Source organism: Coloeus monedula, assembly GCF_965178545.1.
Source record: "Coloeus monedula genome assembly, chromosome: 2".
NCBI classification, from domain to species: domain Eukaryota; kingdom Metazoa; phylum Chordata; class Aves; order Passeriformes; family Corvidae; genus Coloeus; species Coloeus monedula.
In genome coordinates, this window is record NC_138782.1 from 13,715,366 (window position 1) to 13,785,920 (window position 70,555).

Sequence of the window (70,555 nt, forward strand, 5' to 3'; positions counted from 1 at the left end):
GCCCTCACCTCGGGCCGTCCCGCCTCCCCCCGCCGGGGAGGTGGCCGCGTCCGCCCCTGCACTGCAGCTGCCGGCACGCCGCCCCCCCACTCCCCGCCGCCCCTCTCGGCAGTTGGTTCGCCCCACCCGGCCAACCTTCTCATTGGTGGCACCGGGCCGTCACTCCGCCGCTGGCCCGCCCACCCCCGCGGGCACGCTGGGAACCCGAGTCCCGCGCGCGGGACTCTCTCCCTTCGGCTGGAGACGCCGGGTGGGGCGGTAAACTACATCTCCCGCAGTGCCCCGCGCGCAGCCCCGGCGCGGCACGGCCCGGTGCGGTCCCCGCTCCCGCATCTCGCAGGCCGCCGGCGGGACGGTCCCTCCCTTCCTCCCTTCCCCGCCCGTGCCCGCCGCGGCCCGGCCTGGCCCGGCCCGGCCCGGCTCACCTGGCCCCGCCGCCGCCGGCGCTTCCCGCTGCGGCCGGCGCAGGCAGCGCATGCCCCACGCCCTTCAGTGCGGCTCCTCGGGCGCGGTGCCGCCGGCCCGGCGCGCTGCGGCTGCGGCTGTGGGACGGGCCGGCCCCGAGCGCATCCTCCCCCTCGGAGCCGCGGCGGGCGGCGGGATTCGCCCACAATGCACCGCGCGCCGCACCGACAGCATCAGCCTGACATCACCCGCGGGCCGTCCCCGCCCGGCCGGGCCCGCCCCGGGCCCGCCCCTCCTCCACCGGCACCGGGCACCGACTGGCGGCACATGCGGCTGGGCACCGCAACGCGCCGCGACTCCGGGTGCTGGGACTCGGCGTGGGACGGGGAACAGGACCGGCACGGCACTGCCCCGCCCTGGGACCGGGAACGGGACCGGCATCGGCACTGCCAACGCGATCACGGGCCCTGCCAGGACGGGGATTGGTGCTCGTCTCTGCGCTGGTGGCATCAGCTCTGGCATCAGCAGCATGGCCCTGGGCACTGCACTGCCCTGGGACTGGGGCCAGCGCTGGCACAGTCTGCACAGGGCCAGGTGACTGCATTGTTGGGACCAAGGCCAGAGCCAGCACATCTGCCTGAGGCTGGGCATTGCATTGCACAGGGACTGGCAGCATCACCACTATGGGCCTAGCACTGCCCTGAGCTGGCAGTGGAGTCAGCCCCAGCAGTGCTGGCCTGCAGCTTTTTACTCCGGTCCTCTGGGGCCAGGGCCAACAAGGGACTGGTGCACTCTGCTGCACTGCAAGTGGCAGCATCAGCAGAGTCTGGGCAGGACACTACACTGGGACCAGGACCAGCACCACCAGCACTGGCCTGGACACTGCACCATCAGGATCAGAATCATTCCCCATCCATACAGGGCCAGATCTTGCCCTGCCAGGGCTGGGAACAAGCCCAGCAGCTCATCAGCAGCACCCAGAAATGGCTCAGACAAGTGAGCCTGTCCCTGCATGCAGCTGAGCAGTGTGCCTGTTCCTGGGCACTTTCCCTGTTCCCCTACCCTGAGGGGCACAGCTATGCCCCTGCTCCAGAGAGGTGCCATTCTTACTCCCTGCTCCAGCTTGCTGCCAATCACATTGTACTTGAAGCACAGATAAACGTGGCTCCTACAGATGTGCTGTGCAATGCTCATGGCTGTGCCTTCTTGCCCCCTTTTCGCTGCAAATCGCCCATATTCCAGCTGGTCCTCACACCTCTGTCCCAAACCCTGCATGGGTGCTGTTCTGTGCCTTATACACCTTCACAAAACACACTGCAAGGGACACTGCTGCCAGACCCTCCCTGCAACACACTGGTGCCTTCTCCCTGTGCCCATAAGAGTGGCCCAACCTGGTGTTGATCTATAGACGGAGGTTGCCATATGTCTCATGAGTGGGATGTGACACCAGCTTCCACAGGGCTGCAGTGCTCCCCAATCCCTTGTGGGACATATCTCCTAGCCAAGACTTTTCCCCACCCCCAAAGCAGTCCCTTGGGGCCAGAGTGGTAACACAGGAGATGTTATGAAGATTAACAAACCTGCAGACACGCTTGTGCCCACCACAACCATGGCCACCCCCAGCTACTCAGATCAGGGTGAACAGGCCCCCACAATGTTCCTCCACTGGCTGGAGCCCCCTGCATTGAGGACTTGCTCAGTGGAAGCTTTCCACAGAGACTCCAGGGAATCTCCAGCCCTGTAGCAGCTCATCCTGGAGGTCCTAGGCTGTAAGACACTGGTAGTTGCACCCCATGCTGAGGTTCCTGTCATTCCAGGTATGTGATAGAGAGATGACTGGCAGTTGCCGTGTGGGCTCTCCGTGCTGCCAGTCAAGACCCCATCACTTGGGGTATTCCCAAGCACTGGTTCATGGTGCTGAGTCTGAGAGGCAAAGGAAGTGGGCAAACCAAACTGAGGTGAGGGAGCTGTTATTCCCCAAGAGGTCATCTTACTTCTCAGTATCCTTCAGATCTCTCTTTCACAGTGCAGGTGGAGCACCAAGCACAGACCCAGCAGCAGAATTGGATTGAGCAACAGTACCAGTCTGGAAGGGATAAAGGGTTTAATGCTGCAGCCTTCAGTCCACCCTCAGATTGGGCAGCCCCAAATGCTGCCCAAGAGGAAGTCAGTGTGATGTGGAGATTCATCAGCAAGGACTTTCTGGAACAAAGCACATAGCAGACCCAGTGTGGGATGCTGATGCAGGAGAGCAGCCAAATGGGGAAGGAAGTTCTGTGTTGATCAGTATCAGCAGCAGCACTGAATCCCCTTGGTTTGAAATACAGCCTTGAGCAGAAAACTCCTCAGAATGGGACAGCTGATGGCCTGGCCTGTATAAAAGCAGTCTAGTTTTCTGGATATTTTTAAGTATCGCTTTTCTCCCTTGTCACTCACTGGGAATTTATTTTTTTATTATACATTCATAAGTGGAAGTGCAGCAAATCTATATTTTTCACACAATTTTGACCTTTGTTTCAGGTGCGACCAGATGTGATCAGATCTGACAAAGATTCACGTCCCAGATTAGCTCAGGTACTCAGCTCCTTCAAACCTGCTGCAGTTCCCATTGCTTTGGACACAAGGTCTATGCTGATCTGTCAAAGTGGCACCTGAAGAACTGCATTTTAGCTTTATTTCATCCTTGGTCTGAACTTCCCTCTAAGCCTGCTTTTCTGCCAATGGAGCTGAATGGGCTTAGAAACCTGCTGGAACAGTGTCTTGGTTTGAGACAAGTTTAGGAGGAAACGTCCTGTAATGAACATCTCCTTGTAAGAAGGCAGGTTTCAGCACTCCCTCCCCCACCAATACTAAAGGAATTTCCTGGATGAAAGTGAAAAAACCTGTTTATTTAACAAGCAGAGTGCTGGCAGGGCAAAGACAAAAAATGAGTAATGTTAGATAATAAACCTCCTCGATGTGGAGAAAGCTGGTGGTTTTAGAGTTCTGTCTGTAGCTGGCTCAGCCCCTAACGAGGTCTGAGGCTGGGATGCGACGTCCCTGCAGCCTCCCTGCTGATCCACGGGGTCCAATGATCTGATTCTCTGATCGCAGATGGGGCGAACAGTTCCAGAAGAAGAAGTTCCAGAGGATTTCAGTATGCAGTCCTGGGAAAATTTCTTGCCTCAGCTAAGAGGCTGGCTAAAAGCAGGAAGGTGCTCCCTCGGCTCTGCAGCGGTGAGAATGCAGGGGAGTCTGTGTGAGTCCTTGAACACAAACCGCACTGAAGAATTCGCCTGGCTTCTCTCCCCCCTCTCCTGGACCCAGCTTAAAGCTATGGGACCCATTTCTGGGCATAAAGCAGATATAGGGAAATACAGAATTATCATAAAATCACCCCAAGACAAACAGCCACCTGGGAACATGTCCAATTTAATCTGCAGGCACAAATGTAGCTGAAAATGATCAAAAGATTTTATTAAAATCTGGGTTAATTGTGACTTGGGAGGATTTCTTACACAGACCAGCATGTACTTAGGTCTGTGGTGGTGTTTCTGCCTGGCCCTGGCTTTCTTTGTGGAGTCAGATATCAACTGTGTGCACACCATGTGAGAAGACCATTGGAAAGGACAGGAGCAGAACAGTGATAACCAAGAGACTGTCCTGGACTTCACAACCTTACTATTCTTCTTTTAGATCATTAAGGGACAAACAGGGGGATGAGCAATTGAGAAACATAACACCTCATTGGGTAAGTCTTTTCTATATTGACAGGAATCAAAGATGAGGCCAATAAGTAACTGCTGGTAGCAGTTAAGAATAAGAGTAGAAAGATGTAGAGTTGGTGGGGTTTGGTTCTGGTTTTGATTTTTTAATTTTTTTTTTTTTTTTTGCTATAGCTCTGTCAGCAGACATCTGCAGCCAAACTTAGCCCCTACTCAACCCACTACTGGCATTGCTCATCAGTGCCTGCCATGATACCAGCACAGAAGACCCTTAATTCAGGCCAAGATCTGCAGCTATTCAGCAGCTGTGCCTATTACCTACTAAAATCTCCTGCAGGGCAGTGAGATCGCCTGGCTGGTCTGGGAGACTGTGCCAGGGGACTTGGCTGCATCAGGGAATGACTTCTTCTGCCCTGGCAGCCACAAGCCTTTGGAAGCTGCCACACAGAGGTGGCATTTTCAGATCACAGTCACCAGATTTCTCCAGAGCTGGGACTCCATAATGCCAGAGAGCCCTAAGAATGGAGAGAGATGCAGTGAATGCAGGAAGCAATTCTGTGACCTGTCTTCTATCCAGCACCAGCCTTTCCTGGCACACTCAAAATACTTAAGAACGAGAATTGCTATAACAGCCCTTGGTTCTCAAAAAGTCAACAGCCTGATGCCAGCCTTCACTTACTTGTTCAGAAAGTCAGAGCTAGAACAAGTAGGCATTGCAAAATCTCAGGGACTCTTTCCCCCTCTCCTCAGCTCTTCTGGAGGCAAGAAAGGGTATTTGGGATTGTGCTTGTTCTGCCCAGCAACCCATCTGAATGGGGTGATCAGGTGGCCTCCAGACTGGATTTGGGTTGTGTTGCTGCTGACCATGGTTATCTCTGAGGAAAAAGGCAGCCAAAACTTGAGAGCGGGGGATGTTTTGGTGAGTCATGAGCAAAACAGAACTTGCTGGTAGAAAAGGAAAATGAGTCTTGGTGGAAGAAAACCAGAGAAGGGCATCATTCCCAGATCTCAAGGTCCACAAATGAAGCAGGTAAGCTTTAAGGCCAAATAATTTAAATTCTTGTTTTATTTTTTTGAGAACTCATTTGTTTGTTTTGTGAAAAGCATTCCTCAGAAATCCTGAAAGGGGTGGGATTTGCATATAATTCATCTTTGATAAAAAACTTTTGAGCAATCCTTGGGCAAACCAAGTGAAAGCTGAAGTGCACTCCGTGCCCCTGTCTGGCACCAGGTGGCACACCTGCTGCTGCTTGGAATTTAGGGCTTGGGCAAAGCAAAAAGAAACAGTCAAAACACAAGGAAGCAATATCGAACTACAGCAGCCATGTGCTAATGCCAGCTTTACAAGGAAATTAAAAGTGTATTTATTCTTGTTTGTTACCTATAAAACACAGTAGAAAAGTTCAGCCGTGTCAGAAAATCACACAAGAATCACACACAAAAAAGTGCCTGGTGATATTTTTAGAACAGAAAAACACTCTTTGTCTCTACCACAGCCAGAAGAAGTTTCATAGCATATAGAGTTATTTCAAGTTTTTAATTCTGAACATGAAATGTGCTTTGCCTACCCAAACCCTGGGAGTGAGTAGATTTGGTGCTCGGGTAGTTTGGCGCTTCTTAAGGATGCCCAGACCATGCCCCTCTGAGCTTTCAAACTCTGTGCTGGGAGGCTGGACCAAGCTGTCTAACAGAATTAGTTTATTTATGTCAGGAAAGAGCATGTCCCTGCTATGCACAATGAATAAGCTCTGCTACCTGCTGTAAAACCTCGCTACTCACTGTTGAGGGTTGCACCATGAAGCTGGGGTGAAATCTGGTCCCTAGATTAATATGGAGGAAGAAGTGTTGTGATACTAAAGCCAGGACTTCCATGCTGGGGTAATTAATGATGGTGCTCGCAGGGCTGCCAAGCAACACGTGGATGTGTACCCCACTTAGAGACACCCCATTTTGAGCAGAGGAGACAGGGTCATGACATTCGTGTTTATGGTGGTGTACGAAGACAAAATGTGTTTGCCACCTGCCCACAAGCACAAGGACTGTCTGTGCATGAGGACCGTGCCACTGGCCATGTTCATTTTGCGCTCAGTGTCCGGGTGAGTGGTGATGGACACCGGCTGGAGGTAGGACAGGGTGCGTGTGTGTCGAGAGTTGCTTTTTATGTTTAAATGCCTGGCTGTACCTGGGCACCCGTGCTGCGGTGGCGAGGGTGTGAACAGGGGTGCACCCTTGCCTGCACGTCCGTGCAGGTGATATCCCCACAGAGGGAAGTGCTGGGTCTATCTCTCCAGGTGCAGGCGTATCTCTCGCGGTTTCTCCCGGGAGGGGCGGGATGTCCCTGGGTGCGGGGTGCCTGAAGGTGCGGGGTGCTCCCGTATGCGGGGAGTCCCTGGGCGCGGGATGTTCCCGGGGGTGTGCGGGGCGTGCGGGGTGCGGCGCTCCCGGAGCCGCCCCGCCGGGGCGGCCCCTCCCCGCAGGCGGTCTCTCGCTCGCTCGCTCGGCCCCTCTCGCTCTCCCGGTCCGGGCGGGCGCCGCGGGGACAGGGGCGCAGCGCTGTGTCCCCATGGCGCTGGCGACCGCCCGAGCGCGGGCTCTGCGCGCCCTCAGCCGCCCGCGCCCCCCGGGCCGGCTGCCGGTGGCGGCCCGGTGCTGCTGCAGCCAGGCGGGGGCCCCCGGGGCGCTGCCGCCCGGCGGGTACCGGGCCTGGCGGGAGCGGGCGGCCCGCGACCCCTCCGGGTTCTGGGCGGACGTGGCGCGGGGGTGGCTGCTCTGGGACAGTCCCTTCCACACGGCCTGCCAGCCCGGCGCGCCCGCTGGTTCCGCCCGCTGGTTCCTCGGCGGCCGCCTCAACGTCTCGGGTAAGGCGTCCCGGCCGCGCACCCCCCGCGCCCCGGCGGCACCGCCCGCTGCTGCCTCCGCGATGCGCGGGAGGCGTCCCGCGGGGCAGAGTTTTCGCCAGCGCCCGACTTTGGGGGAGAAAGCGAGGATTTCGGTTGGGCGGCGCTGGGAGAAAACAAGCCGGGAATTGCGAAATGCCGGGATAACCCTGGCTAAGCCTCTTGCCCGGGCGCTGCCTCGCGGGCGGCCGCCTTTCGACCTGCGGAGATCGGCTGGGGTGGCCAAGCTTGGGCTCTGCCGGCGGTGGGCGCGGGTGCTGCCCGGTCCCGGGGTGGCTCAGGATGCTCCACAGGTGGGGAACGGTCCCAGGCTTTCACGGCAGAAGGGAGTTTTTTTCTTTTAAACGAAGATCTTGTTCTTTTCCTCCAACTTCACCACTCAACATGAAGCAAGAGTAAAATTTGCCGTGGCTGCCCTGACTGCTTTTGAGTTTTGTCCGGCCATATCTGCCTTAAAGGCTCTTGAGTTGCTGCAGTTGTGCTTCATCCAGTGGGAGCGAGCTCCAGCCCCATCCACGGTACCACTCAGGGGTGATGTCTTTTAACAGGGATGAATATTTCTGTCCTTCATTTCCCATTCCTGGAGAAGGCACCAGTTCAGAAGTGCAGTAACTGTAATATCTCTGGCCACTTTTTTTTTTGACAGCAAAAGTGGAAACCCTCCCCAGGTCTTCCAGAGAACATAAGGAGTGTCTCCTCCCAAGGAATGATGCCCAGCAGTGGATCCCAAGCTTATGGACATGTATATACAGCCCTGCGTCCAGCACCCAGCAATCAGAGGATTTTGGCCAGGGTTTTGTTTTCATTATTTCCTGTTGAAAGGAAGATCTTGTCTGAGCACAGACTTTAGGGATCTATTTTCTCTGTAGAGTGGGATCAACACCTTCTTCTGGATCCCATGTCAGGTCTTTGACATCCAGATCTTGCTCAGCCTTGGGTCTGGTTCTTCAGCAGACACTAAATGCCACTTAGTTTTCTTTGCATATGTAAAAGGAAGTCATAGGCCTTTGAAATGGACAGAATTAAACGGGTTTGCTGTTGCTGGTTTTCTTTTCAAGCATGGTGAAGGCAGTGCTTGGCCACAGCCAAGTGGCTGTTTTTCTGTTATGAGGCTCTGGTTTTCTCCTTTCACCTCTTGATTCAACACTGGCTGCAGAAACATGGCAACAGTTCAGGTCCCTGATCCAGAACATCCTGTGTGCACGTCTCCCAGCACAGCTAAACCATGAGCAACTGAGTCATCTGATGCTTTTTGCTTGAGGCCCCTTGCAGCAGGATTTTGGGGACCTGTGAGCTTCAATGCTTTTGGATTTATTGCAGTGTAACTCTTGCTCAGGAGAATAACCTGGCAAACTACTGCATTTCCCACCAGGACATGTTCTCAGGAGCATGTCATACTGAGATGAATTGTTTCTGAGCATTGTCAAGGAAGCAAGAAAATGTATGGAGAAACCATTAGGGTGTAGTAGTAAGGGGAAGGTCACTAAATTCTATTTTGTAAAATGAGCAAAAGGCTCTTGTAAGCCTAAGATCAGGAAGGAAATAATAGCATTTGGCTCTAGTTCACCTGCCCGTTCTTACTGAGCTAAAGCTCCCCCTTGGCTCAGCCGGGGCTTTCTGCAGCAGAAATGCCCTCTGAAGGCCAGTGTGGCTGCTCACGAGTAAGAAAAGTTGCTTGAGCAACTTCATGTGATTCGAGGTAGCATGGCACATTATGTGAGGGTGTAGCTGCCAGGAGCTTGGAGGTGGGAGTTGCTACTTGTTGTGGACCGAGCCACAGCAATGGACACAGGTAGAGGAAAGCAGTGCGTAACTGCTTAAAGCCTTCCCCATTAGAGCTTTTGTCCTCTTGTATCACATTAGGATGGCTTAAGAAATGGCTTTGTCTCCTTTATTTTTATAGTACTGCTGCAGGGTTTTACATTAAAAGTAAAAGACTTTAAACAGCTGAAGAACACTTTTTCAAATTTTCGAGACTAACACTTGGTCTTGTAATGAGGTGTGTTAAATTGTGAGGGATTTCTTTCTCTGTGCACCTTCAGGGGCTCATTCCCACACTGTGTGGTGGTGAGATGGTGTAATCACAGAACAGCCAAAACTACTACAGCACACAGCTTTTGTTGCACTTAATTTATCTGGAAAAATGAAATCCTTTCCCATCAGTATTAATATTTCCAGGAAATACGGTCTGAAATCCAGCAATTTTAAAAAAGGTTTTCTCTTGAGTTATACAGCAGTGTCCCTGACTAGTTGCCTATTGAAATAAAGTAATTGAAAGATTACAATGCAATAAGTAAGTGTCATATAGGCTTGGAATTAATACTTTACGAGGATGCTCTCTAACTATCAGGCAGGTTGCTATGGGACATGCAGGCAGGTTTCTTTTGTGGATTCTATAAATTTCTTCAGGTTGGTTGCTCTCCCTAAGTCCTCTACTTTAAGTTGTTGAGGGGGAGATGTGCACCTTTAAAAGGTAATTTTATACCTTTAAATTTTAGGAGGTGGAGTACACAGCCTGAGACAGTCTTTCCCAGGAGTCTGGTAATTTGTAGATGTCTGAACTTTGGGTTTGCTGTAGATCCTACAGTTTTAGATATTTTCAGTTAGCTGAGATTCAGTTCTTTGTTATACCCTGGAATAAAAATGTTTCACATGAGCTTTAATTAGAAAATCCAAATGGTGCAGTGCTAAATATGCCAGCTGGGGAGGACTGTCCAAGTTCTGTAGTGAAATGCTGCTCTGGGGAGCAAAAACATCAAAAGGGTGTCTTGTCTTTGTGCTGCTGGGAGCAGGGGAAAGATTTGGGCTGGCTTAAGCTTAGCCAGTGGAGCTAAGCTGAGCTGAATTGGCCATGGCTTCTCATGAGTATCCATCTCTAAGGCAGCTGTGCCAGTTAAGTGCAGAATTTGTTGTATAGCTTTACTAGAGCTGCAAATGCTCTCAGTTCCTCTGTTATACATGTGCCTAGCAAACTAAAACCTGATGTTTCATCTTCCACTTGCTTGCTGTTGCTCTCAGCCAAGCTAAGTTTACAAAGCACCTTTCATATGATCAGGCTTTGTTTAAACCTGTGGGGTTTTTTTTACAGTAAACTGCTTGGATCAGCATGTTGAAAAGTCTCCGAACAGAGTGGCTTTGATTTGGGAGAGAGATGAACCTGGGACTGCGGTGCATGTCACATACAGGTATGGCACCTTTTCACAATGCCTGGCAGTGTGGGGGAACAGGAAATGGGATTTTTTCACCTGACAGTTTCCTTTTTGCTTGTGGGAGATATGCATGGGAGAATTTCTGCGAGCAGCTTCTGGTTTCAGCAGAGCAGCAAATGTCTTGGTGCAAACATCTTGTGTTGATGGTCAACAGCTTGATACTGAGCCCTGGCTGAAGGGGATTTTAAGCTCCCCATGTTCCTCTTCCCCATCCTCAGCACTTTAGAACAACCTTGAGATTGCTCTGAGTGACACTGACTTGTAATTGATGCTACAGATTGTAGGGTTTGTTAGAATATGGCAGGTTTAAGCATATTTCCCTTCTCCTTGCTATGTGCCCTCATTTTGGAGACAGTCCTGCCTTTTACATCACCTCTGTCTCTAGTGAGAGTTAAATGTTTCCCAGACTTGTATGTTCCTCAGTGCATGTTTTAGGGAGCCAAATGTTTGAGCTGCTGAATCTCTGGGAGCCAGATGTTTGATCTGCTGGATCAGAAAGCAGAGGAGATGTAGGAAGTCCTAGTATCAGACCTTTATAGAATGTTTTCTGGAACTTGTTGGGATTCCTAGAGCTCCTTGGGTCTGAATAGGTTCTGGTGGTCTGATTTCATCTCCAGAATCTGTTAAAGCTCCTGGAAACATTATTCATTGGAGTGAGGAAAGTGGTCAGCAGGGAGGAGTGGGTGTAAAAATAACTTTGAAAGGTTAGTGCTCCATGCAACAGAAATAAACACTATCTGATATAAATCTGTGAAAGGAGTGTATTGGTTTTAACCTTGGTATTGTTACCTGACAGGGTGTTTAGGCCTGTTATGATATAAATATGGTTGTAATGAACTGGGTAGCTTGGCTAAGTGCTTTTGCTTTTTGCCATTCTGGTGGCAAACATGGAGATGGAGCCAAAGGTTTCTACCAGAGTTTATGTATGGTGTGTTTTCTTCCCAGGTTTGTGCACTTTTACCTCTCTCTTTATGCCTCAGGCATGAAAACTAGGGGTAGGAGAGAGGTGACAATTGCGCTCAGATTATCCTGGTAAGGGGAGCAGCCAAACAGATAGCACAGCCTCATTCAAGGCAAATCCAGCCTTCCCCTTAGGCTGCTATTTGAAAGGTACTGACACTCAAACATCTTATCTGCGATCTCTGGAGATAAGGGATGGCCCTTTTGAACAGCAACAGAACTGGTTTTTTTTCCTGGCCATGCCAAAATGCATTTGAAAGCTAGTGTATTTTCAGCCTGTGGAATTGTGATTGCTGTGACACAAAGACATGTAAACCACGTCTGAAAACTGAACCCTTCTTTGTGCAGCCTTACAGAGATACAGTACTTGGTACCAGAAGGGAGAACATCCAAGTGAAGGATGAGTTGGCAGCCTCTATTTTCAAACTTCTGCCTATCTTTGAGAGCCGTGTTTCTGTTTCTGCCTGATACTCTGGGTGAGATGTGACTGCATTTGAGTTGAGACTTTGGTCCTACCACGTGGTAAAACAGGTCACTTGGTTTTCTGCTTATCTCATTAAGCCAGGAATAGCTTTGTTGAAAACAGAAATACTGTATGAGTATTTTGCCTTTTCTGTGGTCTTTGGGCTGCATTTTTACAGGTTTTAAATGGGACAGGAAGCTTTCTCCACAGTGTGTTGGCAGTGACTTCCCTTTGAGACAGAGCTTAGTTGAAAACCTTTTGCAGTAGTCCTTATCTGAGCTAGAAATTTTGTGAGGGAAAGCATATCAGAGAAGGAAGTGGCCCAGGAGCTGGGAAGCTGGTTGAGTAGTCCTTGGTGAGCCTCCTGTAGCACATCAGCCTCAGCATAAAGAGGGAATGAGAAGGATGCTGGACATAGCTGTGGCAGAAGAGAGATGCTCCTTTCCTTAGGATCTGGATGCACTGTTAATGGATAGAAGCCTTAGAGTAAGGACTTGGCACTCTAGGAAGCCAAAGACTTTTTTTTGGGCACTGCTTTGGACCAGCTTTGAGTAAGGTTGTGGATTCTCAGCTGGGAGAGGGCTCTGCGGGACTTATGTGCAATGTACTGCAAGGCACCAGTTTTTTGCATTATCTACTTTGCAAAGCTTGCTGCTGTGAGCTGCTTCTCCTCAGAGATAAGTGACACAAGGAAAGATGCAGCTGCTGGCCTGGGTCCTCTGCCTTCTCCTCTGGGGAGTTGTCAGGGACAAGAAAACAGCTGAGTGCTGGCCTTGTTCCCGTCACAGCCTGCCAAGGAAGAAGATGGCTGTGCAGGAAAAGGGCTGGATCAGGCTTTCTCCTCCCTGAGGAAGGGAAAAGCCTTAATCAGTGGACATCCTCCATGCATTGGCAAGAAACACAGCTGCACTGCAAAGTGCTGTCCCAGCTAGCTCATCCTTGGCAGAAATTAAAGCCTCAATTTGCCTCTGCTGTGTGCAAAGAGCTGGTGGGCTGTGCCACCATGTGCCTACATCCCTGTGCACGTGTGTCAGCAAGGTGGGTTGTGTCTGTGCAGCAGAGTTCAAGTGCTCTGTGCTGGGGAAAGAATCCAAACATCTGCTGATTGGCAAAGATACACAAAGCCATAGGTGAAACATTTCATTTTTGCACCAAGAAATGATGGCTGCTCTTAAAGCTCAGTTGTGATGATCTTTTTCACTGCTGAGTTTTGTCCTGTCTCTCTAGCAACTCAGCCTTTCAAGAAAAAAATTCCCTGGCCATTCTTGCTTTTTCCTCCATCTGGATTTCATTTCTATGAAGTAGAAATTTAGCTAAATTTCAAATTATCTCTGTTTTTGAATGGGAAGCCAAGAGACTTGTTTTTTTACTGCTTTATGACAACAGGGAATACAACCCTCCTGGGCTTTGGTGGCTGCAGTCAGCAAAATGGGGACAGATCATGCAAATCCATTATCAAGAGGCTCTCTGGCTCTGCGGAGGCTAAACCACCAAACACTCCTTGATAGGGCAGTGGCTTAGGAGCAGGACTGTGCTGCTGTGAGCTGACAGCTGAATTTATTGTCAGAAGGGTCCAACCTGACTGGGAGTGTTTTGTCCTGTTCTGTGGATATCATCAGGGCCCAGAGCCTTTGAAACCTTGCAGAGGAATTCCCCAGTGCACTGCTGAGCCTGGGTTTTTAAAGGCACTGTGTCTTATAAAAGCAGGTGGAGTTGGTGGCTGGAGCTGTTGGGTTGCAGCCTCTGTAAGTTCAACCACAGTAAGTGTTGAAGACAGCAGCTAAAGTTATGCCAGCCCTCCCCTTCTCTGACATGGAGTTATTCTCTCTGATGTTCCTTGGTTTTCCATGGTCTCTACAAGTCACCCACCTGTGACCCAGTGGATGTGCAAAATCTCATGGCTGTTGTCAATGGCAACTATGGGAAGTGGGCAGCAGAATGCATTAGCTAACCTGTTTTTCAAAAGGGCTGCAGGTCTCAAAAGAAGGGTGATCACTTTGGTGCAGAAAACGTTGCTGTCAGAGGGAAAGTTCAAAATGCAAGATAGAAAGTAGGGAGAGAGGAAAGCTAAAGGACCAGAAATTAGGGTCCTAGGTAGGTGGGAGAGAAGTGGTTGGACATCTTCATGAGCAGCATGACAGCTATGCCTTTAAAAAACCAACGGATTCCTCAGGCTGAGCTAAAATAGTTCAAATTATATCAGAGATCACAGTGAAGACTGTAGCTGGAAGCCATGATGGTACTTACCATTGGCAGCAAAACTCTTTTCCATCTTTCCAGAGTTGCCTTTTTAAGTTGAAGTTGTAAGTAAATCTTGCCCAGGCTTTCAGCTTTCCTCATCCAAGACAGCTCATGGATTTTTCACTTTCTCACCTGAAAAAGGTTGCAAGGGGTGTCCCTTGCCTTTGGTTCAGGATGTCTGCAGGAAGGCTGGGCAGTTGTGCTCTAATGCCCAGTTTGGACACTTGACCTGAATTTTCAAACAGTTTCAGCCTAATCTAAACTATAGTTCCAGGAAATGAACTGATTGCTGCAAGAAATACTCAACCCAGCATTTGTGCCATGAGAGCAGAAGAACATGGCTTGGGCTAAGTCTCTAAAACAGGTAGCTAAGTACCTAAAACAGGTACTGTCAAAGCCTATATATGGCATTGAATGTAGTAAGAAAAAGTTTAGAATAACTTTGCAAAATCCTGCTCCCCAAAGAAGGTCTTGATGCAATTTTTTTTTAATGTAAAAGGAACTGTCTTCCTTTGTTTAGAAAGCTGCAGGCTGTCTTGCTGTGGCAAAAGGTAACATCAGACTTACTGGAAAGCCGTTTCTGCAAAGCATCCCTGAAATGCGTCAGAGACGTGCCACGTGGTGCTGATGGGTTTTACAGAAGTCGTTCCAGACACTGCACTGAGTGATGGGCTCTGGAAACACAGGCACAGCTTTATCTGGGGAGGGCTCTGGGAGAAATACGGTCTGTCAGTTCCTGAACAGAGATGTAAGGACAGGGAGAGGAGTGCTGTGTCTGTTAGATTAAACAGAAGGACTGGCCTGAACAATGATCTGCTGGCTCTGTTGGAGGGCTGGCCTTGTAGGTCTTGTGCTTAGAAGTGATGCTGTGGTAGCTGAGGAGATGCCTGCATAGAGAGTGATGAGTCTGGAAGACAACAGGCTCCAAGCCTTATTCATGGGCAGAATGGAAGCACACCTTATATGGAGAGACACAAGAGTTAATTATTAGTTTTACCCTTAACACTCTAATCTTCTTACTCAAGTTCTAAATAATACAGATAAAGAAAGAAATAGGTCCTGTTGGTTACCACTGATAGCACATTTGTCCAGCAGCAGGACATTTTTCTGTGTTCATTAATGCACCTGCCGTCTTCCTGGCTTGCTTTGTTTTAAATGCACAGACTGGATCTATTGCTCTTTCTCCTTTGCAAGTGGTCTCCCCTTCTAAGTCCAGCTGGTTGCTGCTTCCTTGTTTCTCAGCTCTTGTCTGACACTTTACCCACTGGAGCAGTGTTCTGCTGTCCAGTTCATTCTCTTACTTGCTCTCAGCTCTTACAGTTTGCTTTTGCAGAGGATCCTCAGACTGTTGTGCCATGAACTGACTCTGCGGTTTCTCATCTGTCTCTGTCAAGAGGGCTTGGGCACTTCCTTCTGCTTGCAGCACATTTCCTTCTCCTGCAGTGGCTCTGCTGAGATCCTCCTGCTGTCTGCCCTGCTTGCACAGAGGCAGCTGGGTGCCCTGGGACCCTCTGTGTGCCCCGTGGCTTTGTTTCTCTCCAGTGGCTATTCCTGCCCGCCTCTGCTGAGTGCAGTGCCCTGCTCTGAGGGGCTGCACTGAAATCCTTGGGAGTGCAGGCAGCTGGTGGATGTGCCTTGCTACCAACACACCTCACAGCCAACATTCCATGGCATTGCCCCTGTGTCAGGGGTGGGGCACTGCTGGGTTTGAGGGTTTCAGTTACTCTTGTGTGATGGAGGAACTACGATGCCAAGCTTGGCAGCAGTAGCACATGGGGAGGGCGATGATGGTTGTGGTTACCTCCTGCTCAGTTTGTTTAGGTGCAGTGACTTTGCAGGGTGCTTATTCCTCCCCAGGATGTGTCTGGGTTAAGAACTGGCAATGTGTGACCTGCTGGCATGTACCAACTGCTCTGCCACTCTGGGGTCAGAACAAACTAAGATCTCCCTTTCTTTCCTCGCTGAAATCTCTGGTTTACATGTTTTCCTGGATTTTCCTGTGTCTTGCTTCCAGGCCAGGGGAGGGAGGTGCGAAGGGAAGCATTATTCTGGAAGGCTTCTGCTTGGTGAGGTGCTGGGTGTGAATGTGGAGAAGGTGCTGCCTGGGGGCTCACTGTACTCCTGGGCTGGGAGCTGCGAAAGCCATGGGAAGGAGAGGAGAGGAGAGGAGAGGAGAGGAGAGGAGAGGAGAGGAGAGGAGAGGAGAGGAGAGGAGAGGAGAGGAGAGGAGAGGAGAGGAGAGGAGAGGAGAGGAGAGAGGAGACAGGAGAGGAGAGGAGACGGGAGACAGGAGAGGAGAGGAGACGGGAGACAGGAGAGGAGAGGGGAGAGAGGAGAGGAGAGGGGAGGGGAGAGAGGAGGGGAGAGGGGAGAGAGGAGAGGGGAGGGGAGAGGAGAGGAGTTAGATAACAAAATGTGTTTGAAGGAGTGAGGGAGTCAAGGGAAGGCTTCCTGATGCAGCCTTTCTGCTAACTCCCTTTCTTGAATTGGAGGGGAAGCCTGACTTGCTGCCACAGGAGCCAAAAGACATACCTGATGCTCAGGCATTCGTGGATTTCTTTGTTGGAATTCTTGGCTTCACCTTCTCCTTGCCTTTGTGTCCATTCCCCCATATGCTGCACCTCCAAGGCCTTTCTATCCCAGCATTTCAGCATACAAAGAAGAGGCAAATAGATCTGTGGGTAAAGACTGATCCATGCTGTCTGTCACCTTACTTATACACTCTCATTAAGCAAAAATTAAATTGGGGTTAATCATAAAAACCAATGAGAGCTTCTGCCACTGTGGTCACTGAGTCCTGAATAAGCAAGAGGAACAAGAAGAATCATGGAGTTGCTCAGAAAACACACTGGCATTTCTGTATAGGAGAAAGAGGCTGCAGCTCTGAAAGCACTTGAGTATTTCCCATTGCAGATAAGTAGTTTTCATTTTACTTTATCACAGCTGTCTCTCTGGGGCTTGTTTCCCTTTATGTGCTCTGCAGTTGAGCAGCTTAGTTTTGTTTTGCCTCTTTGTTATTTATCCACCTTGAGATTTTTATTTAATGCAGCATCAGATGAATTCCAGGCCAGAAAATGTGGCCTTTTAGGACACGGCACCAAACCAATGGTTGGGTGGGAATTTGTTATTGCACAGAGTTGCTCAGTTCATGAACTCAGTAAAAGCAAAATAATAAATCTGACTGACTGTGCACTTGCATGGTCATGAGGGGCTTGGGAAGAGGTGTTCGATGCTGTGCTTTAGAGTTTAGGCTGATCTCTAACTATAAGGCATTAGGGGGAGTTCAGTCTGGGATGCAGCTACTCCATCCCTTCTTTCTGCAGGCTTGTGGTCACTCTGCAGGGGCAGCTGTTACCAGCTACTGCCAGAGAGCAGGCACTGAACATGTCTGGCCACCTCTCCAAGTTCAGAAATAGACTATTTACTTGATACTACAGGAAAAGTCTTAGAATAAATGATATTAAGTGCCGTGCCTTGGATTTGAGGCTCCTTTTCCTTGTCTTCTCTCTTGGTTTAAGACAAGTTAAGGGGTGGACACTCCAAAAATTAGTTATTCTCAGCCCATAGTTTTCGTAAGACATTTCCAAAGCAGAGCACTTCAGCTTTGCCTATTTCCAACTTGTAAGGGTTTAAAAAAAGGAACAAAATAATTTTTGATGAACCAGAAATAACTTTTCATTTTATTTGCAGCTCAGCCACCAGTTGAAAATTGGGGTTGTTTTGTAGCTATGGGCAGTTCTGGGAGAAAAGGACACATAAGATAAGGATTCATTCTTTACAGCTTATTAGGGAATACAGCCCACCAAAATTAATTTCTTTGTTAACAGTTATGGTGGTATAGTTTTCAACCCCTAAGGGTTTGCAGGTTGCAGGTTGATGATGAACATGCTGGAGAGCAGAAGATGTCTCTCTTCTCTGGGCCTTGGTACTCAGAGAGATGGTGAACACAGAGGACAGTTGTCAGAGTCTGCCAGTCTGCTCCTCGGAGCTGATGACTGGCACCAGGAGTGCTCTGCTGCCCCTTGTGAGCACCTTGTGCTGCACCTCCTCCTTTGGCATGAGACCACTCCTCACCTGACACAGTACCCCTTGTTCCCAAAGCCCTTCTACTGCAGGAATACAGAGCTGTTCATGGCAGCATCTTGGTGCCAGGTGTACCTGCAATTGTGTTATCCCCTGTGCAGGCATCAGAATAAGGATATATGCAAGCACTTGCCCACAAAATGCTTTTTCATTCCTTAGAGAAACATTTTTGCTATTGTCACCATGTCACAGCAGTGAGTCCCGTGAAAAGAGCCTTTGTTCCTGTTCTCGGTGTTCCTGAGTTTCTCTGTGCAAGAGTGGCAGCAAGGCTGTTGGGCTGCAGGTGATCCAGCTTTGATGAGAATCTTGTAAAATCTTCCCCTTACACAAGTGTCTCCAGACTTCTCCTTTTCTTTCTTGTGCATGCAAATGCATTGCTTACCCTTGCAATTTAAAGAGAAGCTCCTGGTTGCGGAGCACTTCCAGCTCTTGCCTGATGTAAACAGTGCTGGGAGTCCTTGGACAACACTTCCATTTCATCTTGTGTTTATCCCACTTGTCTTCCCAGTAGCTTCTGACTGAGCCCTGTGGGTAAAAAAGGCATCAGGTGTGGCTGAAATGAACCCTGATTCCTGGAGGCAGCACAACAGCCCCTGTCTTGCTGGCTGCTGTGGCCACATCACAGCCTGGCAGCTCTGGGCAGTGCCTGCAGCACTCTCACCTGTCCTTCTGCAGCAATCACCACTCCACCCTTTTCTCTCCTCTCCACAATAGCAGGAGCAGCCTGGCTACCACCATGCCCTGGGCCACCCTTCTTTAAGATGCCCTGTACTGCTGAGATGAGGTCCAGAGGTGATCATGATGCCTCACTCTGTCCAAGTTCCTCTTTTCTTTGCTCACCCCATGTAAAGCAGGTTGTGGAGTCACATGACAACATTCCTTCTGTGCCGCAGGGAACTTCTGGATCTGACTTGCCGCCTTGCCAACACCCTGAAGAAATATGGGATCCAGAAAGGGGACAGGGTGGCCATCTATATGTCTGTGTCCCCTTTGTCGGTGGCAGCCATGCTGGCTTGTGCCAGGATCGGTGCTGTTCACACCGTGGTCTTCGCTGGATTCAGCGCTGAGTCCTTGGCTGGGAGAATCCTGGACTGTGAGTAGATGCAGACTGGGGAACAAACGCCTCTGTGACAGTGCTCCAAGGCATATCCCAACCCTTGATTTCTTGGTTCTTTCTCACCTAGCAGGACAGTTCACTCTCCCCTGCAGAGTGCAGTGAGGAGCCTTTTCCTGAGTGACATATGCAGTGTCTTCTGGCCTTAGAATACTTAATAAATTGCTTAACATTCAGTGTGCACCAGGTTATTGCTTGAGAGCGGTGAAGCTGGAAGGAAAACCAGAGCTTAGGGATAGGGCCTGATTTGTCCTTTTGCAGTATAATTGCAGTGTTTCTTTGATACTCTTGCACAGTACTAATTCTGCATTCTCAATTGTGATGCTGTGATTTATGTGTAGTACTGGAAGTGCTGGCAGCCTGCCCCGCTCTCTGAGCTCTTGTACCAGCAGACAGAGCTGTTCTCAGCCCCAAAGTACTTGTATAGTGTGATTAGGTAAAAAGTGGTGCTAAAAATAGCAACAGAAGAGAGAAATAGCCAGTGGCTCATGTCCTAGCAGTCATATCAGTTTCTTTGTGGCTAGTGTGAGGGAGTAAGTCTTACAGAAATTTTCATGCTTTTTTCTTGTTTTTAGTGGAATTAATCTGCAGAGAGCAAGTACATGGTTTAGTTATCCCTCACACAGGGAACTAGGAAGAAGCTGTTCTCCATGTCAGCTTTGCAAGGCAGGGACGGATGATTTCATTGCAGTGAGTGACACATAGGCTGGATGTTGGGAAAGATTTCCTCATGTTTGTGATAGACATTGGAGTGGACTGCTGGGGAAAGAGTAGAGTAGATGCAATTGGAGTGTATTAGGAAGGTTGAAGGGATAGCTGTCAGAAGTGGTTTAGCTGAAGTGGACCCTGCCTTGAGGTGGGGGAGATAAACAATTTATGGAGGTCCCAGCTACCCTTAATCTCTGTGTCTCTGTGGGTTTTAAAGTATTTTCATCAGTGACACTGACTGGTTTTGACTGACAGCAGTTCTGAGTATTTGTCACACGTGTTGTCCTATACATCACCCCCAAAGTAATGAAAGTTGGGTGTGCTTACTGGCCTGGAAGACAGGCTGGCATGTCTGCTAATTCTTTCTCTTTTTAGCTGGATGCAAAGCAGTTATCACATACAACCAAGGAGTCAGGGGAGGCCGAATCATAGAGCTGAAGACAACTGTGGATGAAGCTGTGAAGAACTGTCCAAGCATCAAACATGTGTTTGTGGCTCAGAGGACAGATAACAAAGTCCAGATGGGTGACCGTGATATTCCCCTTGAAGAGGTATGTTGTTGTTGGATAACTGCTTTTAGGTCTGCATGTTGGCTAGGATAATCTTTCTCTCCATATGTGCCTTTGGGACCTGAGTTCTGCTCCTTACAGCATCTGGATCTTCATCCTCAAATGGACTGCCTGTATTTACAGTCTGCTAGGATTGTGACTCAGAGCAGCTGAGTCTATGTCTGGTTTATCTCAGTATGGGCAGGGCTATGCTGCTCCATTTCAGTAGTCCTGCAAACAGTGCTGAGATTTAGGAAGTGTTTCCTGAGACCTAGAGGTCACTGAGACCATTGTGGCTGTTGTTATTTTACTGTGTTCCGACGCTGTGTTATGGATTGCACGTGCACTCAGACTGGACACTGTTGAAAGGCAGTGCAGAAATGATGAAGTTCGTAGAGAGGCTTCATCCAGCCCGTGAACAGCGTTGTGGTTGCCCCATGGTGGGAGAACAGTGACAGCTTGGGAATATTTAGAGCCTGTGCTTCCTGGGGAAGAAAACAGCCATTGTTTTTATGTGTTTAGCTGGCACACATGGGACTCCAGGCTAATGCAGAAGTAGTTTTATCAGTTTGCTGGCAGTAGTAAACAGGAACTACTCATGCTAATAATGCCTGGAAAAAGCTAATTGCTGGCAAGATGATTGCTCAAGAGCCTCTGTGCTGGTCACATGAGATAGAAAGAAGTACTAGTGTTAGTTAAACAAAGACAGGTTTTATTCAGAAATTGTCTTACTCCTTACTCCACAAAGGATGTTGTGATTATTTTCCTTAGTCTGCAAACAGCTTGACGTGCTTTAGTGATCCAAGAGCTGAGCTCATCCCACTGTCAGTGGTAGGGTCTGAAACAAAACAAGAATTAACTAATTAATATTGTTAAAGATCCTTACTGTTCTTTACAGCAGCTGTACTTTCCAGCTCTTGTGCAATGGCTTACTGCAAAATTTAAGCTCATGTTTTAATGGAGCATATGAGGATTCCATTTTTGTTTCAAAAACTGGCAAGTCAGCCTGAATTGGCAGTGCTGAAATGTCATGAGAAATACCTGAGATGAACAGCAGTGCTGTAACTCAGTGGCTAAGAATTACACCAGACTTTGTGAACTCTTTGTATTTTATTAAGCTTTGTTTGTCAGACACTTTTAAACAACTGGACCTACTGATGGTAGTGTTCACTTGTAAATACAGTGTGTTTACAGTGTATACTCATAAAAAGGCAGTACCAAGAAACTCCTCCAAGGAGCCACCTAATAACTCTTGCAAGAAATCATTATTCATCAAGACACTACAGAGCTCGAGAGAAGCTCTGACCAAGCAGGACATTGCATCCTTCACTCCTGTGGTTCTGACTGTAGGGGTGAGGAGAGGCTCTCACCCAGCTGGCCAAACAAGGGAGTATGAAGAGAGTGACAGAGGCAGGAGAATAAAGCGCTCTTCTTCTCCTCCGTAGAAGAAATTAGAATTTGAGGATCACATGGACAGGACAGTCATCCATTGCTAGGGCCAGGGAAGGGAGATGAACACACAGTTTAACTGTAGCACTACAGATTTTAGAGGAAGAGGAAGGTACTAAGCAGTACCCAGTCAGCCTTGCTGCTGCTGTCAAGTGTTTGCAGTCACATTTTGGATTTCCACCAGCACCTTGCAAAGGCTTCAAATGTAAACAGCTATGACTTACCATTTTTTTTTCCTGAAATGTTATTTTATCTGGCCTGTTCTCCTTGACTTCTCTGCCCAGCAGAGGTACTGGTGGAAAGGTTAGATGCTATGCACCCACAGGAACCTTTTCACTAGGTGAGCCCATATAAGCTATGATAAATCCATGGACATTTATGAGGGGTGACAGCAATGGTGGCTCTTGTCTCTGGACACTGTTGCCATGCCTACAGAGTGTGATGGTTGGCTCCATATAGCCAAAGTCTTTCTGTCATTGCCACCTTTTCTTTCTTAGGAGATGACCAAGGCAGATTCCGTCTGCACTCCAGAGAGCATGGACAGTGAAGACATGCTCTTCATGCTGTATACATCGGGCAGCACTGGGAAACCCAAAGGAATTGTTCACACCCAGGCTGGATACCTGCTGTACGCTGCTCTCACACACAAGGTAACTCAGCTGCCTCCTCTGGGAAAGGGTCACTTACCTTCCAGCAGTGCTAACAAGAGAGACCTGGATCAGGGAGAAGTGCTGTATTCTCTGCTTGCTGCCCAGTTGGCTTATTGGTTGTAAACAAGCTGGAAAATGCCTGAACTATGTAATTAATCTTCAGGATTTGTTCTGAGGAATATGACACTATGCAAACCTGAACCTAGAGTTATGAAAGCAAGGAAATGGCAGTGCTGCTCTTGCATTTAAAATGTGCCAATGCTGGCTGCCCAGAATTTGCAGCTGAGGAGATTCTGGTAAGTATCTTACTGGCATTGGTAATGTGGATATTATTGTAGTATTTTGCGTTGGGATGCTGGACTTTTTTATTTCAGAGAGGATCTGGACTCTTAAAACAGCCTCTTTGCATAGTACTTTTTGTGTGAAGAAAAAGAATTGTATTTTCTTATGGTTGCACCGCTGTTCTGCTTTTCTGGGTGATCAAGAGAAAATCTTTTAACCTCCTTTCTCTTAAAAATGGAAAGAGTCAAGGCACTGCTTCTTGAAGCTTCTGGTCTGAGCTCTGGATATTAAAAGGTAACAGTGAAAAGAGGAGAGGACTGAGGTGAAAGATTTCCACCTGGCTTTAGTGGTATCACCCTGTTTGTAATCCCACACAATTCATGTGAAGGTTTCCTTCTTTAGGCTGACATGGTTGAATTTTTACATGATTTGAATGTTTAAGTGTCAGACTTCTCTGTATGAAGAGCATTTGTTACGTCAGCTTTTCTAAGTGACAGCATAAACTCCAAGGCATTTCTTTGTTAGTCCAGAAGGTAGATCTGCACCCTGGTGCATTTTCTCCACATGCAGAGTGCATGAGAGGGAAAGGCACTTGGAAAAGTAAGGTGGGAATTGTCTTTTCTGGGTGGAGGGATCAGCTGACCTGTGTGATCTCTGTGGTCTTTGCACATTCACATGGGACACCCTTGTCACACACTCATGGGGTTTTTTTTTTAGTTCTGATCCATACACTTGACTCCTTATGAGTCAGGACGTCTTCACCTTATGGTAGAGGAGTTAGATTTCCATATCCAAGACAAGATAATGAAATCTCCAAGATCTTTATCTTGAATTTGATGAGCAAGGAGAGGGTAGCCTCTGGAAAGCAATGCACTTGTATAGAGAAGCTGATCAGCTAAGAATATTTCTCAGAAAATGTTTTATGGGCACCCATCAGTTCCTCCAGATCTCTCATGGAAATCTGTTGATATTGATGAAGGGTCTGAGACTCTGTAGTCTGCAGTTTCCCTGTGACTTAGAATCAGCTCTCCCATGTGAACCACCTGGAGTAGGAAACCTTAGGTATCTAAGGCTCTGAGCTTTGGTTGTAGCTTTGTTGCTCCAGCTGAGCAGCTGCTGGTACAGCTGTGCTTCCTGTATGTTTGCAAATGTGCTGGGAGCCTGGGGGCCCTGGTGCTGGTCCCTCTGACTCGCTTCCTCACCTTGGGCTGGTCTTCATGTGGTCGTGTCCCACATGCCTGGCTCCACTTGCCTCATGTGCTCTCCTGCTCCCATCTGGATGCCCAGTCCAGCACCTTCCTTTGAGCACCTGCCAACAGGAAATCAGCTGGCCTTACGTTTATCTTTGCAGTATGTGTTTGACTACCAGCAAGGCGATGTTTTTGGCTGTGTGGCCGACATTGGCTGGATCACAGGACATAGCTATGTTGTGTATGGACCACTCTGCAATGGAGCCACCTCTGTCCTGTTTGAAAGCACTCCAGTGTACCCTGACCCAGGTGAGGAGGTGGTGGGAAAAGGTTTGGCTAGACATGGCAATGTGGCAGAAGAGGTTCAGAAACCTGTACAGTATGACCTGTCTGCTCAGGAGAGGTAAGCTCCATTGCTTTGAAACATGTGTATACAACATTCAGGAACATCTGTGAATCCGGGGTAGGGGAAAAAAAGCTGTCATTGCTTTTCCTCTGTACTCACAGTAGCAGCAGCTCCAGCTTTGGCTGTTAACCTTTCAGCTGAGTGTTTGCAGCGGTATGTCCGTGCTGGAAGGGTAAAAAGCCTTCCAGCTTTTTAAAAGTGTGATTTTGCAGGTCGTTACTGGGAAGTGGTGCAAAGGTTGAAAATTAATCAGTTTTATGGAGCACCTACAGCGATACGCCTGCTGCTGAATTATGGAGAAGAGTGGGTGAAGAAATATGACAGATCTTCCTTGAAGGTTTTGGGTTCAGGTAAGGGGCATGAAATCTTCATCTGAAAAAGACAAGGGGTTCTAGCTGGTGAAATGAAGATGCCCGAGGAGCTCAGCTGACCACATGGGATGTGGTTAGAAATAAGATGATAAAGCGGGCTCTGTGTCTGGCTATTCAAATATTTTCTCAGCGGAAGAAGCAACAAAATGACGTTTTGGGTCCATTGAACTTTTGTGTGATTGCCTGTTTCCTAGCTTATTTTGCAGGATCACATTCTTGGCTAAAAAGATTTATCTAATGGTAAAGGGCATCACTTTGAATTTTACTGGCATAGGTGACCCAAGCAGCATTTTCCTGCATTATTTTCTGTTCTGGAGGTTCTTACTACATGACCTGCATTGATTAGTTACTTTCAGTGATATTCATTGCTTGCCTTTTGGTCCTTCTGGAAAAAGTCAGTCCTCAGTTACATGAGTGCATCACAGTCCTTTGTGCATCACAGCAAAAGTGCTGGAAGCATTCTGCCTGGAGATCATGCGTTCAGCTTGTTGTACACCAAGAGGGAGAATGAACTGCCTGCAGTCTCTTGGGTCTCAGGTTGTTTTCTTTCTTGTTTTGGTCTAGTGGGAGAGCCCATCAACAAGGAAGCTTGGCAGTGGTTCTACCAGGTGGTGGGAGAAGGGCACTGTACCCTTGTGGACACATGGTGGCAGACAGGTAAGAGGCAGCTTTGGGGAGCATGGGGGACCCTGATCATTAACAGGTTGCTGGTAGGGAGAGAGGGATTAGCACATTTCAGTTTGATCTAACAAGTCTGTCAAAAAAACCCTCCTGGCATTTGGACCAGCTTCGAAAAGTCACTGGGGAGTTTCTGCACATAACAGCAATGTAACGATGTGTAAAAGCAATGGCAATGTTGGGTTTTTTGTTTTCCTCTAAATGTTCTTTGATATTTTGAGTGCTGATAAATGCCAGTTGCTGCTAGAAATATGAGGCAGGGATTGAATTTCTGGGCAAAGCTGGCAATAGTAAGCTTGAATTGCAAAACTCATTTTCAGTTTATCCAGCTGTACTGACCTTGTCATGGTCTTGTCATGCGAAAGCACTGAAAGCACCACATAGCCATAATCTGTACTTAGGTGTGCTTTGTCTTCCTTCCTGGGAATGGTCAGAGGAGGATGGAAAACTAAGCTGTGTAGAGTAAGGGACCTTGTGCAACTGCTCTGGAAGATTGGAAAGGACAGAGTGAGAGAGACTTGCTGGCTGCCCATCAGGTGGCTGGAGGACAGTGGTTGTCACCCAGCAGGGCTGCTGGGGAGCACCTTCTGTCATGATTGAATTGATACTTCGTAGTTGCTTTGGCCCTGGACCTTTGATGCCTCAAAAAGGATGCACTTGTGTATTGGCAACATGCTTGGCCCATCTGTGTGCATTAGTTAAGGCTTGTTTGCCGTGTACAAGCTGCTGGACACAGTGACTGGCTGTCACAGATCCCAGTCCAGCTGGAGCAGAGCTGGCCTCTGCCTCCTGGCCTCCCTAGCCAGCAACAGAGAGAGGCCACGTGCTGTACCCAGACTGGGGTTGTGCTGCCTGGTGGGGCCCTCTGCTCGAAGGAGTCCTGCAGCTCCTTCCTGGCTCCTTCCTCAGCACCCAGTCTTCTCTTTTCTGAGCACCAACACCCAGGAGTTGCTAAAGGTGCCTTGCAATATGTCCTTCTGAAGTCGTGAGATCCAGTTTGCCATGGAGACAGGAGCACAGCTGCTGGCATTCTGCCTCTGCTGAAAAATAGTCTTAAACTGCCATTGAGCAGAATATTCATTCCCTTTCCAGTCAAGCTGCTCCTGATTTCTTCCTTATTCCTGCTAGCAGGCTCTCTATCTCAGTGTGATGAATTTTCTTCTGGCACACAACCAAGTTCCATTTAATCCAGACCAGGCTTGCAGGCTCTTTTTTTCATTTTCAGATTTGAAATAAAACCACCTCAGAATTCAGAGCAGCAATGTTAACTGCTATCTACTTCAGCTACTGATCTCTTAAATCTTCTGGGTTCCTACATGCTGAGCAGAAGGAAAGCTGGCTGGCTAGGTCTTTCCTCATCATGCTTTCCTCCTCTCTGCTCTGAAAGAAAACGCCATGGAGAAACAGTTGATTGCTGCACATTGACATAATTGAGAAGAATCCAGTTTTGCCCTAACATTTTTTGGTTGGTTTGTTAACCAGTGCATGTAGTGTTTGTGCTGTGTTGTCTATTTCCACCAAAGTACAGGGTTAGATGTTGTATTAAATTGTATTTCTCCTGGGATTTTGGAGCAACAACTGTCAGGTAAGAGGTAAAAAAACATTCCCTGTACAGTCTGCTAGAGCAGAGTGCTTGGTCTTACCTTGAACCAGGCATAGCTTTACAGGTAAACAGTCACCAGCTCCTGGAAGCATAATATAATGATAAATATTAATAACATTGATTTTAGTAGAAAGTGGAATCAATCTTTTTCCACAGTTGATGCTTTAATAAAGAGGAAGCCAAGTTAATCTTGGAAAGATTATATATGCCATTTGAACGTAAAAGGAGCGTGGGAAGAGATCACAGGAACAATGTGATGGATGCTGGCTGTGGTCCTGCAGTGTCACCTTTCCTATGCAATTTCAGTATAGCTGGTTAATTGTGCTGCTGTGTGCCGTGTCCTCCACGGGACACTGCTCTCTGGAGCAGCAACCTGTTGCCCGCTAATAAAGCCTGGCAGGCATCAGCTAATGGTGATTTAAGAATCTACTTTAAAGTTTTTGGATGAGGCAAATGAGTGAGAGAGCAATTATGAGAAACAATTGAAATAGCGTGGTGTGTGCAGATGAAAAATTCCTATGGCTCTTGCTGTTGAGACACCAGATTGTGATTGACAGCAACAGAACCAAAGCTGTGTTTGAGTTTTAGGTGTAGTTCTTAACGATGCAGAAAAGACACTAGGTATTTTCACTTTTGTCACTGATTTCACAAACAAAAGAACAGCCATGAACAGAAGCTGGTTTTGAAAGACATCTCTGAACAGACCCTGGAAGCTTTTGTTGTTTGCATCATCTCACATCGATTTAGACTGGCCTGGTGCTTCTGAAACAGATTCCCCCCAAAACAGGCACTCCAATCAGTCTGTGGTGGCAGAGAGCACTTGCTCTACTCTGCTGCCAGATGGGATCTCTGCATGGCAGAGGGGAGCCTGGTTCAAAGCACCCATCCCCTGCTCAGACTTTGCTGTCCTTGCCTGAGGTCTTGGTGGGTTTGCACTGTGTTGACAGCATGGGCGCAGGTAATGTGGAAGCACACCTTTCTCTGCCAGCTCTGCCTCTGAAGAGAAAGGCTTCATAAGGGCAGGGTAGAGCCTAGATGTTTTTGCTTGATATCATCTGTCAGTGGCTAAAATTTGTACTTCTAAACCAATTTATAATAGGTGTTCACCATGCAAATAATTTTTAAGGCACCTTTGCTACCATGCAGCTCCCTCAGGAGTGAGACTTTCTGTGCAGCTGGCTTCAGGATGTGTAGGATGTGGCAAACACCATGTTGAAACACAGCTCTCAGTGCTGTATTCAGGATGAGTACTAGCTTAGGAAGAGCAACCTTCAGTTTAATCACAGTCCCTGTTCTGATGCAGATTTTGTCTGTGCAAATAGAGAACAGCAGGTGTCTGGGGTGCTTTTTCCTGAAGAAATTCAAGCTCCCCTTTTCAAAATTAACAGAACATGAAGTGAATGCACGCCCATCAATGAAATGAGAAATATTTCTATGTGTAAGCCACATGTGAAACCATTTGCTGCAGATCTAAAGCTTAGAGTCCATTAAAGACCCTTCTTCGTAGCTGGATGCAAATTCAGGGTCAAATTCAGCCTTTCCAACCCCTGGTTTCAGTTTTCACAACCTCAGTAAAGCCAGTAGAGGAATGCACTCTTCATGTGGCAGAACATATCTTTATTTATAGAGCTGTATTTTTAAAGGCCTTATTCTCCTTTGTTTTTGTTTCTCTCTTGTGTTTCTGAATTAGATTTAGAATACAAAAGACCTCATTAAGGTCAGAGTCTGATTGAATGTTCATCCCAGCAGGAATGAAAAAGGATGATTAAAAGGTTCAATTTTGACTAGAAGATAAGCTCAACCTGCCTGTAAGGGGTGGGTTAATCTCATACTCTGTAATAACAGTAATTCAGACTCCTGAAGTACTTTTCCTGCTAACCTTAGACAGCTACAGAAACACTAGTGGGAGATAAATCCCCTGACATGCTTATGCTTTCCCTGTAAAAGCACTTCTGTGGTAGGAAATGGGGCTGCTGAGTACTATCCATGCCAGGCCTGTGCTGCTTTCAGATGTCTGTGCTTCTTGATCCTGCAGAAGCCTTTCCCAGGGGCTCTTCCTTGCAAGGTGGCTTCACTGTTTTCTTCTTGACCTAAGAACAGCTGGAATTTGCTTTCATCCAGCACTGGATGGACTACCTATGTTTTGGTTTTCATTTTTCTTTCAGAAACTGGTGGCATCTGCATTGCCCCACGGCCCTCAGAGGAGAAAGCTGAGATAATTCCAGCTATGGCTATGAGACCTTTCTTTGGGATTGTGCCTGTGCTGGTGGATGAGAATGTGAGTTGGAGCTGTGCTGGGTGCCCAAAGGAGAAGCTGGCGTGTGTTTCTGCTTCAATCATCTTTTGGAGAGCAAAGGAACAGGATCCAGAAGGATGCTTGTTTCTCCATTAAAATGGTAGAATAGATGAGCAATTTAGATATACATATATAGAGAGAGAGAGAAAGAGAGAGAGCGAGCACCTATCTCCGTTATCCATGCAGACTGCCAACAGGGCACTGCAAGTGTCTAGAAGAGTTGTTTACATTTATTTTCTCCACTTGTGACTCTCCACTGGCAGTCTGTAGTGAGCAACAGGGTGACTCTTTCCAGACCAATGACACAGAAGCTCTTCACTATTCGTCTTTCGTTCACCTGTTCATCCTTCCTGTGCTTGAACCTGCAGGGAGAGGTTATAGAGGGCAATGATGTGTCTGGTGCGCTCTGCATTGCCCAGCCATGGCCTGGCATGGCAAGGACGATCTATGGAGATCACCAGCGCTTTATTGATGCCTATTTCAAAGCCTACCCAGGTAAGAAAAGTGCCAAGGGAAGACAGTTTCACTGCGGTATAAGCACACTGAATATTTTCAGCATTACTTTCTGATATTTCTGGACCATCCAGATTGTGGTTTGGGGGATGTGTCACATGTTGCAAGCATGCCCTGATGGTTTTAGGTAGTGTTGACCTTTCTAGCTGTCAAAAAGGATGTATTTTCTAGAAAACTTTAATGCCTAAGCTTTAAAGTCCAAATACCTTTTCTTTGGAGCTTTGTGTCTCAGTTGGAAAAAGGATAGGAAAGGATGGGAAATACCTCCTCCATCACTGAATCTCAACCCTGTGTTACAACCTTCCTTTTTTAAAATGTGGTCAAGTTGTGTCTGGTAAGTAACTAGAAGTGGCAGGGAAACATTTTTTATAGGACATTGGACATGACAACTGTCTTCACTCAGGAGAGCAACTGAAAGGGATTTGAAAGCTACAGGGGTAGGCAAGAATTAGGCAATCCTGAAAACTGTACAAAATGGGCTGGATAATAAGAACGAGAAACTGGTACTAGAAATTGAATGACCTCATAGTCCCTTATTACTCATTACATTTACATCTGATGTCTTGTTGATATTTAGTTGATAGTTGTTTAATTGATCTGGAAAGGCAGAAAACATGACTGAAAGTCCATGAATAGGGCAATAATGGGTCCTGGCAAGAACCACCTTCAGATTTCACAGCAGTAGCTGCCTGCTGCTTCTCAGATGTACCACTGGAACAATTCAGATGCAGACATGGCCTTGGTGAAGAGCCAACACAATCTGTGTTACTGGATGCGTCTTCAGTGACACTGGAGTTTCTAGGAAACCCTGGGTCTTTTTCAGTTTCCATCAGGTTTTAGACAGTCCATGCTTATCATGGGGTGGTTTGGGGCTTTTTTAGCTAATCTGATAGCAGTTTTTCTCCCACACTCATACACTAGAGAGTTACTGTTATCTGATATCTAAATCTTTGTTAGCTGGGAGGGAAAATGGCTTTTCATCCATCCTAGTGTAAGTGATTAAAAAAATTGGCAGTGTTCCCATATACAAAGTGTAATAGAACTGCTCCTTTTCAGCTGAACAGTTGTAGTTTTCCATGCGTGCTGAGGTGTAGCCAGCAGCAGTTCTGAGCTTGACCAGTAGCCTGTGGCAAATGGAATTTGAAGTGGTTTTATCTTAGTGCTCTGTGCACCAAGAGGCCTGAGCACACAGCTGCTGTGCAGATGTAGGCATGTGAAGCCTAGGGAGATCAGAAAGTCCCTCTTGGTTCTGTAAATCTAACTGAGCATCGCTGGGTTGTGTTGCTGGGCTTGGTTTTACTGTAGGAACGTCAGCCACTGGTTGCTGCTGATTGCCTACAGTGATTTGTCCATCTTGGCAGAGATCTGAGCTCCACTGCCTTGGTGCTATTCAGGGGCTTATTAGGAGCCAGCACAGCCCACGTAGAGCAGAGGAGGGTCAGGGATGGCAGAGGCAAGTGAAAGGCGTGAGGAAATGGTGTGAGGAAATGGCGTGAGGCAGGTCACACAGCTGTGAGCTTGTGAAGGCCTCCAAGCTGCCTGATCCACCCTGCCCTGCTTGCCATCCTGTGGCATGGTCTGTCCTGCACCAGAGCCCAAAACTGGTACACTTGCTGCTGCTGATCAGCCCCGTGTCTTTGCTGCAGGTTACTACTTTACAGGGGATGGTGCTTACAGGAGCCAGAAAGGCTATTACCAGATAACAGGGCGCATGGATGATATCATTAACATAAGTGGACACAGGCTGGGGACAGCAGAAATAGAAGATGCAATGGTAAGTTCCAAGCAGGTAGAGGTCCCTTGACAGGGCATAACTGTGGGGTAGGGTGACCCTTTCAAAGCAGCTTTGTCTCTTGCCTTCAAACCCTTGCCCCTGCATAGACACAGCTTGGTGCACAATGAATAGCAAAGGAGCAAGAGGAAACAGCTCCCTTGTGGAGGAGACAACAAATGAGCAAGTGAGAGGAGCCACACTGTGGACAATCCCTGCAACTGAGCTGTCAGAGCTGTGTTTTCTCTCAGTGATGTTGTGCTGTTGCAGTTGTCGTTCTGGATGCTGGTGGACCCTCCCTAAGTGTCTCTCCTATTTCTTCCTTCTCTTTTGCTAAAACCTGACCTCTCCTTCCTAAACCTGTGGTTCTTGCTCATCTGCACAAGCTGAGTATGCCTGAGAATTTGGCAGTGTTTAACATAAAGCAACCTTAATTTATATCAGCTGCAAAGCTAGCCTGTCATTTTGAGAGAAAATAGTATCTTAGGGAATTGAAAACAAAAGGTCCTCAGAGTGTTTATATTTAAAGCTTGACCTGTATATTTATCTCTATATTATATGCCTTGCCTGCAAATGGCACTTAAATGCAACATCTGATGAACCTCAGCTGTGTTCACATGGAACACAGGATCCTACTTTGTCCTCTGTGAGTAATTCTTTTGTCTGTGCAGGTTTCTGATCATAGCTATAGGATCCAGTTCCTCTCACAATCTGTGTATATGTATGCATGTGGAAATGCAAATATATTATGTGCCTAGATTGCTCTGTGATGTTTACTTTCATATTTTAATCTAATTTAAGATAACATAATCCATTCTTTGGTGTGGGATGCAGGTATGTTGTTTCTTCTGGTCCGTGCGCCCAAACTGTCGTCTTACTGCAGAAGAATGTTAAATTAAACTCTGCAGTGCAACAGAAGTAATCGTTGTGTAGCGTAATAACAAAAGTGCGTTTGGGTCAGGGAATGAAGAAATCTGATTCTTTCTGCCTTCTGATATGCTTTGGGCACTTATAAACACCGGGCCAGTGTGGACTGTGGTGTTGGCTGCTTCACTTTTTACCTCTGCTGGCCACAGTTCTCTGTAGCACTGAGCACTGCAAGGCTGCTTTTCCTTATGATTTGGCAGTGGCCAGTCACCACTTGGGTCCACAGTCATGCACAAAGAAAGAGAAAGAGGGTTTCCAGCTGTTGCAAATTCAGCTCGGTGTGCAGTGGGCTTAGCAGTGGATGTAGGGGTACTTACTTGTGTGTATAAAAGCAGGGCCAGTACAGGGCTACTCCCTGAGACGTGGCCATGGCCATGGCCATGGCCGCCAGCTGACCCTGCAGTAGGAAGTTGGCATCCAGTTTTCCTGTTGTGCTTTCAGCAGGATCTGGCAAGCGGAGAGCAAGATATGGCAAGGTGTTTTGTTTGTAGAGCAACTGCCACAAACTCTGTAGGGCTTGAAGCAGTTATGATTTGTGTATTTTTGTTTGACTTTTTGTGAAGGCTGATCACCCTGAGGTCCCCGAGACGGCTGTGGTTGGGTATCCACATAAGATCAAAGGAGAAGGTATGTGAAAAGCAGTGTCCTGACATGACATCTGCATATACTTCCCTTAAATTCTAACCCAGGCTGCATGTTAGGAGATGCTGAGGGAATGGGAGGGCAGTTATTCTTAGGCTGACTGGCACTGCAGCCCCAAGAGACAAAGACAGATATGAAAATAGCTACATCTTCCTAGCCTGGGTATTACTCCCTAAACTGTTTTTATACACAGTGTTTATGTATATGGTAGAGCTTCCTTTTACAGGATTGTGCTTAGAAGTGTCCCTTGAACAAAATGGGAATAGCTGATTTGCACTGGCCAACTTTTGATCCCAATAACACTTTGGTAATTTATGTTCTCTTGTCATTGTCACTGACAGCAGTCACAGATACTGAGAAAAGTCTGGGCCATCATTTGAGGGCTGGAGTCTGACTCACTTTTGTAAAAAGGATCAATGATTTTCTTGTCAGTCCCTAGATTGTGCATAGGAATTATCTGAAACCTTCCCTGGCATTCGAATGAGCGTCCTTGGTCTTTCCAGACAGTATCTAATATGAGGTTTGTGGCTTCTGCTCATTTGTCTTCCAGGTGCCTTTGCTTTCATAGTGCTAAAGGAGCAGACAGCTCATGTAGACCATATCAAAGAAGAGCTCAAAACCATAGTGGCTTCCAAGATAGCAAAGTATGCTGTGCCTGACCACATTCTGGTAAGTGGGAGACTGAAACTGGTACCAGCAACAGGAAATGGTCACATCAAGTAACCCTCACTGTCCTACCTGCAGTGCTGCTGTTGTCCTCCTCTGGCAGGATAAAGAGGCAGGGAAACAGAACTGGCTGGAGGGATCCAGGCAGGGGGAGGACAGGTGCAGGTCTGTCTGCATGGGAGAGAGGCACTGAGAGGCAGTGACGCTGCCCAGCTAGCTTGCAATGATAATTAGCATCAACATCAGATCTCAAAGCACTGGCTGTGTTTCTGTTGCACAGCAGGCCTGGCCCTGGAAGTATTGATGAGCTCCAGGCTCTGTCTCAAGCATCCTCACCTTTCAGCAGCTCCCTTTGTATGTTAGGGGGGAGTTCACAAAGCTGCTCCTTAGCTGTCCCCCAAGGTCTGCCTGCATCCATTTCTCTCTTCTTGAAGACAGTGACCAGACACTTCTTTGAGGGGCTCTGCTTTAGCCACATGCATGTAAGGTGGACACCAAGGCCCAGGTAACAGAATACAACAGGAGCAGGCAAGGGTGGCTCCTTCAACTTGGAACAGCCCAGGATATCCTCAGTGGATTGGAGAAGCTTTCAGAACTTGCAGGTGTGCAAGGGAATGCCTCCATTTCCCTGTATTTCGGGGTAGTCCTGCAGAGAAGTCGTCTAACCTTTTCCTTGTGTGTCAGTTAATGCTATAGAGTTTTGTAGCCTACTGGCCTGATTATGTAGCAAAATGTGAGACCTGTTGGTGTCTCTGCTCAGTGCCTGAGAACTCTTCATCAGCCTCAGATTTATGCTAAAGCCTTTGAATTTGCTGCTAAGTCCTTCCCAGGAGGCATAGCCAAGGCACTTAAGATTGTTCTGGTTATGAAGGAAGGTGTGTAGGCTGACAGATACCAGGCAGAGAGAAACATCAGCAGACAGGAGATATCCCTTGAGTAGACCATGCAGCTGGTATGCAGAATTGTGTTGCTTTATATTCCTGCCCTGTAAAGCTGAATATTTATATTTCTGTCTGTTCTGGTAATGTATTGAGATTTGTGTCACCATTGATGCCTAAGTTTTCATGTGCAATTATATTTCAATAGTTAACAGCATATTCAGGACCTGATTCCCAAAAGAGCTTTGCGTCCAGCAGCACCCAGCCTGGACATGGCAATGGGGAACAAAGTTCACTCAAAATAAGAATAAAATGTATAGCACAAGGAATTGATGCTTGTGACACTCCTTTCCTTGGACATAATCTAGTGTGCTCAATGGTCTGTTTCCCAGGAGCCTCAAAGGAGCTGTGGCCATGAAAAGTGTGCCAGGCTTAGGATAGTCCAGACAAACTTCCTTGTGGTTTCCAGCAGGACTCAAATTCTATGAAAGGTGTGTCTTTCCCTTCTTTGCAGGTGGTAAAGCGCCTCCCTAAGACCCGATCAGGGAAGATCATGAGAAGGCTGCTGAGGAAAGTAGTCACTGAACAATCAAGCAACATGGGAGATGTCACCACACTTGATGATCCAAGTGTTGTCAAGGAGATATTGGATGCTTACCAGAAATACAAGGAGAAGAGTTCCTCATAACAGGCGGCTCTGGAATTTCTCTCCTTCGGAAATGTGGAAGGTCTCAAATAACCAGGCAAACAGCATAGTTCTCTTTTTAAAAACTGTTTCCTTCTAGGGGAACAAGATTTTTCACTCCATAACATACTTGGAGATGCACAGAGCTAGGAGCAGTCTGCAGTCTTACACAGTCAGTGAACTCCTTTTCCTTGCTGTTGTAGAGCAGCCACTGGTGGTTTCCATGAGCTATGCTGAAATTTAACATGAGCTGAAGCAAGATGCAGATGTTACTGTTCCTCATTTTAATGTTATTGTACAGGGAAATGTTTTTTATACAATGCCTCTTGCTGTTTTAAAAGAAGCCCTGGAAAGCACTTCTTCCATTTTTCCTTCAGCTTGGCTGTCTGAGTCCAAGCAGCTGTATTTCACTGCAACTGTGGTGCCTTTTCAGCAATTCTGGATATTCTAGTAAGTGTTTCATATGCATTACAAGGGACATGAAAAGGACGTGGCTAGTCCAATAATTCTTCCTTGACTTTACCCATTATTCTAATACCTCCTTTGGCTTTCCTCATACGGATTTTCCTACCACAGTGTGTCCTGGGACTTCCCAGAGATGGGGAGCCTGTGACCCTTCCTGTCCCACCTAGGTAACCCAGCACCAGCACTTGCCAGCTGCAAAAAGGAGCCACAAAGCCCATGACTGGACTTCCGACAGGTCCTCAGTGCATTGCTGCCATGCTGATTTACCAAAGAGTTAAGTGCCTTGTGGGTACCCACAAACTGCACAGTCCACTAAAAAAAAGTGCCTCTTAGATGCCTTGGGGAAAGCAATAGCAGCATTCCAGACCAGCAACCTCAGAATAGTAGGGAAGAATAGCCTTTGTATTTCCCATGCTTTCAAAATTGTAACTAACATAGTCAGTGTTTTATTTCTGGATTCGTTTTATCATGAACACATTCCAGTTGAAGCACTCCTTATATTTGGGCTGTACAGAAGAATTTGCTAGTAGGGTTACTTATTCCTGAATTTAATTGGAGCAACACTGCTTTTTCTAGTGGGACTATGTACTGGAAAGACAATTCGTGCACCTAACTGGAGGCAGGAAAGGCAGGAGGGAAATGGGTAGGTGATCTGTAGGACTGGGAAAGGAGTGGTAAATTTTTTGGCCAGCAGAGATTCTGGTACCACAATGGGAAGCAGGCTTCTTGAAGTATGATGTGTTCTCAAAGACAGGTGTGTTGTCTTAGGTCCCAGAATTCCTCTGAGGACACCAGCTGCATTTGCTTTTTTAAAAAAATATTTTAAACATCTCTAGGGACTGAATAATACAGTAAGGAATACATGCTTTGTTAAATATTCCATCCTTCTGACTGAAATGCATTTTTACATAAGGTAAGTAGACAACCTGAGGACTTTTTGGGAAGTTGAAGATCAGAAGGTTTGAAGGTTTTATAGAGTTGACAGGATGTTAATATTTTAGGAGATAGACACTACTTTATTGCCATTGCAATAGGAAAAAACCCAACCTGCTTCCTTAAGTAATTTTCAAGTGGGAAGCAAACAAGAGTTAATTTTTTTGACAGAAAAAGTAGACTCCCTTGTGTAAACAAGTTGTCTCCATGCAGTCTGAAATAACAGTGTGGAGGAAGAAAAATTACTTTTGAACAAGGTTGCACACTTTCCTTTTAGTCAAGAAAGCATTTCTTACATTATGGATATAGAATTTCCTTGTCTTATGACCTGAAATTTCCATGCGTGTTGTGCCAGTGGTCACAGACCCATGGTTTAATTCATCTGAACTGTATCACAAACACTGTCTGTGTGAGGAGCCATGTGCTTTGGTGCATTGGGACATTTGTCATCCAATTCCTCTGCTCAGGGAAAATGAGAGATGGGTGCCCTCCCTCACCTGCATCCCTGTTGTCTCAGCTTGTATGGCCTTAGAGACCATGGCTGCCAGGGAAGTTCCAGGCTGACCAGGAAGCTGCAGAAGCACAGTAAATTCACAGCTGTACCAGCTGTGGTGTGGACGGGAAGTTGTGGATGCCCCATCCCTGAAACTGTTCAAGGCCAGGCTGGATGGGGCTCTGAGCAACCTGGTCTAGTGGAAGGTGTCCCTGCCCATGGCAGGGGGGTTGTAACTAGATGGTCTTTGAGGTCCTTTCCATGCAAACCTCATTTCCACAGCTGAGCTGTGTGGTGCTTGGGATGTCCATCTGTTCAGAAGCCCCCTTGGCATATTCCAAGAAAGCACATGGTACTCCTGTGCTGCCCACACGGTGTTCTGCAGTGGACATGGCTTGTGCTGGGCAGCCTCAGTTTTTTAGTAAAACTGCACTTCTGCAAGTGTCCCAGCATTGGCTCTTGCAGCTAACAGCCCGTGCCCAGCCCATGTAATGGCACCCTGAGTCTGGTAAAAACAGAGCTAGGCAGGGCTTGGAAAGAGCACTTCTTATGAAAAGAAGGATACCGTGCTTTACTGAGCAGGCTACTCATAGAAAGCTTTAAATTAAAATTGAAACTTTAAATTTTCCTTTCAGAGTTGAAATTTTCAGTCCACAGAGGTCCCCATTTCTTTTTTCTACCCACTACCTCTGCTAACTGCAGTAATTGCCTCTTCACTACGAGCTTGAGCTTTGCATTTTTCATCAACAACAGCACTGGTGTGCAGTGACAGTGCTTTCTACTTCATGTGCAGCAAGCTTGTGGCTCAGGGAGGGATTCAGCCCACAGAACTGGCACTTGTTTGCTCAGTGCCTGAAATGCCAGGAAGGAGGAAGTTTCTGAAGGACCCCAGGCCTGCAAGGCTCTTAAGACAGGCTGATCTTCACCGATCAGTGAAGTAGTCAGATATCAGTGGGATCACGGGACAAACTTGGGGGCAATTGCTTCATTTAGAAAAGCAGAGCTGTTGAATTCTTCTAAACCTCTGTGTGTCCATGAGTGATGTATGGGTTGTTTGTCAGATTGCCTTTGTAACTTCATTAAAAGAGATCCAAAGTCAATTTTACCTGTTGCCACTTATTGCAAAGGGCCGGTATGCTTTTGTTTCCCCACTCAGTTTTGCCAGTAAGACCTGGTCATGATGCTTTTCCCCCCACTGGAGACACAGACCATGATTTTTGCAGTTTTATAAAGGGAAAGTTCCATCTGTCTAGAGGTGTGTTTTGTACAGTCTAACGTTAAACCTTTAATTGATTTTTTTTTACTTGTAATCATGCTTTAAACATATTTATTGTCCTTGACCGAAACCAGCGTCTTCAGTGATCTTTGTATTCATATTTTCAGTAAAGGAAATACGTGTGATGAGTTGGCTTTGCATTATAGGTATCAGGTCTTCTATCCCCTCAAGAGTCTGGGACTTTCTCAGTTCTTTGAACTTTCAAAGGAAGGCAAAGGAGCTTGAGATCAGGATGAGTTGTGATCCAAATTGCTGTTTCTCTTTGCTCCTTTTCTCTAAACAGTAGCTCACAGGAAATGGGTTAATGCCAGAAAACTGCCACTGCAAAAAAAGGGCAAAGTTGGAGAACATTTGGATGTCAGTAAGGTGAATGTCTCATGTAAATCCTGAGATCCCACTGCTCTACACTTTTTCATGTGTGATGCAAACAGAGAGTGATGAGTGGGAATATTTAATTACCATTAGTTGATATGGGTAGTTCAGCTCGTCGCTTTTTGCACACCTTGCACAAGTAGAAAAGGAGTGAAAGCTGGGTGTGTATGGGCAACATGAGAGACAGCATTGTGTAGAGAAAGTGCATAGCTGTTCCAGAGTCAAGCAGATGAGAAGGAATTTCTTTCCAGGTGCCTTGGATCATTTATGACACAAAACACATCCTCTGCAGGGTGTCTTGTCCATTAAGAACTGAGAAAGACTGAGTTTCACCCTCTGCCTACCCCGTGGATAACACTATAGGTATAATGAGGGGATGGACACTCTTAGTCTTCTGCCTCCAGCAGCTGCTTTGGGGAAGGTTCTAGCACGACTCTCAGCACTTGCAACCCTCTGGCAAGTCACAGAAAGGTCTAGACAGAGAAGCAGGTGTCCAATCCCTCACTTTGTTTCTTGATGCTGCAGCTACCCTGATTTATTTACTGATAATTTACTGGTAAAATGGAGACTGTTTCCTGGTCTAACACAATTATATTCAAGGGCTGTCTCTGTGGCAAATTAAAGCCACAAAAATTGTTTTCAGCCACAAGTTTCTGTTTTTAAATTAAGTAGGAACAGATGATCTGTTTCCACCTTGAAAACAGACATTTCTGGACAGGGAATTGTCTTCTGGCTGACTCTAGAGGCAAAGTATGTTTTTCATGGCAATGACCCCAGCCCCATTTTGTCTGGGACAGAAGGATTTGGGGACATAACCACATTTTGCAGTGGAAATTACCATGACTGTGCAAAAATTACCAGCCTCCAAACAGCGGCAATAAAGTCTGCTGTGGCAGATCATTCTTACTCTTGCTTCCATTTCTGTATAGCTATTGTTTATCTGCTTTGACTCTAAGGTGACAGAGCTCACACTGGCTTTTCAGTATGTTGAGGCTGGGAAAGCAGAACCCAGTGCTTTTTAGTGTTCATCCTGCGCCTGGCATGCAGAAGACTCAAATTTCTTTTTCTACCTATTGGATTTTGGGGACGTCATTTTACTTTTCTCTGCCTTGGCCTTCTGCATTCCCAGGAATGACAGCCTCATGGCAGAGTTAGAAGGGGTCATGGAATAGAAGTCCCAGGGTCCTGGGGTGAGTTGGTTGTTCAGGAAAGTGGATGTCTTTAGGGATCAGTGCTGCAAACCTCTCTTGCGGCTGCTGGGCCTTTGGCCTGAATTTAGCCAGAGCACAGAGTAAAGGTCCCCCTGGCCATGCCTCCCTTTCCTGCCTAGAGACCCTCTCCGTGGAGAGCCTGCACATTTTGTTACTAGGCAAGATGCCAAATAGCCTTTAACATTCCTTGGCAGCACACAGCTGGGGAATCGCCTTGTTACAGCCAGCCCTTGTCTGTTGAGCTGCTCTTGCTAAAAAATGGTTTTTTTAGAGATGAAAAAGCCGTGGCTCCACTCTTGGCAGTGACACCCAAGAATCTTTCTGTAGCACCAAGTCAAAGAAGACAGAAAGATCTCAGCACGTTTTATTACCCAGGCAGCCAAGAGAGGAGCAAAGGGGATGTTCTGGAAGCCTATGGGCTGACGGAGAGAGGGGCGTGGGTGGCACGCTTGCATCTGGGTCAATTCGTACAAGCTTCTCATAGGGACAAGCTATTAAAGCAGAACCCAGCACCTCCACCACCTCACAGCCCTGGAACCGGCTGTGGGAGCCAGCAACGGGAGATTTGCTACCTGCATCCCAGAAACCCAGGGCCTTTCTGCCTTAAGGTACCACGGGAGACACTTTTCCCCGCACTTTTCCCCGTCGCTCGCTCGCTCGGGGGAAATCCACCCTCTGCCGCCCCGCCCCTCTGCCCCGGGGGCTCCCCGGCGCCATCTTGAGGGCCCCAGGCCTCGGCCTCAGCGTGCTCACCCGAAGGCCGTGGGGACACAAACACACGCACAGAAAGTGCCCCAGGGCTCCAGGGTCAAGCTTTTGCCTACAGCATCAGTTTGCTTTCAGACTGTGGACGAGATTGTAAAATCACCAGGAGGAAAGAGGATGAAATAGTTCTGCTTGGGCAGTACCTCAAGGCTTTGAGGGAGAGGGTTTGTGGTGCTTCCTCGCTCACAGGGAGCCGCAGGAAGTAAAAATAGTAATAAACTAGTAATAAACTAGTAAAAATAATCATCACCCCTTATTAATTGGAAGGAAAAACTGAGGAATTGGCAGCTAGCCCCTCAGAAACATGAGGAGCAAAAGCCAGTCTTCTACCTGAGGGCAATTCTTCCGATTGCATCAGCGTGGCCGTGGCTAGAAAGGGCAGCGAGGAGAGGAATTCAGCTTCTCCTGGCAGCCCCAAAATCCCAGCTCTCACTTGTGTGCACTGGGGATTCTGCTCCAGACTCTGAACTTGCGCAGCTGCTCCTTGGGTGCTGTTTGCCCCCAGGCACAGCGGTGGGTGCTGCAGCAGCTCTCCCGCACACAGGGCTCTGGAGCCTCCCCGAGGCTGCCAAGGACTGGAGGAGGACACGTGCCCGGGATCTGGTGCAGCACCGTGGGGTTGTGGGGGATGCTTTGGTCTCTTGGGGGGGGGAGCAGGGCAAATGGAATCAAGATGAGACAGGGATCAACCAGCGCCACGCCAGGCAGCGTTTTCTCCTACCGGGGCTCCTCTGAGTTTAGCGAGCTAATGAGGCCTGTGGAGCAAACGAGACCCGGGAGCGAGGAGGGAAGGGCTGGCTGGGAAGGAGTCAGATAAAGCCCTCACAGGCATTTCTCTTTCCGAGGGGCTCCTGGGGAGACAAAGGAGACAAGAAGGATGTCCCATCTCGTGACGCTCCCTTTTTTCCTTCAGTAGCTGTACCGCAGTCACTGCGTATGAGAGTTTACGTGATCCCTTTGATGCCAGGGAGCACAAAGAACTTGGAACCTTGCCGGAGTCCAGCCCTGCCTGCCTATCTTGGAGCAGAGGGGAAAGATGAAGAAGTATTTGGGCGGGGGTTGAGCTGAAACGGCATTTTGCCGCTTCTGATTTCCTCCCAGCTTTTGCAGCGGGGCGACCACTGCGTCCCTGCAAACCGCTCCCCTTTCCAAGGCACACGCAGGCCTGGCTGGCAGCTCCGGCTTCTCGAAGGGGCTGCTGCCGTTGGCAACAGGAGCTGTTGTTGAAATTTTCACATTGCTTAACCCCTCCTGCCAAAGGCCACCAAGTGGCTGAGGAAGGACCCAAAAAGATTACCCTGGAAGAAGGGGACCAAAAGCTTGGAAAAGGATGAAAGAAACGCTCCGATGACAACGACAAGAACAAGATTTATTTTTGACAGCAAATTAACACCCGCCGCCCTCCAGCCCTCCCAGATTCGCAGGCTGAGCGGTGCTGCTTCCGTGCCTGAGGTGCTGGCACCCTGGGGAGAGAAACCAGCAAGCCGCGGTCAGTTGGACAGGGCTCCTGTCCCCCCTGTCCCAGCATGGCCTGTGCCCGGGCCAGGCTGCTGGCTGTGCCAATTCTCCGTTTCTAGAGGAGAGCAGCATGGCAGGCCATGTTCCACCTCCTCCACTGAAACACGGCAGAGCAGTCTCCTCAGCAGCTGCAAGAACGGGATGCTCGTGTGCCCGCTGCCGTCTGCCGGGAGCCCTTCTGCCACCCGTTGCTGTGACGCCGGGTACCCACCTCTGGAGACCTGCTGCCAGGAGAGGAGCCGATCCCACACGAGGTCCTCGTCCATCTTGAAGGCGATGGCCCCGCAGACCGCGGCCCCCCGGGGTGGCGCCGGCACCGGACGCACTCCACAGAGGGTGCCAGCGCTTCCCCATGCGGTCCGGGCACCCGGTGCAATCTTCCTGGAAAAAGCAAAGAACGATTGCATGAAAGTCAATTCAAAACAAGACCTGGAAGCAAGAAGAAGTGTCAAAGGTTAACACCGTATCGCGGGCCTGGGGAGCGTCTGAGCACTCCATGCAAGCATTAAGGCTCTCCACGGCTGGGGAAAAACCCCACCTTTCCCACGCATAAGCCCACCCCTTCCTCAAGGGCCCGCAAAGCAGACCAGCTGGGGCACGCCTTCGGAACCCGCCCCCCTCTGCTGCCTCCCTACGGATGGATGCTTTTGCCAGGCTGGCTCCCCCGCCCCAGCCCGGGCCAGGCTGGGTGGCAGAAGCTGTCAGCAAGGCCGGGCGCTGGCTCCCCCTGCACAGCATCCGTCCCCTGTCCCGCCAAAAAGCAACTTGGCGGCCGGCGGAAAAATTAATATTCCCCAGCGCCGCCAAGCGGGGAAGCGCCGGCGCCTGGCCCGGCCGAGCCCTGCCACGCCTGGAACCACAAGCATCCCCCCACCCCTCCGCCGGCTGTGGACTCATCTTGATTTTGTCGGGGCGCAGAGCGTGTCCTCCAGGAAGGGGCCGCAACCAAAGCCAACCGGCTTTGCCCCGCCAGAGGCCAGCTCGAGGATGGTGTTGTCCGGCTCCAGGTCGTGCTCCAGAAGAACACCCCGGCGGTGCCTCGGCTTGCGGGGACATCACGATGCCATTGAGCTGCAGGGGGATGTTTCCCCTTTTCCAGTCTGTGGCAACTTCACCGCACTGCCACGACTTCTCCAAGAGGATGGGGAGCACTGAGCCGCTTCCTCCACAAGTCGCTGAGGGCCAGCGGAAGCATCTCCTCGGCTGCGCTCTCTCCTCCGTGCCACAGCCGCAGGGAAATGCTCTGCCCCGAGCGCCCCGAGATGTGTGCAGCTGGTGCTTGCTGGGCTCCTGGATCCTACTGTGCAGAGGGATGGAGCTCTGCTGTCTCCTGGGCCAGGTGACGGTCCTGCAGCCAAGAATGCTCAAACAGGTCTTCCAAGGACGGCCTGTGTGTGGGGTCCATGGATAAACACCACCGGATGAGGTGCTGGCACTCTGGGGAGAGAAACCGGAAACCGGTGCTCAGCGGGACAAGGCTCCTGCCCCTGCTCTCCCAGATTCCACGGTGCCCAGGCCACACTAGGAGCGCTCGGAAGCTGCAGCCCAACCTTCCCGTCGATCCTCCCTTTCGGACGAGAGCAGCCCAGAGGCACACGTGCCACCTCCTCCAGCTAACCTCAGGAGATCAACCTGCTCCCTAGCTGCAAGAGCAGGATGCCTGCGTGCCACCTGCCCTCTGCCAACCCCGTCCTTCCCCCCCACCCCGCTCCGTGCCCTGAAGGCGCATCCCCACCTTGAGACAGCCGGGGCGGGAAGAAGAGCTGGCCCCGGATGATGTCCTCATCCGTGTTGAAAGGAAGGTGCCCACAGACCAGCTCATAGAGCAGGATGCCCGGGGACCAGATGGTGGCTGGCTGGCCATGGTAGCAGCCAAAGAGGATCCACTCCGGCGGGCTGTACCCCGGCGTGCCTACGGGACACGGGCGCAGCTCATCAGGCCCTGATGAGTGCTGCTCCCTCCCAGCCAGCTCCCGTTCCACAACACGCAGCCCCTGCCCCGCCGGAAAGCAACTTGGCTGCGGCCGGCTGCAGAAGGATTTCCCCTCGCTCCCTCCCTCTTCCCCCTCTGCCAGCAAAGGGGGGAATCTCTGCTGCCCGGCTGGGCCCCGCCTTTGGGCTCACCTGACATTCGGGTGTAGAAGGTGTCCTGGAGGACCGTGCCGCACCCGAAGTCGATGAGCTTTGCCTCGCCGGTGGCCAGGTCGACGAGGACGTTCTCGGCCTTGATGTGGCGGTGCAGGACGCCGCGGCTGGTGCAGTGCCGCACGGCCTCCAGCACCTGGCGGAACAGCCCCCGCGCCACGGGCTCCGTCAGGAACGCCCGCTCCTCCAGGAAGTACCAGAGGTCCTGACAGCGCTCCGGACGCTCCATGACCAGCGCGAAGCCGTCGGGCAGCTCGAACCAGTCCAGGAGCCGCACCACGCCGCGGAAGCCAGGGCGCGACACCATCCAGAGCAGCGCCAGCTCCAGGGGCACAAGGGCGCCGCTGTGCTGTGGGGGGGACCGCGATGCCGTCAGCGGGGCCGATGCTGCGCCGAGCCCTCGGCACCCCGGCCCGGGCCCACCGCCGCTCGCCACTGCCCGGCCCGGGACGCTCCGCGGCCCCCGCTCACTCCACGCTCGCTCCCCTCGCAGCGCCCCGGCTCCCACCCGCCCGGGCCTCGCCCCAGCCCCGCCCGCCACGCCCCGCCGGCTTTCACTCCCCAGCCGCGCCCACTCCGGGATGCGATCGCGGGACACTCGCTTGATGGCCACCTGCAAGTGGGGAGAGAAACCGGAAACAACGCCCATATTTAATGTGACTCCTGCTGGGAAATCATCGAATCACAGATTGATTTAGATTGGAAAGGACCCAAAAGGTTTTCTACTTCCGAAGCCCTGGCTGTGGGCAGGGACATCTTCCACTAGACGGGGTGCTCAGGGCTCTCTCCAACCTGGCCTTGAACGCTTCCAGGCTTGGGGCATCCACAGCTTCTCTGGGTAACTTGTTCCCAGTACCTCAGCAGCCTCACAGTAAAGAATTTCTTCCTAGAAACTTGCAAAAGAGAGTAGAACTATTTCTGTAAATACAACAGCAACAAAAGGAGGGTTGAGGAGAATCTCTGCCTTTTACTGGATGTGGGGGGAAACATAGAACAAAGCCTGAGGAAAAGCCTGAAGTACTTAATGCACTCTTCCTTCCCTGGGTGAAGACTGTCCGGAGGGGCGGGCCCAGGGAGTGGTGGAATTAAATGGAATTAAATGCAGTTGGTGGCTGGTCACAAGTGGTGTTCCCCAGGGCTCAGCACTGGGGCCAGTCGTGTTTCATAGCTTTATCAATGATCTGGAGGAGAGGATCAAGGGCATCTCAGCCAGTTTGCAGACGACGCCAAGCTGGGTGGGAGTGTTGATCTGCTGGAGGGTAGGAAGTGTCTACAGAGAGATCTGGCCAGGCTGGATCATGGGCTGAGGTCAGTGGTATGAGGTTCAACAAGGTGAAGTGTCCCGTCCTGCACTTGGGCCACAACCCCACGGAAGGCTACAGGCCGGGGGCAGAGTGGCTGGAAAGCTGCCCAGCAGAGAAGGACCTGAGGGTGCTGCTTGGCAGTGGCTGAACGTGAGCCAGCGTGTGCCCAGGTGGCCAAGAAGGCCAATGGCATCCCATCCTGGGATATGATTTAGTGGTGGCCTTGGCAGTGTTAGCGGTCTCAGGTTATTGGGGGAACTCTGTGAGCTTAAAGGTCTTTCCCAATGGAAACAGTTCTGTGCTTCTAAACCTCCATTCCTTGTTTTGAAGGATGCAGTCCCAAACAGACCCGCATTTGTGTTTTTAAGGAATTTAGCATCTACCTTTCCATGCAAGTAAGAGGAATCAGGCTTGAAATGCTCTCGAAACACTTTTATTCCTTGATCTTAAGCTGTGTGTTTGAATTGAGGAGATTTTGTACAGAAAGGTTGGACCAGAAGATAAATGCAGGCAATTTAGCTGCAATGGCACTTGTTTCACCTGCTTTTCTGCTTCCTTTCCCCATGGGGGGCAGATTTGGGAGTATTTGTCTTGTGCTTTGAGTTCTGGCCCAGACTTGCTCATGGATGTGCTGTAAAATCTTATCTACCCCTTTCTACTGACAAAATCTTGCAGACTGGTGGGAATTGCTAGAGACAAGGCTTATAAAGCAGTCCCCAGTATGATTAGCCCAGTGTCCCTGCTTAAATCCAGGCCTGCTTGTATTAAAAAGGAGCAAACTCTTCTAACCACCCCGCCTTTTATTTGTAGCTCTTGGGGCAAGTCCTGCATGCCATTCCAACTCTTTGTTATCAAATGTGTGAAGTGATGTTGCTGCTGTAGCAGCAGCCTGAGTTCAGCGGGAACAACTCCAAAGCACTGTCCTGGGTCCCACTGCAGTGGGCAAGGTCAGAGACTTGCCTCTGCTGCCATGGGCATCCTGCCATGGGGAGAGCAGCTGCTGGGGCTTCCTCCATTCTGCTGACAGCAGTCTGCCTCCAACATGTGGACTGTATGGCCGTGATTTTGACAGCATGTGGAAAATGCATCGTTTGAACATTTTTTATGTTGCTCTAACATGACCTGACTCGAGCAGTTTGGTAGGCAGGACGCCCTGCGGGCAGGGCCATGGCAGGGATGGGTGGCTGTCACTTGCACTGGCAGTGTTATTTTTCCATGCAGGCTCCTGATGCTGCGGGGCAACGCACCAGCAGCTGTATCGGCCCAGCGACCAGCAGCACATCGAGGAGACCCTCATCTGCACAGAGCCCATCACCCCTTTGCTCCCCCCATGGCGGCACAAGACAATTCCGCCCCAGGTGAAGGGCTGCAGCAGACTGGAGACTCCTTCAGCCAGGACTCGTTGCAATCTCCTTCCTGCAGCTGTGCCTGGAGGATGTTGGCCTGCAGCGGCGGTGCCCATGCCCAGGAATGCTGCTCGGCTCAGGGAGGCGGAGTGTGTACAAAAGCTGCGCTCAAAGCGCTGATTGCGAGACCCCAGAGCCGCTGGCAAGTGCAGCAGCTCTTCTTCATTCCGTGCAAGTGAGAGCCCAGCCTTAGAGCCTGTCCCTGGGGACAGGGAAACACTCTGTGTATAGTTTTGAATTTTCAGGGACAGCCAAGATGAGAATTGTTTTGAGGCAGGTGATGTTAATGTTGGGTTTGGGTGTGTCTGCAGGAAAGAAAGCAGGAATAAACCCCTGCCACAAGGAAGGAGAACATTTGCATGGCCAATTTACACCCTACAGATACACTGATCATATCGGCCCACTGAATACTGGGAGCATCTAGTGCAGGGGGCAAAGCTTCCTTTAAGAGATGGGAAAGATGAGATTTGAACAAATAATTTTGCTGATGCAGAAAAAGGGATCAGACCCACTGATCCCTTGCCTCAGGGTTAGTTCTGCCAAATCCTGGGCACGGCCCCTTTGGAATGGTTCCTTAATTGCTGATATGCAGCTGGAATGCTGAATGCATTGCTGAGTATGTAAGGTGGCATTTTTGCTGGATTAATTCTGGACTAGGAGTGAGCTATCTCATGAAAGCTTCTCTTTCTCTCTTTTATTATTGACTGTAATGTTCTACAGGGGGAAAAAAATCCAGATTTCAGAAAGTTATTCTTTTTTTTTACTGCTTGGCAGTTTTATCATCGGTGGAGGCCTGTACAGAATGATTAGTTCTCTGAGTTTTAGGAGCTCTGTTGGAGAGCATTTGAGAATGACCTGCCCAGTGGTATTTCCATTAAGAAAATTTTGATTTGTCAGGATTAGCGAAGATCAGAAATGTTTTGAGGCAGGTCATGTTTATGTTGGGTTTGGGTGTCTCTGCAGGAAGGAAAGCAGGGAATAAACCCCTGGAAAAATGAAGTAGAGCAAAAGTGGATTGTTTGGATAGGCCAATGTGTTCCCTACAGATATGGGCTGCTTGAATAGTGGGGATATCTAATGGAAAGTGCAAAGCTTCTTCAACTTCTAACATATGGGTGCCATTGTTCATGTGCCAGCCCTTCGTTTGTTGTGAACAGAAAAAATCAAATCCAAAAAGTGCAAAACCCAGCCCAGATCTGAGTGGGAGTTACAAAAATAAATGCCTTGAAAAGTAGCTTTGGAAAGTGCCTTTCCTCCTAGACAGTGTCAAACCCAGAGGCCTGGCCTGCTGGGGCTTAGGGCTGGCTGCCCTTGGGAAGGGAAGGGAAGGGGATGGTGTTGGGATGGGGGTTTTGCGGCCATGGAGACGAGAGAACCACGGGCGAGCGCGTCACAAAGGGGCAGCCCCGCGCTGAGGTTGTGAAGGTCGCGGGTGTCACAGACACAGCGGCAGGAGACGCGTCTGGCTCTGCCTCTCTGTGCCGACTGCTGGCGATTGGAGTCCCCCGACCTTGTTCTAAGGCTGGGTACCAAGCTCCCGTCGCTGTCTACGCCGAGAGCGTTCCCAAATTCAAACCCAGATACTTCTGCGAGGCAGAAGCACGGGTTCCAACATGGACTTCACTGGAAAAGGAAAGACCGCTGAAGAAAAAGGTGAGGATAGAATGGAGAGGAAAGGCCTCAGCCAAATGGAAAAAAATCCCAGCAGATTTCAGGGAAAACTGGTCGATGGTGGTCAGTGCTGGCTCTGTGTCAGAGTAGGTGGCTGACAGGTACAGATGATCCTGCAAGGATGCCCAAGGCATCACGACATTTTGTCCTTAGTTTCCTCTGCTTTCTCCTTTTTCTCAGTAGCCAAATCACTCATACTGCCAGCCAGGACAGGGACTGTGGCCACAGCAGACCACAAAGTGGACATGGTCATAAGATGCAAGGCCTGTTTCTACCTTTGTCATCAATGTCAGGTCTCACTAAAAATAAATTTCCTGTTCTTCCGCTGCTTGCTGATCAGCTCCAACCCTGAGGATGTTATAACGGTGCTATTAAAACACCAGCAAGGCCTGCCTGCTTGCTGAGAGGTCTTGCTGCTTTGCAGGAACAGCAGTCAGGACTGTGTGGGTCTGTACTTGGTATGCACAGAAGCCCAGTCTCAAGAAGGAATGGGTTTTTTCCCCTCTTATCATTGCAGCCTTCCACCTTGCCCTTCAGGCTTGCCAGGTCCATACTGTTAAGAAGAATTACAGCGATGCTATTTTCATGAAAGATCAAAACAAAGCGATCTTCTCAATATTTAAAAAACCCCTTGAGTGCCTCACCCATTCGATGAGTAGATATCAAAGGCTGGAGTTCAACTAACTCACTTCTTCCCTTGTACCTGATCTACAGCTTCTTCTGTAGACAAAACCTCAAGGAAGAAGTGGATGGAGACCATGCCTAAGGAGGGCCCTGTGCGGCCTCCCCACCCTGGTGCCCTCCCGCCCCTGGCTGGCTGCAAGGATGCTGTGCAGACCCCCAGGCTTGGCAGTGCAGGTCTCCGCTCGCAGCCTGCTCAGGGGGCCTTGGCCCAGGAGCCCCGGCAGGGGCAGCTGAGCAGCGCTGCCCCCGGGGTCACTGCCAGGGAGCACCAGGTGAAGGCTGAGCATGGCTCAGCCTCACAAAGAGGTAAGGCGGGAGCTGGGCCGCTCTCTGGCGGGAGGAAGGCTCTTGTGCCAGCCTAGAGAGCCTGGGCACATTGCCAGGGAACAGTTCTGCCCTGCATGTGCCCCCTGCAATGAGCTGTGCTGCTCCCAGTGCCCCGTGTAGCTGTAGGGCTGCTCAGCTGTGGGGCCGCGAGAGGAGCAGGAGGGTGCGTGTGCAGCTGAGCCATTCCTGGAAAGCACAGGCCTCTGGGCTCCCTGCTGTCCCAGGGCAGCCCAGAGGCCAGGCTGCTCCTGTGCTGGCTCTGTGCAAGTGGGTCAGGGTGTCTCCCTGGCCTGCCTCAAGTGGCTGCTGGCAGGAGCGTGTTTCCCTGTGCCGCTCTTTAGAAGTTTCCAGGGAATCTCTCACATGAAATACTGTAGCTTCTGATGCTTTATGTTGTCATTGTGGCCTCTGTTACATTTTGTGTTTCCATTTTGCAGGACTGACTGGCTACACTCTTGCCAAGAGGCTTACCATGGCATCTCCCTCTATGCTCCTTCCCTCCAAGCCATTGCCTCCCATCCAGAAGAGCTCTCCTTCTTCAAATGCAAAGAAAATATGTAGCAGAGAGCAGGAGAATGGGAAAACTATCACCAGCAATGATGATGACAGGAGAAAAAAGGAGGAGCTGAGTTCAGAGGGAAAAGGACATATGGTAAGGACACCAACCTAAGTCCTGTCTGGTGGATTTTCAGTTTATGTGCTGTAGGCAGAGCTCTGAGACCTTTTGCTGTGGTGTGAGGCCAGGGAAGCAGCTGAGCAAAGGGAGAGCTCAGCAGGACACTGCACTTCAGGCTGTCTTTGCAGTGGGTGTGTAGTGCAGGCTTCATGTCCTCAGCGGGTATCAATAGCAGGGGAGGTCTTTGAATGGTTTCTGGCTCTGTTGTGGCTCCTGCTCTGTCTTATGGCTGAGAAAACACCAACAGGCAGTCAGAGCAGCTGAAGTTGGCCAATCTTGTGAACCAATCCTTCTACATTTAGTAAACTACGGGTGTGTGTGAACCATCTCTGTGTCTTGGTGGTGTTTTCTGTCAGCTTTGTCCGGTTTGGACGGAGAAAGGTGTTTGCTGGAACAGGCAGTCCTGCAAAGTCAGTTGCAGGTTGTGTCAGCTTTTGAGTTGTACAGCCATGCCCTTGTGCCCAGTTGTCTCTGATGCTATTTCTAGACTTCATCAGCTTCTGGGCAGCTTTGTGCATTCTGGCATGGCTTTGTCCAGAGGGAAGGGATGGCAGGTGGCCATGGGGAGAGCAGCCCAGAGCCCACCCCCACGATTGCCTTTGCAGCAGGGCCAGGACCTGCAGTTGTTCTGGGTTTGCCGTGGGGTGCAGGAGGAGGCAGATGAACAACAGCTTTGCTAAACAGAATGTCCAACCCAAGGCTTGTGTACTTGATTCCAGCCTTGCTGAGAAAGGGCCCAGCGTATCCCTGAGAGGAACTGATCCTTTCGCTGAAGTTTGAACAGGGCCTGATTTGGCTCTTTAGCTGTGCCAGGGACAATGGGATACTAAGGAAGGGTGTGCATCTGGCCGCGCTGCCTCCACCCCGCTTGCTGGACATGGCATGGGGGCCCTGGAGCAACTTGGGCAGGCAGAGGCCTTCCAGAGAGCAGCAGGGCAGGGAGCTCGGCAGAACTTCCTAAATGCCAGTGAGCCTGAGATGATGGATGTGTGGGAGCTGGAGAGAGAGCACCGAGCATGCCCAGAGCTCAGCAGCATCGGGGCTCAGAGGCTGCTGGGGAACTGTACGAGGGAAGGGAAGCAGCAGCAGAAATGAGGGGCTTGAGAAAAGCAGGTTTGGACATCCTGCAGGATGGCTTTGTGGGGACTTGGCTGGAGATCAGCACTGGCTGTTAGGTGCTTTAGGGACAGGGAGAGAATAGGGATCCAAGGCCATTCCCATACGATCCAAAAGGCCAGTGGAGGCAGTGGCACCGCAGAACATCTTGGTGCCAAACATGTGGATGCCATCTGGGAATGTAGCCACATTTCCAGAGAAGTGAGCACAGGGATAGCGGTGGCAAATGTGGGACATGGTCTCTCCCTCACCACTTCCCTTTCCATTCCCTGTCCTAGACCAAGTTGCTCCATCAGTTTGACATTTCTGACAGGTCCCAGCTAAGAGCATGGCTAAATGTCTTCAGGCATGAATGGGGGCAAGGCTGGATGCTTGATCTGAGGAGTACGGTGTTCTACTCTTTGCAGGCTTCCTTGCTGTGTTCCAGTGGTGGGGATATGAAGAAGGGGTCATTGGGACCACCTTTGATCCCCCCAATACGCAAGGCAGTGAGTCCCCCTGTGAGCAGTGCGGCAGCGTCTGTCCCAAGCTCTCCGCAGCTGGATTTCCAAGAGTCCCAGGAGATGAGGTAAGCCAAGGTGTCTGCTGCTCCAGTGTGCTGTTCCCCTCGCTCTTCCCATCTTGTGAGGTTATTTTCCACAGTCATCTCTCCCATGTATTTAGGCAAACCTCAGTGTATTCCCCATTTGGCCCATCTGTGGTGATCCAGCACAATGGCAAACCCAACACCATATGCCCTAAGAGCAGAGGTGGTTGTGGGGAAGAGGAGGCAGGGCTTAAGAGCACCTCAGAACAGGTCCTCTGCTGGACGCGGCTACTGATTCCCTCTGTGGTGTTTGTGGTGTCATTTGGGAACTGTATTGCATGGATCTGGATACTGCGGTCCTTTGAATACTGTGATCCTTGACTGTCAACTTCTGCAGCCATGAGGATATGTCAGGGCAAATATTGGCTACTGAGGAGGTGTCTGCAAATTCAGGTGCTGCTTCTGTAAATGTCAGGTGTGACTTCTCTGTGCCTGGGCCTCCACTGTGAAACCAGAGCCCAGATAAAACTTGGGGTACAGATGTATAATCTGATCCATGTTTAGTATTTTGATCTGGGCTTAAGATCAAAGAGGGCAAGGTGCTAGAGAAGAGTTATAGGACTGTACCTGATGCAAAGATATTGGCTTGGATATATGTGTGAGAAAATGTAGCTGTCAAGCTTATCCTAGTGACAAGGATAAAGAAGGAGTCCCAGAAGTATCATTCCAATTGAAAAGCGTCCGTAGGGCTTTTAAAGTGCAATCTGAATATCCTTACCTAGCAGCTGAGTTGGAAAAGGCCTTTTTGTCCTTGAAAGAGCAAGGAGGTGTACTGTCATTCTCAGGAGAGAGCAGTGCTATGACCCCATGTAGCCCGAGACTGTCACCAGTGTAAGGCATGAGCAGGCAAAGTCAAGCTTTGGCAGCAGAACAAAAGTAGCTGCCCTCCATACAGACTTGTGTCTCAGCTCAGCAGCTCTTGCTGCTTCACAGAGGCTGTAGGAGCCACTTGGCTCCAAAAGGAGAGAACTGGGCAGATCTGATGCAAGTTGAAGAATGACTGCTGTGTTTCAGCCAGAGCTTGGCAAGCTCTGTGGGACTCCAGCACCTGAAAGCTTAAGGACAATTCCTCAGCTTTGCATCGTGTTGGGTTTATGTGTTGCATTTCCTCCTTCATCAGGGGGACCATGCTAGGAAGGTTTGCCTCCTTTGATGCTACACACATTCCATGCCCTTCTCTTTCTACCTGCTCATATGTTCTTTTGTCCTCCATTTTCTCAAGGCCAAGATCCAGCAGCAGAAGCAAAGACAAGAACTCTGAACATGCAGGTAGGTACAGGGCATGTCTGTCCTAAAATGACCATTGGAATGCTGACCCAGGGGTGGCACTGTGACAGTTTGGCTGAAAACCATCCTGGTTTAAATGTCTTCAAATTCCTTTCAATTCCTTGATGGGCTCTCCCAGAGCCTGGTCACTGGGAGTGTGCTCCAGTGGTGCAGTGAAAATTACTCCAGGAGCTGCACTGGTACCTTGGGGCTTGGGAAATGCACCGCAGGAACAGAAAACATTCCTCTCCATCGTGCACATGCCTTTCATCTCCCTGCACCCTTTCTAAGGTCATAATTAGTAGAGAAAAAAAGACATTTAGCATGAAAGGAGAAATGTTCCCACTCCTTCCTCCTGCCTTTGAAGGAGGACACCTTCCCTTGGGGCAGTTTCTGTGCTGAGCCCTTTGAGATCTGAAGGAGATTCATGGACATTGCCTGGTTTTGCACAGGGAGAAATAGGGAAACCTCCTTAGACAGAAAGGCCTTGTGAATGTTCCAGTTAAGGGGAAGGAGACTTCCAAATGGATGCAACCTATGCAGGATCAGAGTTTGTCATCCTCTGACAGCACAAGCCTAAAGCCACCTATGGCAGGTTCACAAGGACAAATCTCTTCCCCGACTCTCTCTGCCCGTGTCAGCATTGCAAGCTGAGGCTGGGGGAGGAGATGCCTTCTGCCTTGTCCCCCCTCCCTGCCTTGCCTGATCCCTGACAAGAAGAGTTGTGCCAGACCAAATTAGGTGTCTGGTGCATGTGTGTCAGCCCCTGCTTTCAAGTCCAAAGCCTCAGTGCCAGTGTTGTTGTTCCTTTGCCATCTTTGGGCGTGGAATGATAGGAGAGATGAGATTTGAAGAAACAATTTTGCTGATGCAGAAATAGGGATCAGATGCACTGGTCCCTTGCCTCAGGGTTAGTTCTGCCAAATCCTGGGCACGGCCCCTTTGGAATGGTTCCTTAATTACTGATATGAAGCTGGAATGCTGAATGCATCTGGGGAGAAGAATTGCTGAGTATGTAAGGTGGCATTTCTGGATTAATTCTGGAGTAGAAATGAGCGATCTCTTTTAATATTGACCTGACCGTTCTACAGGGGGAAAAAATTCCAGATTTAAGACAGGTCTTCTTTTTATGATTACCCTATGTAACTTCCATTGAGAAAATTTTGAATTGTCAGGAACTGCCATGATCAGAAATGTTTTGAGGCAGGTCATGTTTGTGTTGGGTTTCCGTTTCTTTGTAGCGAAGAAAGCAGGCAATAAATCCCTGGAACCATGAATTAGAACAAAAGTGGGATATTTGGATGACCCATTTGTTCCCTAGAGATACAGGCTACTTGAGTATTGAGGACATCTCATGGGGAGTGCAAAGCTTCTGCAGCTTCTAACATGGGGTGCCATTGTTTGTGTCCCAGCACGGTCTTTGTTGTAAAGAGAAATAAAACCACCAACAAAACCCAACCCAGAACTGAGGGGGAGTTACAGAAACAAAGGCCTTGAAAACTGGCTTGGGAAAGCAATTACTTCCTAGGTGGAATTGTCAAATTCTAGAGACCCCTGTGGGTTGCCAACTGTTTGGAAGGAAAGGGATCCCCAAGTAGTGGATGAGCCATGTGCAGCACAGAAGCAAAGTAGTGGAACCTCTCTCTCCTGTCCTGCCAGCTCCATACAGCTCAGAGCAATTATAGTGATGCTAGTTTCATGAAAAATAAAAACAAAGCGATCTTCTCAATATTTAAAAATCCCCTTGAGTGCCTCATGCATGATTGTAAAGGTGGGAGTTCAACTAACTCACTTCTTCCCTTGTACCTGATCTACAGCTTCTTCTGTAGACAAAACCTCAAGGAAGAAGTGGATGGAGACCATGCCTAAGGAGGGCCCTGTGCGGCCTCCCCACCCTGGTGCCCTCCCGCCCCTGGCTGGCTGCAAGGATGCTGTGCAGACCCCCAGGCTTGGCAGTGCAGGTCTCCGCTCGCAGCCTGCTCAGGGGGCCTTGGCCCAGGAGCCCCGGCAGGGGCAGCTGAGCAGCGCTGCCCCCGGGGTCACTGCCAGGGAGCACCAGGTGAAGGCTGAGCATGGCTCAGCCTCACAAAGAGGTAAGGCGGGAGCTGGGCCGCTCTCTGGCGGGAGGAAGGCTCTTGTGCCAGCCTAGAGAGCCTGGGCACATTGCCAGGGAACAGTTCTGCCCTGCATGTGCCCCCTGCAATGAGCTGTGCTGCTCCCAGTGCCCCGTGTAGCTGTAGGGCTGCTCAGCTGTGGGGCCGCGAGAGGAGCAGGAGGGTGCGTGTGCAGCTGAGCCATTCCTGGAAAGCACAGGCCTCTGGGCTCCCTGCTGTCCCAGGGCAGCCCAGAGGCCAGGCTGCTCCTGTGCTGGCTCTGTGCAAGTGGGTCAGGGTGTCCCCCTGGTCTGCCTCAAGTGGCTGCTGGCAGGAGCGTGTTTCCCTGTGCAGCTCTTTAGAAGTTTCCAGGGAATCTCTCACATGAAATACTGTAGCTTCAGAGGCTTTATGTTGTCATTGTGGCCTCTGTTACATTTTGTGTTTCCATTTTGCAGGACTGACTGGCTACACTCTTGCCAAGAGGTTTACCATGGCATCTCCCTCTATGCTCCTTCCCTCCAAGCCATTGCCTCCCATCCAGGAGAGCTCTCCTTCAAATGCAAAGAAAATATGTAGCAGAGAGCAGGAGAATGGGAAAAATGGCACTAGCTACGATGAAGACAGTAGAGCAAACCAGGAGTTGAGTACAGAGGGAAAAGGATGGAAGGTAAGGAAATGAAGCTAGAGTCCTGTGTGGAAGGGGTTCAGTTTATGTGCTGTAGGCAGAGCTCTGAGACCTTTTGCTGTGGTGTGAGGCCAGGGAAGCAGCTGAGCAAAGGGAGAGCTCAGCAGGACACTGCACTTCAGGCTGTCTTTGCAGTGGGTGTGTAGTGCAGGCTTCATGTCCTCAGTGAGTATCAATAGCAGGGGAGGTCTTTGAATGGTTTCTGGCTCTGTTGTGGCTCCTGCTCTGTCTTATGGCTGAGAAAACACCAACAGGCAGTCAGAGCAGCTGAAGTTGGCCAATCTTGTGAACCAATCCTTCTACATTTAGTAAACTACGGGTATGTGTGAACCATCTCTGTGTCTTGGTGGTGTTTTCTGTCAGCTTTGTCCGGTTTGGACGGAGAAAGGTGTTTGCTGGAACAGGCAGTCCTGCAAAGTCAGTTGCAGGTTGTGTCAGCTTTTGAGTTGTACAGCCATGCCCTTGTGCCCAGTTGTCTCTGATGCTATTTCTAGACTTCATCAGCTTCTGGGCAGCTTTGTGCATTCTGGCATGGCTTTGTCCAGAGGGAAGGGATGGCAGGTGGCCATGGGGAGAGCAGCCCAGAGCCCACCCCCACGATTGCCTTTGCAGCAGGGCCAGGACCTGCAGTTGTTCTGGGTTTGCCGTGGGGTGCAGGAGGAGGCAGATGAACAACAGCTTTGCTAAACAGAATGTCCAACCCAAGGCTTGTGTACTTGATTCCAGCCTTGCTGAGAAAGGGCCCAGCGTATCCCTGAGAGGAACTGATCCTTCCACTGAAGTTTGAACAGGGCCTGATTTGGCTCTTTAGCTGTGCCAGGGACAATGGGATACTAAGGAAGGGTGTGCATCTGGCCGCGCTGCCTCCACCCCGCTTGCTGGACATGGCATGGGGGCCCTGGAGCAACTTGGGCAGGCAGAGGCCTTCCAGAGAGCAGCAGGGCAGGGAGCTCGGCAGAACTTCCTAAATGCCAGTGAGCCTGAGATGATGGATGTGTGGGAGCTGGAGAGAGAGCACCGAGCATGCCCAGAGCTCAGCAGCATCGGGGCTCAAAGGCTGCTGGGGAACTGTACGAGGGAAGGGAAGCAGCAGCAGAAATGAGGGGCTTGAGAAAAGCAGGTTTGGACATCCTGCAGGATGGCTTTGTGGGGACTTGGCTGGAGATCAGCACTGGCTGTTAGGTGCTTTAGGGACAGGGAGAGAATAGGGATCCGCGGCCATTCCCATACGATCCAAAAGGCCAGTGGAGGCAGTGGCACAGCAGAACATCTTGGTGCCAAACATGTGGATGCCATCTGGGAATGTAGCCACATTTCCAGAGAAGTGAGCACAGGGATAGCGGTGGCAAATGTGGGACATGGTCTCTCCCTCACCACTTCCCTTTCCATTCCCTGTCCTAGACCAAGTTGCTCCATCAGTTTGACATTTCTGCCAGGTCCCAGCTAAGAGCATGGCTAAATGTCTTCAGGCATGAATGGGGGCAAGCTGGATGCTTGATCTGAGGAGTACGGTGTTCTACTCTTTGCAGGCTTCCTTGCTGTGTTCCAGTGGTGGGGATATGAAGAAGGGGTCATTGGGACCACCTTTGATCCCCCCAATACGCAAGGCAGTGAGTCCCCCTGTGAGCAGTGCGGCAGCATCTGTCCCAAGCTCTCCGCAGCTGGATTTCCAAGAGTCCCAGGAGATGAGGTAAGCCAAGGTGTCTGCTGCTCCAGTGTGCTGTTCCCCTCGCTCTTCCCGTCTCGTGAGGTTATTTTCCACAGTCATCTCTCCCATGTATTTAGGCAAACCTCAGTGTATTCCCCATTTGGCCCATCTGTGGTGATCCAGCACAATGGCAAACCCAACACCATATGCCCTAAGAGCAGAGGTGGTTGTGGGGAAGAGAAGGCAGGGCTTAAGAGCACCTCAAAACAGGTCCTCTGCTGGACTTGGCTACTGATTCCCTCTGTGGTGTTTGTGGTGTCATTTGGGAACTCTATTGCATGGATCTGGATACTGCGGTTCTTTGAATACTGTGATCCTTGACTGTCAACTTCTGCAGCCATGAGAATATGTCAGGGCAAATATTGGCTACTGAGGAGGTGTCTGCAAATTCAGGTGCTGCTTCTGTAAATGTCAGGTGTGACTTCTCTGTGCCTGGGCCTCCACCGTGAAACCAGAGCCCAGATAAAACTTGGGGTACAGATGTATAATCTGATCCATGTTTAGTATTTCGATCTGGGCTTAAGATCAAAGAGGGCAAGGTGCTAGAGAAGAGTTATAGGACTGTACCTGATGCAAAGATATTGGCTTGGATATATGTGTGAGAAAATGTAGCTGTCAAGCTTATCCTAGTGACAAGGATAAAGAAGGAGTCCCAGAAGTATCATTCCAATTGAAAAGCCTCCGTAGGGCTTTTAAAGTGCAATCTGAATATCCTTACCTAGCAGCTGAGTTGGAAAAGGCCTTTTTGTCCTTGAAAGAGCAAGGAGGTGTACTGTCATTCTCAGGAGAGAGCAGTGCTATGACCCCATGTAGCCCGAGACTGTCACCAGTGTAAGGCATGAGCAGGCAAAGTCAAGCTTTGGCAGCAGAACAAAAGTAGCTGCCCTCCATACAGACTTGTGTCTCAGCTCAGCAGCTCTTGCTGCTTCACAGAGGCTGTAGGAGCCACTTGGCTCCAAAAGGAGAGAACTGGGCAGGTCTGATGCAAGTTGAAGAATGACTGCTGTGTTTCAGCCGGAGCTTGGCAAGCTCTGTGGGATTCCAGCACCTGAAGACTTTAGGACAATTGTGAGAAATGAGACAACTCTTAAAAAGATTAATTTATTGAAAACAGAAAAATTGAAAAATTACAGAAATCAGAAAAATATAAAAATTTGGGATCCTATGGCTTGGTAGATGGTATGCCCCAGGAGCGCAGGGATTTGAGATCTTCTGGCTGAGACAGCACTAGACCTCAGGTAGAGAAAAAGAACTTGCAGTGCTGGGTTGACTTAAAAAAATTACTAAAAGCCCCTTAAAAGGGGTAAGGCTTTTAATGCCAGCACTGATGTCCCCCACAGCTAGTCTGGAGAGAGCAAGAGGGGAAGAGAGAAGAGACCCCGCCTCTCGGCTTCGCCCTTTTTAGAGTTTTTGCTCCGCCCCCAGTCCGCCCACAGCCCGCCCCTTCGGTCCAAGGCGATTGGTGCTTTCCCTTTGATGGATCATCTCCGTCCACCAATGGCTCATCGTTGTCAAGGGGGGGGGGGGGGTGGTATCAGTTAGAGATAAGGGAATACAATACTTTCATTAAAATTCAGGTATTCAGGTTGCCATGGGACTTGCCTGCAGAGTAATGGCCGTGGCTATAAATAGCTGCTGGCTATTAAGACTGGGTAGGGTTTTGGCCTTGGAATGCAAGTCCAACACATCTCAAAACACTTGTAAAAGTATACAGTAAACACAGGAAAGGTAACTCTTATGGTGTACCAGTGGTTTGAAGCTTGAAAAGGGGCAAGTTTGTGATTTTTAACTGGGAAAATTTTAACTGGGAAGGGTGCAACTCTATTAATAAACTTTAAACAAATGGAAACACTGATAGTGGAACTGGATTTTTGTACCTGGGCAGATGGGTTAATTGTAACATTCAATTTAAAAATAATTAACTCAAAATTAATTAAATAAAGCACTTAATATGCAAAGACCGAGGACAAATAGGGATTTCATGTATGACACAATTCATCAGCTTTGCATCGTGTTGGGTTTATGTGTTGCATTTCCTCCTTCATCAGGGGGACCATGCTAAGAAGGTTTGCTTCCTTTGATGCTACACACATTCCATGCCCTTCTCTTTCTACCTCCTCATATATTCTTTTGTCCTCCCTTTTCTCAAGGCCAAGATCCAGCAGCAGAAGCAAAGACAAGAACTCTGAACATGCAAGTAGGTACAGGGCATGTCTGTCCTAAAATGGCCATTGGAATGCTGACCCAGGGGTGGCATTGTGGCAGTTTGGTTGAAAACCATCCTGGTTTAAATGTCTTCAAATTCCTTTCAATTCCTTGATGGGCTCTCCCAGAGCCTGGTCACTGGGAGTGTGCTCCAGTGGTGCAGTGAAAATTACTCCAGGAGCTGCACTGGTACCTTGGGGCTTGGGAAATGCACCGCAGGAACAGAAAACATTCCTCTCCATCGTGCACATGCCTTTCATCTCCCTGCACCCTTTCTAAGGTCATAATTAGTAGAGAAAAAAGGACATTTAGCATGAAAGGAGAAATGTTCCCACTCCTTCCTCCTGCCTTTGAAGGAAGACACCTTCCCTTGGGGCACTTTCTGTGCTGAGCCCTTTGAGATCTGAAGGAGATTCATGGACATTGCCTGGTTTTGCACGGGGAGAAATAGGGAAACCTCCTTAGACAGAAAGGCCTTGTGAATGTTCCAGTTAAGGGGAAGGAGACTTCCAAATGGATGCAGCCTATGCAGGATCAGAGTTTGTCATCCTCTGACAGCACAAGCCTAAAGCCACCTATGGCAGGTTCACAAGGACAAATCTCTTCCCCGACTCTCTCTGCCCGTGTCAGTACTGCAGGCTGAGGCTGGGGGAGGAGATGCCTTCTGCCTTGTCCCCCCTCCCTGCCTTGCCTGATCCCTGACAAGAAGAGTTGTGCCAGACCAAATGAGGTGTCTGGTGCATGTGTGTCAGCCCCTGCTTTCAAGTTCAAAGCCTCAATGCCAGTGTTGTTGTTCCTTTGCCATCTCTGGGCGTGGAATGATAGGAGAGATGAGATTTGAAGAAACAATTTTGCTGATGCAGAAAAACGATTTATCATTGGTGGAGGCCTGTACAGAATGGTTAGTTCTCTGAGTTTCAAAAGCTCCAATGGAGAGCATTTCAGATTAACCTGCCCCGTGCCATTTCCATTAAGAAAATTTTGAATTGTTGGGATTAGCAAAGATCAGAAATGTTTTGAGGCAGGTCATGTTTATGTTGGGTTTGGGTGTCTCTGCAGGAAGGAAAGCAGGGAATAAACTCCTGGAGCAACAAAGCAGAGAAAGCTGGGACGTTTGCATGAACAATGTGTTCCCTACAGATATGGGCTGCTTGAATACTGGGGACATCTAAATTTGATTGCAAATCTTCTTTTGCTTCTAACACATGGGGTGCCATTGTTTGTGTCCCAGCACTGCCTTTGTTGTAAAGAGAAAGAAAAACCACCAAGAAAACCCAACCAAGAACTGAGGGGGAGTTACAGAAACAAAGGCCTTGAAAACTGGCTTGGGAAAGCAATTACTTCCTAGGTGGAATTGTCAAATTCTAGAGACCCCTGTGGGTTGCCAACTGTTTGGAAGGAAAGGGATCCCCAAGTAGTGGATGAGCCATGAGCAGCACAGAAGTAAAGTAGTAGAATCTCTCTCTCCTGTCCTGCCAGCTCCATACAGCTCAGAGCAATTATAGTGATGCTAGTTTCATGAAAAATAAAAACAAAGCGATCTTCTCAATAATAAATAACCCCTCGAGTGCCTCACCCATTAGTTGTGGTGATTGTAAAGGTGGGAGTTCAACTAACTCACTTCTTCCCTTGTACCTGATCTACAGCTTCTTCTGAGTCTACAACAAAAACCCAGAGGAAGAAGGGAAAGAGTTCATGGTGTGTGATAGGACCTGGGATGCCTCTGTTCCCAAGGGAACTGGCTGAACTTTTTGGCTTGAAGACTGATGCGCGGAAGCCCGGCCTTGGCAGTGCAGGTCTCCGCTCGCAGCCTGCTCAGGGGGCCTTGGCCCAGGAGCCCCGGCAGGGGCAGCTGAGCAGCGCTGCCCCCGGGGTCACTGCCAGGGAGCACCAGCTGAAGGCTGAGCATGGCTCAGCCTCACAAAGAGGTAAGGCGGGAGCTGGGCCGCTCTCTGGCGGGAGGAGGGCTCTTGTGCCAGCCTAGAGAGCCTGGGCACATTGCCAGGGAACAGTTCTGCCCTGCATGTGCCCCCTGCAATGAGCTGTGCTGCTCCCAGTGCCCCGTGTAGCTGTAGGGCTGCTCAGCTGTGGGGCCGCGAGAGGAGCAGGAGGGTGCGTGTGCAGCTGAGCCATTCCTGGAAAGCACAGGCCTCTGGGCTCCCTGCTGTCCCAGGGCAGCCCAGAGGCCAGGCTGCTCCTGTGCTGGCTCTGTGCAAGTGGGTCAGGGTGTCTCCCTGGCCTGCCTCAAGTGGCTGCTGGCAGGAGCATGTTTCCCTGTGCAGCTCTTTAGAGGTTTCCAGGGAATCTCTCCAATGAAATACTGTAGCTTCCGATGCTTTATGTTGGCATTGCGGCCTCTGTTATATTTTGTGTCTCCACTTTGCACTTGGGGCTGACTGCACTGGTCCCAAGGAGGTTACCCCGGAGTCAGTAGTTTCCCTGTCAACTTCCCAGATGCTCTTACCTTCCAAGGCCTTGCCCCCAATCCAGAATAGCCCTCCTTCCTCAAAGCCCATATCTGACTCTTTTTTATTATTAAGCTGACCATTTTGCTGGGCAAAAAATCCTGATTTAAGGCATTGGTTTTCTGCTTCTTTGCTGCCACGTGTTTTTATCCTCTGTGAAGCCATGTAAAGAGTGATTCATCCTCTGAGTTTTAAGGGCTCTGTTGGAGAGTGTTTCAGAATGAGCTACATTGTTCCACTTCCATTAGGAAAATCAGCCTTTAGTCAGACTGGCCTGAAAGTGGCCCAGTCTCACACAGTTTAGAATGAAAATCCTTGGGGAAAGCAAATTATCCAGTTCCAAGAACACAATTCACGTTTTGCTTACACTCCTGCAATGCTAAGCTTTTCTTTTCATGTCCTCTAAAATATTGCCACAAAGAGAAGAAAATATTGATCTAAATGCTTACGGGTGTTAGAACCCGGGAGTTCTTTTAGGAACCAGGAAGAAGATGTTTACTAAAATCAGCATGAATTAGGACAGATAAGAATCTCTGTCAAGAGCAAGCTCTGTCTCTGCCCTTCTCTATCAAACACAGCAGCTCTCCAGCATCCAGGGCTGAGGCCTCCATCATGCAGGAGGTTTCATTCTGCTGGCATATGTACCTTGCTGCTCTCAGACACAATCTCTGGGTCTTATCAGAGCTCTGCAATCTGGAAGCTGTCTTGCCTGTTGCCCAGCTGTTGGGGGCTTGAAGTGTGCCAGAGATTTCCAGGAACCTTTGCTTCCATTAACAGGGCTCCCACTGAACCAGGCCAAGGAGACGGATCACCCCACCAGTGCTGGCCTTACGAGTGCCGAAGCCCTGAAGGATGGCTTTCGAAAGGTGAGGGATAAGGACAGGGATGAGCAGACTTCCTTTCCAGTGACTGTTTAGTGCTAGGCCCAAAATGTCCCTGAAAATCATCATCTTCCACTCTTGGGGGATGGGGATTCTCTTGGGCATATATTTGACAGCTACAGAGCAATTGCTTGGCTATTTCCAGTGGTGGCAAGGTCACTGGTTTGGAGATGGTGCTAAGGTCATGCCAGAAGCATTCTTTATGTGCAAAGGCCCTTGTAGAGCAGTTCTGAATGGCAGAGCAAGCTACACATCAGTGAATGTGGGCAAAGTGCATCCTGGGAAGCACAGAAGCAAGGATTCTAATGCTGAGTGTAAGCAAGGCTGCAAAATAAAATGGGAGACTTTGATTTTTCCTGGTTACCTTTCTTGCTGTATCTCACAGCCCTCTCATTCTCAATTTTTCCACGCGTTAACATCAATGTTTCTGCAACTTGTTTTCACGTGACTCCTCTTTTTGGCCTCATGGTTTCAGAGAGCAGCTGAGTCCTTCAGAAGCCAGAAGTGAGAAACAGCTGCAATTCCTGGCCATGAGTGTTAAGCAACAGCTAATTACCCCTCCTTGCTGCGTATTGCACATGGTTCTTATTCTCCTGCCATGGCCTGTAGGAAGGGAACTGCCTGCTCACTGGTCACGTGGGCTCTTCATCTGTCTTGGAGCACTCCTGTGATTTTCTTGCTTCAAGCAGGGCCTCCTGACATAGGCTGAGAAACAGTACCTTGGAGCAGTGGGAGGTTATGGCAATAAAGTGTTCCACCTCACTGTGTGTAATTGCCAAGGTGAGGATGGGAGACATTCTTCAGAAACCATTGGAATGTACATGGAGCTGCATCAAGGACTGTGGAACTCTAAGGGCTCTGTGCTCCTGATGAGATGTTGTGTCTGGTTTGTGTGTCTCTGCTTACAGTCTGTGATGCATTCCCATTGCATGCAGATCCGTGCTGCATTGAGCATGTTGGCTCAAAGGAACTTAGAGCGGATGCCAATGGAACTTTTGGAGGAAGAGATCAAGACAGAGAGAGAAAAGGAAACGTCCTTGCAGCTGCCTCCACAGACAGTTGACCCCGGGGATGCAGCTGCAGCAAGTAAGTGGTTGCTACACCTGTGGTCCTTTCTGATCACTTGCTTGCCCTCTGCACAGTGTTGCCCTCAGACTGGGGGGCTGTTACACTTGCATCTGAGTGGGAGTTTGCATAGGATTTATTTCCGGTCCCCAAAGGAAAATGGAGAGGCATGAAGTGTCTTGCCCATGGCCTCACTGAGTCCGTAAGAGAATATCAGCTTCCCACCTTCCCCTCTGAAGTCCTTCAGAGTGTAAAATTCTGTCTTGCAAAGTACACTGGGGCTTCAGACTCTCTCCTGGATAGCAGCCTCCAGGAAAAGTGGGTCCAAAAGAATGCTTTTCAACCAAGGTGCAACCTGGAAGAAACAAAATTCAACTCCTTCTAATGAAAACCCCAGAGACCCTTCTCCCACCGCTCCCTGCTGAGGAGCTGGTGCTGTAGAGCTGTGCTGAAGCCCCGAGCCAGTGCTTCTGGTGTAGCCCCAAGAGCAAGCAGCGTTCCCGACTGAATCCCGGCTGAGGGGCCCTGACTGCAGTGCTGTGTGCGCTGCCCCAGGGCAGCAGCAGGGACCTCAGGAGGCAGCACTCAGCCCGAGGGCATCACGCAAGGTTATCTGCGCTTTCTTTTGGTAACTTCCCCAGCCAGCCTCTGAAACAGGAAAACAAAAGCAAAGCACTACTGGGGTTTCCTTGTTTCTTCGGGGAAGCATCACTGCAATTTGGTTTTAAACCAGAAGAGGGTAGATTTCAATTAGATATTAGGAAGATTTATTTTATAATGAAAGGGATGAAACACTGGAAGAGTTTGCCCTGAGAAGCTGTTGTTGATTGATCCTTGAAGGTGTTCAAGGCCATGTTAGATGGGGCCCTGAGGAACCTGCTCTAGCTGAAGATGTCCCTGCTCATGGGGGCTGGACTAGATGGTGGTTAATGGTTCCTTCCAACCCAAACTCTTCTAGGAGTCTCTTATTCTGTGATCACTTTCCCATGGTACTGTGCCACTGTTATACTTGAAGTTCTTTGGGATAACAAAGAGACATTGCCCAGCTCCAGCAAGTTTTCTGGGCCTTTCCATTGTCACCCTCCACTTCCAAGCTCCTCTTTGGTCCCTGCAGGCTTTAGCCTACCGCCTGTCAATGGCACAGCTTCCAGTGTGCAGAGAAAACACCCTGGTAGTGCCTTGAAGAAGAAGGTCTTGAGGAAGCAGGACAACGTGCCCTTACTGCCCAAGAAGCCCATCATCCATGGAGACGGCAGCTTCCCACACGACTCCTCAGGTAAGCCTGCTCCACAGCAGCTTTTTCCTGCACCGGCTTTCCTTGCACAAGGAGCACAAACCGCCTCCTGCCTCAGCCACCACAGCTGGGATCTTGGGTTCATAGCCTGTGCTGAGAATGAGCAGCAAATCTACTCTTGAGTTACTCCAGCTCGGCAGTACTGGAGCAGTTGGTTCTTACTGATCCATTGGAAAGCTGAGCTGCATAAAGTAGTGGTGAAGAGCTAAGCTCTGGCTTTTGCCCATCCTGATAGAGCAAACTACAGCACTGGTGCCAGGAGGCAGCTGTAACTGCAGGGATGAGCTCGGGGCAGTCTGGCAGGGTGTGCTCACTGTGCACCTACGAGTACCACCACGATCAATTGTCCACTCTCCATCTTGGCCCTCTGCCTGTGCTGCTGTCCGGCTCTGCAGCCAGCTTTCCTGCTCTCCCAGCAAGGGTTGTCTCTGCATGGCAGTCAGCCACTTGGTGCAGCCGTGCTGCTGCTCCCAGAAGTGCCCAATGGCTTCTCGCCGCTGCCATCCCACGGCCTGCAATGCCAAGAGGGAACAAGCAGCGCCTCCTGGGTCACCCCACCCAAATACAGCGGCCTGTGTAGCAGGTGACAGCCAGGAGGGGCTGCCTGCTGCTCCCAGGCTGTTTGCTGCCCGCAGTGAATACACAGCACATAGTCCCTGGTGGCTCTTGCCTCTCCTGTGAGGGCAGCCTGCCTGTGCTGTGATCCTGAGTAGGGTGAGATAAGAAGAAGGGAGCTAGGAATGATACTTTGAGTGCTCTTTTCTAGTGATGCTACTTCCATGGTCACAATTGACCAGAACTAGCCTGACGTGGCTCCCCATTCCTATTGAATATAGCTGTGTACATCGACATCCTTCTGCAGTGACACCACTGATGGCAGTGACAGGGGTACACCAGTGACAGCCAGATTAGCTCCCATCTGAATATTTTTGATGTTACGCTTCGTCCATACTGTGTGAGAACATGCAGGGTAGCACAAAACTTCTACAGAGTCTAGAGCAGTTCATCTAGATTCTGTGCAATATTTAAACTCCATCATTTGACACAGCTCAGATGTTTCCTTGTACACATTAGAAAACGACCTGTTGAGTGCATGACATGAAATTGATGATCAACAGTCCTTTGGATGACAAGTGGGTTTCTTAAGAAATGCATTTATCATCTGAATTTTCTCATACCTTGTAAACCAACTGTCAAGAGATTGTGTCTGCCAACAATCTGCATCTGTATTTACGTATTCTTATCATCAATTTGCATTTGGAAGGCTTTTTTATCAACCATCTGGGCTAGAGATTCCATTTTTCCACAAGAGAAAGCTTAGTCTTGCACAGTGTGCACACAAGTCCATTTGATGACAAACAGATTTCACCTCAGCATCTTTCAAATACAGCCAGTGTGTACTTTACTGAAATAGTAAAGATCCATGATGATTAGAAAGAACAAAATCCATGAACTACTCCCTTCCCAAGAGCAGGCTGAAATGTAAGTGCACTCAGCTGCCCTCTGTCTAGAATATTTGAAGCCAATGGGAACAGAGGCGCTGTGAGGTGTGAAGGGTCAGGTATCGCTGTTCCCTGGTAGCTGCTCTGAGGGGATTCAGCCGGGCCCAGCAGGACTCGGTTGTTCAGGCTCGGCTTGGTGCTGTCACGAGGCAGCTGCAGGTCTTTCCTCAGGGAGTTGCAGAGTGCCTCTGTCCTCAGGGCTCGGGGAAATCAGGGCGCTGAGACAAGAGAGGCAGCTGAGGGGTCCCTCCTGGGGAGCAAGTCCTGCTGGTGGGCACTGTCTCCCAGGGAGTGGGAGCTCTGCGGCCTCAGGAAGGTGCCGCTGGCTGTGGTACCTGTGGCACTTGGGAGCTGGCGCTGTGTGGGCAATTGTCAGGTTGAGCCAAGGAGCTGTGCCCAGCTGGGGGGGCTGGGAGAAAGCAAGGAGCCAGAGAGCAGGGAATTCTCTGAGCCAGTGCCAGTTTGTACCTCATGGAAGCCTGGCTGGGAGATGGGGCTGCAGGCCGCTCCATGGCGGGGTGCCTTGCCCGGGGCTGCAGCGCTCATGGCTGACCCTCTCCTTACAGTGACCCCGCAGACGGCCACTGGTGCCGAGCGCCGAGAGGAGCCGCTCCGTGGGAAGGGGCAGAAGGACGGAGCCTCTTTGGAGCCACAGCAGTCCTTGCTCGAGGCACTCTCCTTGCTCAGCAGCGATGACTGGTAAGAAAGGCCCCGTTCACTCTGTCTCCCTCTTAGCGTTAAGGTAGGTTAGGAGAGTATCTTGCTAGTGCCTCTGAGCCCCAACAGCCCAGAGGGCCGAGGGGCACCAGTGAAACCACTCCAGAGCAGAGAGAGGATAAAGATTGGAGAGCAGCCTTTTCTTGGCCTTGGTCTGCAGCAGTGCTCCAGCTGCAGCAGGTCCGTGCTGTTTCCTCGCTTTGCCTGCTGCTCTGTGGGGCTGCAAAGGAAATCTTGAGGGAAGAGAGAAAGCTGTGGGACAAGATGATTTGCTGGCTGAAGCCAGAAGCAGGATGGCAGCAGTTTGGAGTGTAGAGATTTGGGTGTCTCGGGGCCCAGTGGGACTGAGTGAGATTTGTCTCTGGCCCCACTGCTGGCAGCAGTGGCAGGAGTCAGGGTCTGCCTGTGACCTTCCGCATGTGAGTCCCAGGAGCAGCTACAGGGAGTTCTTCTTTCTGAGAAATGCACTGAGTTGTGCTATAGAGTCACTCAGCCTGTCATTAGTCCTGAGGGGCTCATGGCAGAGGAGAAGGAAAAAGAAATAAAATCCTCTAGGAATCTTGCACTTTTGCAATTCAACTGTTTCCTTCTCACTGCTTCATATGGGCCTGAGATGTTTTGTCAATACTCACAATGTGTCCCAAACTTAGACACAGACAGAAGGAGGCCTGTAGAAGTCCAGAGGTGATAACCCCACAAATGTTAGGTGATATTGGTTGTCTTTTTGATGTCTGGGTTATCATCTACTCACTGCTCGCCTTTGCTCTGCCCTTTCTCTTCTGCTTTCTCTTCCCCATTTCTGTTTGGTGCCCTGTGAGGTGCAGAGAGCTTCTGCAGCTGTGGGGGGGTCCGGGTGACACTCAGGGATGCCCGTGGCATTGGTCGCCAGCCCTGCGCTGCAGCCCCGATGCATCACGCGCCTTCCTGTAGCTCAGGTCCTGCACAAAGCAAGTGCTGAGAGAGGGAGTTGTTTGCACCTTGTAAATAACATGTTGCTGTTGTTTTAGGTAGGGGCTTTTGGGAAAAGCCAGACTTTCATCTGTTCTTGCCCTGGTGTGGAATCTTCTGGGGCATCCTGCTGCTTTCCTGGGGAATGTGTGAGGTGGAGTGGAGTGGGTGACAGACAGGCCTAGATTGCAGAGTGGAAACTCAGCTACAGAGTGCCAGTGCAGACTCTCACTGCTGAACTGCCTGCTGGGGCTGGCAAAGAAGGAAAATGCCCCAGACGCAGCCCAATGGGACTGTGTCTCAGGGACAGGTACAGGGAGGTGACAAGAAACAGCAGCATGGCACGGTCTCACAGCCTCCAGGAAGCACTGACATAGGGACTTCATGTGCCAGAGACTTCAGAAAGGCTGTCTTGTTAAACGGCCACAAATGAAGACTCTGAAAGCCCTCTATTTGCCTCTTGGATTTGTGTATGCTTTTGACAGCCACAGCAACCTGTGGCAGCGAGTTCCACGATTTCATCAAGTACTGCTTGAAAAGCACCTCCCTTTGTTTGACTGAGCCGCCAGCCTGGTAAATTCAGAGGGTGCTGCCTAGTTCTTGGGTGGAGAGAAAGTCAATCTTTTTGGTACTTGCCTTTCAGGGAGCTGAAGGAGAAGGGACTCTTCAGCATCAAACACCTGGCTGAGTCCCACTCAGAAGTCCTTCTTTGTAGACTTCGTGAGGTTTGCTTGGCACTTACCAACGAGGTAAGAACCTTGTTCTGAATCGTCCTCCGTGCTTCATACACGGTGTGTAGAGTAGATATGTGCTTGTTCATCTCCCTGTGTGCTCAGGGACTGCCTTCATTTCTGTTTCTAGACCTTATCTTTCTCATGTCTGTCAGCTCTCTATAGGATCTGTGTGCACATGTAGCTCTATTTACTGGTAGGTCGGGCATCTGACACTCTCCTCTTGGAGCGAGCTGCCATTACAGTGCAACGTGCAAGTGCAGAAGCGGAGACACTAATTCTGTTATTTGCTGCAGTCCAAATCTCTGCCCAAGCTGTAATTCAACACTGCCAATTAGTCTGTAGACTTGAGCCTGTGTTTTCTGTTTCCTGGCTGAGGGCTTCAACTGCTGCTGTTGCTTTTTCAAACAGGAGCAAATGACTCTTTTGTCTTTATGACTTGTGCCTTTATGGCTTGAGAGCAGCCCTTGCTTTAATTTGTTTCTTTGTTTTTTGAATGAAAGGGCCTAAAACCAAAGCAGTGGACATTCCAGAAGAGTTAAGTAGAACACTTTAAGTGAAAGAATATGTTTTAGGCCTGCAGGAAGCAGGCCTGAGGCCTAGCACAAGTAGGTGCCAGAGTGAAGTGCCTTTCTGTGCTTGTGCTCTTCTGCTCTGCCTGTGCTTTTGTGTTCCCCTGGACACAGCGGGAAGTGTTGTCATTTC

The 70,555-nt window shown here is 49.5% G+C and overlaps 1 protein-coding gene across 1 annotated transcript; it reads left to right on the forward strand.

Annotated features, from left to right (window-relative positions):
• Window positions 1-6,672: 6,672 nt before the first annotated feature.
• ACSS1 (acyl-CoA synthetase short chain family member 1) lies at window positions 6,673-36,838 on the forward strand (the record flags this gene model as incomplete). Its single annotated transcript, XM_082276850.1, has 14 exons — window positions 6,673-6,967; window positions 10,095-10,191; window positions 18,856-19,055; window positions 20,160-20,335; window positions 22,279-22,431; window positions 24,065-24,212; window positions 24,522-24,659; window positions 25,245-25,337; window positions 29,127-29,239; window positions 29,626-29,752; window positions 31,417-31,544; window positions 33,032-33,095; window positions 33,661-33,779; window positions 35,169-36,838. 14 exons carry the CDS (start codon window positions 6,673-6,675, stop codon window positions 35,340-35,342), a joined length of 2,025 nt encoding a protein of 674 aa, XP_082132976.1. The 3' UTR covers window positions 35,343-36,838.
• Between the last annotated feature and the right edge of the window lie 33,717 nt (window positions 36,839-70,555).